The sequence below is a fragment of the Rhinatrema bivittatum genome, chromosome 2, assembly GCF_901001135.1.
Source record: "Rhinatrema bivittatum chromosome 2, aRhiBiv1.1, whole genome shotgun sequence".
NCBI classification, from domain to species: Eukaryota; Metazoa; Chordata; class Amphibia; order Gymnophiona; family Rhinatrematidae; genus Rhinatrema; species Rhinatrema bivittatum.
In genome coordinates, this window is record NC_042616.1 from 525559107 (window position 1) to 525620054 (window position 60948).

At 45.6% G+C, this 60948-nt stretch overlaps 1 protein-coding gene across 1 annotated transcript; it reads right to left on the reverse strand.

Moving 5' to 3' along the window:
• Positions 1-522: 522 nt before the first annotated feature.
• Positions 523-60349, reverse strand: C2H6orf62 (chromosome 2 C6orf62 homolog). The gene is made up of 5 exons (XM_029590778.1): positions 58313-60349; positions 57484-57660; positions 55770-55895; positions 33381-33515; positions 523-1873 (listed from the first exon to the last, which is right to left on the reverse strand). Exons 1-5 carry the CDS (start codon positions 58439-58441, stop codon positions 1748-1750), a joined length of 693 nt encoding a protein of 230 aa, XP_029446638.1. The 5' UTR covers positions 58442-60349; the 3' UTR covers positions 523-1747.
• Positions 60350-60948: the final 599 nt, after the last annotated feature.

Genomic DNA, 60948 nt, shown 5'->3' on the forward strand with positions numbered 1-60948 from the left:
TTTGGACCTGTAAACTACAGAGGGGTTGTACATGTTACATACCCATGTAGCACAGAGGTCCTACAAACGTACTAAAAATTGTGCGTGGTTCCACAGCAATATTGATGTTAATGGATATACCAGATTCTTTGTTTAGTTTGATGTGTGTACATTCGTATGAATCTGGAATAAGATTGTTTTGGGCACATTTGTTGTGATATTGCTAGATCATACATGATCAATTAAGTTCTTCCAATTAAAGTAATTTTTCATGTATTCTTTACATTCTAAGCTAACTTACAAGCTTATTATGTTTTAAGCTATGGGGCAAATTATGTTAACCACAATATATATATTTTATTACTTGGTAACTACATAACCCTCTGCTGATTATCCATCCCACGCTGAACAGCACAGTACACACAATCTGTCTGCACACCATAAACAGCTTTTTATGGCATTTTATGGCTTCTTAAATCCTTCAGCGTGAACACATTTTTCTAAGTCTACAGCTCTTACAATTTTCATAAAATGAAAATGAACTATAAGCTTTCACCTCATTTATTTAGATTTAAAGGTTTTCCAATTTCAAAACAAAAGCTAAATACAAATTTGAAACAGGTAAGCACTAGTTTTTCCCAAAGGGAGCAGGCTTATACAGATTTACTTCAATAAAGTACTCAACCCTTAAGAAAACTTTCTTTGTCAAAACTATACAGTAGTCTTCTTTATGTTCATTGCACAGTCTTAAAAACAAAATAAAAATATTTCCCCATGAGAACCAACTTTGACACGCCACACTATTTTTACAGTTCATAACTGCTTTAACATTGTCTACTCCAAAACCCTCCATGGGTTTTCCATTGGAAATTTTATTTTATTGTAGAAACCAGTGTTTTCTGCACAACTCACCAGCAAAATTAGGTTTCAACTGCTTTTACAAAACAAAATATCCTCTACCATATATGGTTTCTGCAGCAACTATATAACTTACCCCTAGCTTATAGCTGCTTTAGCTACGTCAGACTCCAGATCTGCCTCTTTACCTATATAAGTGTATTCACTAAGTGGAATATCCTTTCATACAGTTATACAGCAACTGGGGAAAGAGATCCAAAATTGAAAGTGCCAAACATGGACCAGTAAAACAAAAAACAAAACAAAAAAAACCCTATAATGATTAGGAAAGATGGTTATTCCTCTTACGATTTCTTTCCCATGTCTATTTTCACTTGCAATTGAAACAACCACTTCTGTTCTTAAATCAGATAGTGCTCTTTGATACTATTGTGGTTACAGTAAAGCTGTAAAGCTAATTATACCTGTTACATTCACTTCTCACCCAAATACTGCTATCTTGTTATAGATGTTAAATGGGCCATGACCAGCATAAATGGGAAGACCACTGCAAACGAATATTATTACCTTGTGCTTTCGGTTACATTTGATTCAGTGTATAACAGTCCGTTTCAAATCTTTAGTATGATGCTGATGCAATGCAATCTGCAAAAGCATTCTCTTTCACAAGGTCCATACAAAAATGAAACAAAAAAAAAAAAAAGAGAAACAGCCAAACCCCTCCCAAACAAAATTTTTTTAAAAGTTCCAATACAAATGATTAAAAAAAATATCCAGGATAAGCAAGTTTCACAACATACAAGTGTTCTGAGCAGGAGTCCATTTTCTTCCAAAATTCAGAGAATTAAACGGGAGAAAATGAGATTTTCTGCAGAATTTTGTGATCTTCCCCATTTGGCTGGCTGGAATACTATTCAGGCATATGAGGGCGGAGGTGTTCCTCAATGGTGCCAACCGCCCAGTGGGTAAGCTGTTCTTGTGGCAGGTATAGGCAGATGCTGCATAACTTGAAGATTGTAGCTTTGTTTTTTGGAGTCTGAAAGACAAAAATGTTTTAAAAATTACTTCATTAAATTTCAGTCTCAAACTCGGTACAGCTTGAAAGTATGAAGACATTAAATTCCACTATTATATAAGCAGAGTTGCTTACCTGTAACAGGTGTTCTCACAGGACAGCAGGATGTTAGTCCTCACATATGAGTGACATCAATATGCAGCCCAATCACTGAACACTTGTCAAAGTTTCTAGAACTTTGACTGGCACCACTGAGCATGCCCAGCGTGCCACCAACCCTGCATCCAGCAGGGGTCTCCCTTCAGTCTCTAGTATAATAAAATGTGAAAAATAAAAACAAATCGCAAGCGGACCCAACTCTGCGGGGTGGCGGGTGGGTTCCATGAGGACTAACATCCTGCTGACCTGTGAGAACACCTGTTACATTTAAGCAACTCTGCTTTTTCACAGGACAAGCAGGATGGTAGTCCTCACATATGGGTGAGTAGCGAGCTGAGGAAGCCCGAGCAATATATCAAAAGCACCCAAAGACATGCAACAGGCACAACAGGGGTGATTTTGGATAAGTGGGCAGCCTGAAATTCCCAGCGGGCCGTTGGAAAGAAGTTGGGTATTAAGCTGAGAATAAATTGCGCAGAACAGACTGGCCAAAGATATAATCTTGTCTGCCAGCCTTGTCCAGGCAATAATGAGCTGCGAAGGTTTGGAGAGAACTCCATGTAGCTGCTTTGCAGATGTCAGCAAGAGGTACAGAATGAAGGTGTGCCACTGACGTTGCCATTGCTCTAATGGAGTGCGCTTTAACGCGTCCCTGGAGCGGAAGGCCTGCTTGCTGGTAGCATAAGGAAATATAGTCCGCCAGCCAGGAGGACAGGGTATGCTTTCCCACCGGGTTTCTGAGTTTAATTTTGTCAAAGGAAACAAATAGCTGGGTGAATTTCCTATAGCCTGCCATGCGTTGCAAATAAAAGGCTAGCGCTCACTTGCAGTCCAAGGAATGCAGAGCCCGCTCACCCTGATGAGAGTGGGGTTTTGGAAAGAAAGTAGGCAAAACTATGGATTGATTTAAATGGAACTCAGAGACTTTCGGTAGAAATTTAGGATGAGTGCAAAAAACCATTGATCATGAAGAAATTTTGTGTAAGGGGGGTAAGTAACCAGCACCCACAGCTCACTGATCCTGCGAGCAGACGTCAAAGCAAGAAGGAAGAGCACCTTCTAAGTGAGATGACGTAACTCGCAGGAGTGCAGAGGTTGAAACTGAGATTGAGTCACGCTAGTACCACATTAAGGTCCCAAGAAGGGGCCGGAGGACGGAGAGGGGCTTGAGGTGCAGCAAGCCCTTCATAAAGCGCACTACTAAGGGTTGTGTCGAAATAAGGGACATCCCCTGTACCCTTATGGAAGGCAGCCACCGTACTGACATGCACTCTAATGGAGGAAGTTTGTAGACCCGACTCCGAGAGTTGCCAGAGGTAATCTAGCAACTTCGCTGTGGGACATATAAAGGGATCTAAGTCCTTTAAAGTGTACCATAAGGAAAAACAGTTCCATTTAGAATGATAAGACCTTCTAGTAGAAGGCTTTCGTGAAGCTACCAGGACCTGGGATACAGGGTCTGAAAGATTGAGAGGCCGTAAATTAGCCTTTCAACATCCAAGCTGTCAGCAACAAGACCTGAAGGTTGGGATGGCGCAGTTGTCCGTTCTGAGATATCAGAGACGGGTCTGTGCCTAGGCAAATTTGTTGGCGGATTGAGAGGTTGCGAAGGAAGGGAAACCACACCTGACGCAGCCAGTAGGAGGCTATGAGAATCATGATACCCCTGTCCCGATATATCTTCACGAGAGTGTCTTGCTGATTAGTGGAAATGGGGGGTAGGCATACAGGAGAACTGTTGCCCAAGAGAGGGCGAAGGCGTCCCTCGGTGGAGTTTTGCAACTGCGATGTAGGGAGCATAAGTTCTCCACCTTGCGGTTGTGAATCGATGCAAAGAGGTCGATGCTCGGATACCCCCACTTCTGAAATGTGCTCTGCCACCGCGGGGTTCAGGGACTACTCGTGGGGCTGAAATGAACGACAGCTTGTCCGCTAGAACATTGACCACGCCCCCCAGGTAGATCGCTCTCAGCAGCATGGAATGAGAGATCTAAAACCCAAATCTGCACCACTTCCTGACACAGGTGGGAGCTGGTTCCACCCTGCTTGTTGATGTACCACATCGCTGCTTGTCTGTCTGTTTGGATGAGGATTGTCTTTTCGGCTAAGCAATCCTTGAAGGCTAGAGGGGCATATCTAATTGCCCTGAGCTCCAGAAAGTTTATCTGACGGTGTGCTTCCGCTGCAGACCAGGTTCCCTGAGTTTGCAGGTGGCTGACATGTGCTCCCCAACCTAGAGTGGATGCATCTGTTGTCAGAATTATCTGAGGTTCTGGAGCTTGGAACGGTAGCCCTCTGAGCAGGTTGGACTCCTGGATCCACCAAGCCAGTGAGAGACTAAGCTGCCTGGTGACATGGACAATGTTGGACATTGGATGGTGGGCCTGAGACCACTGGGATTTTAATGTCCACTGTGTTACACACATGGCAAGTCGAGCCATCGGTATAACATGTACCAAGGACACCATGTGTCCCAACAAGATGAGAACATGACTAGCAGTTGTGGTTCGGCGAGATTGTACAGTGTGTGAAAGCAATGCCAGTGTATGAGCTCGGTCCCTGGGAAGAAAAGCCTCTGCTTGGTGTTCAGATCCACTCCGATAAAAGAGAGGGATTGGGACGGAGTCAGATTGGATTTCTGGTAATTGATTAGAAATCCCAAGGACAGTGGTAGTTGCAAGGTAAGATGGAGGGATTGAAGAACCGCCTCCGCCGACTAAGCCCTCAGTAACCAGTCATCCAAATAAGGGTAGATGTGAGTGCCTAGTCGCCTTAGGTATGCGGCTACTACTGCCAGGCATTTCGTGAAGACACAAGGGGCTGACGCCAGGCCGAACGGAAGCACTTTGTACTGGAAGTGCTGGTTTCCAATGAGGAACTGGAGGTATTTTCTGTGAGACGGGGTAATTGCTATGTGCATGTACGCGTCCTTTAGATCTAGAGAGCAAAGCCAATCTCCCTGTTGGAGAAGAGGGAGTAAAGGGCCTACGGTTACCATTCTGAACTCTTTCTGAAGGTGTTTAGGGCACGAAGGTCTAATATGGGATGAATGCCCCCCCCCCCCCCCGTCTTTTCTGATATTACAAAATGATGGGAGTAAAAACCCTGCCCCCTTTGCAAAGGAGGAACTTGCTCTATGGCGATCCTCCTGTAAGAGTTGAGCATGGTCGGTGGGACTCCACCCCAGCCGAGGTGGAAAGTCCGACAGTATGGAGAGGAAGTTTAGATGGTAACCTTGAGCTACGACCGACCGGACACACTGATCTGTGGTGATCTTGTGCCACATGGTGGTGAAGTGGCAAAGCCGGCCGCCGACCGGCAGGGATGGCAGAGGTGGAAGACAATCGCTCTCTAGCGGGGAGTCAAAACCCCAAGGTAGGGCCAGGTGGCACAGGAGGCTGTGTCTCCTGAGGCCTGGGTTGCCGAGGTGGAGGCTTTTGATAGGGCCTAGATGGATGAGGCCGAGCTGGTGGAGGATAGTTATCTCCTTGCCTTGTAACATAGAAACATAGAAACATAGAAATGACGGCAGAAGAAGACCGAATGGCCCATCCAGTCTGCCCAGCAAGCCTCACACATTTTTTCTCTCATTCTTATCTGTTACTCTTAGCTCCTTGTTCTATTCCCCTTCCACCCCCACCATTAATGTAGAGAGCAGTGATGGAGCTGCATGCAAGTGAAATATCTAGCTTGATTAGTTAGGGGTAGTAGGGGCAGTAACCGCTGCGATAAGCAAGCTACACCCATGCTTATTTGTTTTACCTAGACTATGTTGTACAGCTCTTGTTGGTTTTTTGTTTTTTTTTCTTCTCCCCTGCTGTAGAAGCAGAGAGCCATGCTCTCTGCTTCTACAGCAGTAGAAGCAGATCTCTTTGCTAAATGGCCATTCAGAAGAGAGGCAGAAGTCAGCGTGCACAGCTGAGAGCTGTCGAAGCGTCTCATTGCGATCTTTGAGCTGTGCGACAGTTTCTTGGATCTTCTCACAAAAGAGATTGTCACCTGTGCAGGGGAGGTCTGCTAAGCGGTCTTGAACCTCTGGGCGTAAAGCTGAGGATTTCAGCCATGCCCACCTTCTTGTACTTATTCCGGCTGCTGACACACTGGAAGCCATATCAAAGATGCTGTAAGCAGATCTTACCTCATGCTTACCTGCATCAAAACCCTTTTTTTTTTTTTTTTTTATAATGGAGTTCAGTTGGTCTTGGAACTGATCCAGGAGAGAATCAGAAAATTCCTGCAATTGCTTGAATAAATTTCTGTTGCATTGGGTCATATAAGTTGATATGCCGCAATACAAGAGATCAACATATAGCCATGAAAAACTCTACACCCAAAAGCAGAGGAATTTTTCCCAGGTGGTGCCGAAAAATGAAGCCGTGATCTCCTGGCCTTTTTCTGGCAGATTCTACCACCATTGAATGATGGGACAACTGGGGCTTTCGGAAGCCAGGTGTCAACTGGACCAAATAGGTAGCATCAGTCTTACGGTTGACCGGTGGGACTGTACCTGGGTGCTCCAGTTGCACTGCAGGAGATCAAGCAGGACATCATGAACCAGGATGGACATTACTTTCGGTGTATCGATGAACTGAAGGACTTCCAGCATTTTATGCCCGGAGTCTTTAGTTTGAAGGGCAAAAGGTATAGTCTCTGACATTTCCTTAATAAAATTTATGAAGGAGAGGTCCTCTGGTGGGGATCTGCATTTCTTCCGGTGGAGAAGGCTCAGAAGGTATATCACCAGTGTCCTACGAATCTTAAGAGTCATCTGACCATGGTTGATAAGGTTGATCCCCAGCGTCCAACGGTGGCCTAGATGGCAGGAAGGGACCTTCTTCAGCCAGAGGAGGTTGAGGCATTGAAGGCATCTGTGTTGGCACGGTGGCATCAGCAAAGGGAAACTGAAGGAGTCTGTGACCTCTGTGGACGCCTCAGTGGAAATGCTCCTGAAGGCCCTGGAACCAGGACTGGCATCAAAGGACTCTCCTCGTCTGAGGAGAGGTGGATGGGCGTCGATGGCAGAGCACATATGAGGATATCTAGCTTGTCAAGGATCGGAGCAAGCATTGGTGGCATCGGTTCTGGAGTTGGTATGGGAACCGGCATCAGCATCGATGGCTTTGGGAGTCCATGTAGAGCCTGTACCACTGCCTCTTGAACCATCCGGTTCAATTCCTCACGGGACGCTGGTGTGGTTAACACCAGGTCTGGAGTAGGAGGCAGGGATGGCGTCGCTGGAGGGTCCACTGGTCCCCAGTGGAGTCTCGGCTGCTGCGCCCTCGGAAGGCAGGGGAACACCTCGGTGGAGGTGTTCCCCTGCCTTCTGTGCCTTCCCCTGCCTTCCGTGCTGAGGAGCCCCCAACCTCAGAAGAGGTTGGGGGCTCCTCAGCACGGGCCTTTCTTCGGTGGCTCGATGGACTTTGAAGAGGATGCCACTGGTGCACCTGGTTCAGACTGCACAGATTTCCGATGCCTATGCTACTCTCGGTGCTCGGCTTTATCCGTGGCCGGTACTGAGGACGTAGACGCTGAAGTCTTCAACGTTGATCTAGAATCATCTGTGTCGGATCGATGACGCAACTTGGCTGGAGACAGCGTCGACAACTTGGAAGCCTGAGATGATGGACACTGCTTTGTATGGAACAAAGCCATTTTCTCCAACCAAGCCCGGTGTCCCTTAGAAGTAATTTGGGCACAGTTGGTACATGAGTCCACATCATGGGTAGGGCCCAGACAAAGAACACAAACCTGGTGAGGGTCTGTGATAGAACTGTCCTAGGACAATCAGGGCATCGACGAAAACCCATCGCCATCATTGCCGTCGAAATTTAGGCCGCACACGGTCATGTCGGTCAGGCCTATAACTGGTGACAGACGGGAACCGACCGAAAAAGAAGTAAAACTTACCCTACAGTCGCGGTTATACGCGGCGAAGAAGAGGGACCCCAGATTGGGTGAAAACTTTTGCAAAATTTGAAACAAATTCTTGAAGAAAAATTCCTATCAGGAATGTGCAAGAGAGCCCCTAACTCCGTGTGGCTAATAGCTGCGCAGAAATAAAAGAAAAAAAAAAAGAAAGAGACTGAAGGGGGACCCCTGTTGGTGGCATGCTGGGCAAGTTCTAGAAACTTTGACAAAAGTGTTCCGTGATTGGGCTCCATCCTGATGATGTCACCCCATATGTGAGTACTACCATCCTGCTTGTCCTGTGAGAATGCCTTTGAATATTTACAACCTAATTTTCAGAAACCAAGCTTTTACTTCCAATATTCTCATCTTTGAAAGTTTCAGGACAAATTGATTGTATTATCACCATAATAGAAATTAAAAGCCTGCAATCTGAGATGCTACACAGCAAAATGTTTCAAGGATTAATGCAAAGAGAATAAAAATAACATTTAAATATGGAGCTTGCATATAATATCAACAGCACAAAAATAAATAGTAAAAGTATGAGGTTTCACTGAAAAGCCAGGTAAGAAGTGCCATGCAAACAACTAGCAATATGAGGGTATCGTACAGAGTATAAGATCCAGGTACTGATCATATGCCTCTCAAAAGTCTTATAGATTTGACACAAATATAAAAGGAAAATTTTAGCAAGATGTGGGGGAGGAATAAGATGACAGATTTACTTGAGGACATTGGCTTGGGGCTACTGAGCTGTTTTCCCACACTGCCTGCAATTATTAGTTTCCAATGCCTCCCAAACACAAGAGGGAAGGGTCAGGGTCTTTTCCTCCAAGCCCACTTACCTTACTGGAAAACAGCTAATAATTGTTCATACCCTGGAGGTCTCGAATTGGGGGAAGAAGCATCTGGAGAGGTTTCCCTCAGCCTGTTGGATTGTCAACTCCCACCTACAGAGATATGCAATCTCCTGCACAAGCCATCCACAGCCCTTGGGAGAAATTTTATTGCTGCAATTTTTTTTAATAATATCTTGTTCACTAACAAAGGAGACCAAGACACCACTAATTTCAGGCTCCAAATTTTCCCAAAACGTAAGTCAAATTGAATAATTCAGTTGAAGACACTAAAGACTAATTCTGCTGAACATTCAAATACGTATTCTTAGGGAGGAAAAAGACGTTAATCTAAGGAATTAGATCAGACTCAAAATGTAGTATAGCCCAAAAATATTTCCTTAAATGTCATGAGCAGCATCTCACACATGACTATGGTGAAATTCAAGTGCCTAGAGTGAATTTTTAAATATTCCAAGTTTGAGTAATCTAAATGTTCCTTCACAGCTGCAGCACTGAACACTAATACACCCTTCCAAAGCAGAGATCTTTCTAGAATGTACTTGTATTTGGCTTTCATGCTGTTGAACCAAAGGTTCTAAATTAGTAGCTAAACAATTTTAGCCACACAATCATTTAGGGACTTCTCACAAATCCTGCTACCGGCTCCCATAAGGTGTTCAATGTTACAACCACCGGTTTAGTTAAGGCAGCAGGCTGTCCCACCTGAGCTGAAACTTCTATACACACCCCCAAAGCAATGTCTGTTCTCCTGTGCTCCTCCACCACCAGAGTTGCTGGATTCTGCAGAGAAACTGAAGCTCAAATAGCATCCCAAAGTTTCCAAACTGAAATACATTTCAAAAATGGATCCCAGCAGAGACAAGTTTGTCCTATTTAACTTTATGAATGTGTTGTACTATGACATTAATTTCACAAATCATACTGAGTTTTCACTTTTGTCTGTTCATCCATCTGCGATGCAGATGTCAAGTGGGACTAGCAAGTGGGCAGTAGACAATGAAAACAAGTGCAGGAGCCACCACAGAGGAGAAAAAAAGTGGGACTGGTGGGAGAGTTGAAGCCCTATCTGAAAAATGAGGCTAGCAGGATGCAGAGGCCCTGCCAGCCAAAGAAAAGGTGGGCCCTAGTGTGACTAAGCCATTTCTGGCCGTATCATCAATCTTGAATGACAGGCAGGTAGGCCAGGCCCCATCAACTGAAAAAATAAAGGAGTACTTACCAGTGGTTGAGGTGAGGTCTAAGGAGGAGAGCAGGGGTAGGAGGAAGACAGGAGGCATAAAGCTAAAGTTACTTACCTTTATTTAACAAGGTTCTCTATAGATAGGATACCAGGGACACATGAGAGTGATATCATCCAGAACTGCCAAGACAGTGGCTATCTTGGCACTCAGAAAACACTAGTAATGTATTCTAAGCACTTGTGGGAATTCCCCCACCTCACTTATATAGCTTAGCTTCAATTCTATAGAGAAAGAGTGTGTCCAATTTATCCTGCTGTCTACAGAGAAACCACCCACCATTACAGGTAAGCAACTTTTTTTTCTCTGCTCTGATGAAAATCAGCCACACTAGAATTGCAAGATGAGGGTTGCAAAGATCATGAGGAAAAGACAGTAATGGATGCGATAAGAAAGCTGCTCAGGTAATCCTTGGATTTAGTCTTCTAGCAAGCAATCCAGAAGTGACATGGTGAGACTTTCTAAAAACTGCTTGGTTAATGCCACTGTCATTTTCAGTTGTACTGTATAGACTGGGGTCCCCAAACTGAAGGGCCAGATAGGAGATAGGATGTTTCAACACATCAAGAAGACTGGGGGGGGGGTCCCCTTTTTCTGAAAGGATGGGGGCCCAAATTGTGTGCTTCGAAAGGCCAGGGAAGGGGGAAAGCAGGGGGTAGAGTCCCCATGTATGTCAGTAATATTTCTAGCTTTCTATAAAATACACACATAGGCTGGCAACTCTGCCACATCTGTGGGAACGCTGTATCCCTGCATCACCCCTGGGGTGTTGGGGCACACTCCCTCTCATCTCTCTATTCACACCATACCATATATTCCCTCTCCACTCCTCTCATTCATAAGCATTGTCAAGTTAAGTGTACAACATGGACAAGACAGGCGAAGAGAGAATATGAAATGAAGTTGGCCAGAGGCAAAAACTCATAATAAAAACATTTTAAAATATATACAAACAAAGAAACCTGTGAGGGAGTCAGTTGGACCGTTAGATGACCGAAGGGTTTAAAGGGGCTCTTAGGGAAGATAAGGCCATTGCAGAAAGACTGAATTAATTCTTTGCTTCCGTGTTTACTAATGAGGATGTTGGGGGAAATACCAGTTCCGGAAATGTTTTTCAAGGGTGATGAGTCAAATGAACTGAACCAAATCACTGTGAACCTGGAAGGTGTAGTAGGCCAGACTGACAAACTAAAGAGTAGCAAATCATCTTGGACAGGATGGTATGCATGCTAGGGTACTGAAGGAACTCAAAAATGAAAAACTATTAGTTAAAATTTGTAACCTGTCATTAAAATCATCCATTGTACCTGAAGACTGGAGGGTGGCCAATATTTAAAAAGGGCTCCAGGGACGATCCGGGTAACTATAGACCAGTGAGCCTGACTTCAGTGTCGGGATAAATAGTGGAAACTATTCTAAAGATCAAAATCATAGACATAGAAAGACATAGTTTAATGGAAAACAGTCAACATGGATTTACCCTAGGGAAGTCTTGCCTAACAAAATCTGCTTCATTTTTTTTTGAAGGGGTTAATAAACATGTGGATAAAGGTGAACCAGATGCAATGCATTTGGATTTTTAGAAAGCGTTTGACAAAGTCCCTCATGAGAGGCTTCCAAGAAAACTAAAAAAAGTCATGGGATAGGAGGTGATGTCCTTTCGTGGATTACAAACTGGTTAAAAGACAGGAAACAGTAGGATTAAATAGGAAAATTAGTTCTTACCTGTTAATTTTCATTCCTGTAGTACCACAGATCAGTCCAGACAGTGGGTTGAGCCTCCTTTCCAGCAGGTGGAGACAGACTAAAACTTGAAGGATGCCCTATATCAGGACAGAGCCTATCCTCTACCCCTTCAGTATAACGTATGTCAAAGCATAAAACAACAAACCCAAGAATAAGATCAAGCAAGTAACTGTAAAGCTCAACAGAGCAAATATAGAATAATGTAGAAAACATGGTATACCTATACGCTCTTGCATCAACTTGGTATAAGAAAACGACCAAGGCTTCGAGAGGACAGAAGACAGACAGGGAAGGGCATATGGACTGATCCGTGGTACTACAGGAACGAAAATTAACAGGTAAGAACTAATTTTCCTTTCCTGTACGTACCCGGTTCAGTCCAGACAGTGGGATGTACCAAAGCTTCCCTAAACTGGGTGGGACCGAGACAGTCCCGCTCGAAGCACTTGCCACCCAAAGGAGCCGAACACCGGAGCGTGTTCATCCAGACAGTAGTGCCGAACAAAAGTGTGCAGAGACGTCCAAGTGGCGGCCCTGCAAATCTCCTGCGGTGAGACAGATTGACTCTCCACCCACGAAGTAGCCTGAGAACGCAGAGAATGGGTCTTCAGACCCTCAGGAAGCGGACGACCTTGACAAAGATTCGCCGAGGAAATGGCTTCCTTCAACCACCGCGCAATCTTGGTCTTAGAAGCCTGTTTACCACGGTTGGGACCACTCCAAAGGACGAAGAGATGGTCCGATACCCAGAAGTCATTGGTGACCTGGAGATAGCGAAGCAAGACTCGTTTTACATCTAGCCGACGAAGGTCGCCACCCGCCCTACCCGCAATCTCCTCCGGAGAGAACGCTGGGAGTTCGACCGACTGGTTGACACGAAAAGCGGAGACAACCTTAGGCAAGAAGGAAGGAACCGTCCTGAGAGAAATCCCGGAATCCAAGAAACGCAAGAAGGGCTCCTGACAGGACAGCGCCTGAAGCTCGGAAATACGGCGAGCAGAGGAAATAGAGACCAGAAAGACAGTATTTAGAGTAAGATCCTTGAGCGTAGCGTGGCGAAGAGGCTCGAAGGGAGCCGCACAGAGAGCACGAAGGACTAGGTTGAGACTCCACGACGGACACGTGGACCGAGGGGGGGGGGGGGGGCGGAGGTGTCTAACGCCCCTCAGGAAACGAATCACATCAGGGTGAGCTGCTAAGGCATGACCGTCCACCCGACCCAGGAGAGATCCGAGCGCAGAGACTTGAACGCGTAGAGAACTGAAGGAGAGGCCCTTAGAGAGACCCTTCCGAAGAAAAGAAAGAATCAAAGGAATCGAGCTTTCGTCCGCATTTGATACGGTTAATCACTCCCTTCTCATCAACCAACTAACAGCCATAGGTATCTCAGGCACTGCCCTATCATGGTTCAGAACCTTCCTCAGCAACAGAGGATATAAGGTTAAGATTCATAATAAAGAATCCTCTCTTCACCCCGCGTCAGTAGGAGTCCCTCAGGGCTCATCCCTGTCTCCTACCTTGTTCAACATTTATCTGTTACCCTTATGTAAACTTCTCACCGACCTCAATCTCAAACACTTCCTCTATGCAGACGATATCCAGGTCTTGATCCCCATCGAAGAGTCACTCGCAAAAACTCTGTCTCACTGGGAAACCTGCCTCCAAAATATCAAACAGCTTCTCACAAGTCTCAACCTGATACTAAATTCATCAAAAACGGAACTTCTACTCATCACACCAGAAAACAGCTCCCTCACACTCACCCATCCTACCGTACCAAATACTACACAAGTAAGAGACCTAGGAGTTCTAATTGACAATCACCTAAACCTGAAAGCCAACATCAACAAAACCACCAGAGACTGCTTTTATAAGCTCCAAGTGCTGAAAAGAATACGACCTCTCTTCCACACACATGACTTTAGAACGATTCTACAATCAATCATTTTCGCAAAGCTGGACTATTGTAACACCATCATGCTAGGTCTCCCCTCATCACACACCAAACCATTGCAAATGGTCCAAAATGCCTCCGCCCGTATACTCACAAACACTAGGAGAAGAGAACACATAACCCCTATCCTGATGGACCTTCATTGGCTGCCCATACACTTCAGAATAATCTACAAGGCCATTCTCACCATTTTCAAAAACATCCATCAATTAGCTCCAATCGATCTCCATATCCCCCTCCGATTACACCACTCTACAAGACCGACAAGAGATGCTTACAAAGGTTCACTTCAAGTACCTCCAGCCAAAACTACCAGACACATCACGCTTAGAGATCGGGCATTCTCCACAGCCGGTCCAACTTTATGGAACTCCATTCCCCCAGATCTTAGAATGGAACCCAGCATCTCAACATTCAAGAAAAAACTCAAGACGTGGCTGTTCACGCAGGCATTTCCTAACTCCAACATTATTTAATCTCCCATCAATCAACACGTTTCGCTAGTAATAACTTTAATAAATGTTATTTATTCAATGCTATCTATACTTATATATAATTATCTGATCTTCATTTTCCTTCTCACTCCAAGTTACTGATTTCCTTGTTATATGTAACTGCTTTTTCTGCACTATTGTTCAAATTGTAAAGTTTTATTATTATTACACCCCTGTTTCTTGTGAACCAGCATGATGGGACTATCGTCCTGAATGTTGGTATATAAAAAAACTTAAATAAATAAATAAATAAATAAATAAATAAATGACCGTCCACCCGACCCAGGAGAGATCCGAGCGCAGAGACTTGAACGCGTAGAGAACTGAAGGAGAGGCCCTTAGAGAGACCCTTCCGAAGAAAAGAAAATCAAAGGAATCGAGGCGGAGCGCGCAGGGACACCCGCCTCCGTACACGCAGACTCAAACTTTCTAGATGCGCACATAGGCCAGAGAAGTCGACTGCTTCCGGGCTCGCAGCAGGGTGGAGATGACCTCCTCCCTATAACCTTTGTGCCTCAGGCGATGCCGTTCAAAAGCCAGGCGCAAGACAGAAGCGATCGGCCTGGTCGAAAAATACAGGCCCCTGCCGGAGGAGACTAGGGAGATCACCGAGGCGCAGGGGCCCGTCCACTGCTAGATTGATGAGATCTGCGAACCACGGCCTTCGTGGCCACTCGGGAGAGACTAGAATCACCGGTCCCCGGTGGAGCTAGATTCTCCTGAGAACTTTCCCCACCAGTGGCCACGGGGGAAACACGTACAGAAGGACGTCCGCTGGCCAAGCTAGAGCCAGAGCATCCACGCCCTCTGCGCCGTGCTCCCTCCAGCGGCTGAAGAACCAATTGGCCTTGGCATTGCGCAGAGTCACCATGAGGTCGAGGTGAGGAGGACCCCACCTATCCACTATCAGAGCCATGGCCGCATCCGAGAGCTCCCACTCTCCTGGATCGAGCGACTGCCGGCTGAGGAAGTCGGCTTGAACATTGTCTTTTCCGGCGATGTGAGAAGCTGCAAGGCACTGTAGGTGACGCTCCGCCCAAGCGAGAAGACGGCTGGCTTCTAAGGCTACCAGGGGACTGCGAGTGCCCCCTTGGCGATTGATGTAGGCCACTGTGGTGGAGTTGTCGGACAGGACTTGTACCGCCTTGCCGCGGATCAGGGGAAGAAACTCCTGAAGCGGCAGGCGGACCGCCAAAGTTTCCAGTCGATTGATGTGCCAGCGCGGCTGAGTCTGCGACCATGTTCCCTGGGTGGACTGAGAAAGGCAGACCGCACCCCAGCCCAACAGGCTGGCATCCGTGGTCACTATCGTCCACTGTGGAGCTTGAAGAGGCATCCCTTGCAGAAGATGAGGAAGAGACAGCCACCACTGTAACTCGTCAGCAGTAGAATCCAAGAACGGAAGGACCACGTGGAACTGCTCCGACACTGACTGCCAACGGGACAGCAAAGCTTTCTGTAACGGACGCATATGAGCAAAAGCCCATGGGACAAGGTCGATGGTAGAAGCCATGGATCACAGGACTTGGAGATAATCCCAGGCTGTCGGGGAGGGTAGGGCAATCAAAGTCTGGACCTGATCGATCAGCTTGAGGGCTCGCGCCCGAGGTAAGAAAACCTTGCCTACTCGGGTGTCGAAGTGGGCTCCCAGAAATTCCAACTCCTGGGAGGGCTGAAGCTTGCTCTTGGAAAAGTTCACTATCCACCCGAGAGAGGCAAGGAGCTCCAAGATGCGATCCACCGCCCGCCGGCAAGATGTCTCCGACTTGGCCCTGACGAGCCAATCATCCAGATAGGGACAGACGAGAATCCCCTCCCGGCGCAAGGCCACTGCTACTACTACCATGACCTTCGTGAAGGTGCGAGGAGCGGTCGTGAGGCTGAAGGGAAGAGCTCGAAACTGGAAGTCCTGGTTGAGAATGTGGAAACTGAGATACTTCTGACAGTCACGGTGAATGGGAATATGAAAATAAGCTTCTGCGAGATCGAGGGAAGCAAGGAACTCTCCGGGGCAGACCGCCGCAATGACCGCCCGCAGGGTTTCCATGCGGAAGTGGGGGATCTTGAGAGCCCAATTGACCCTCTTGAGGTCCAATATTGGGCAGAAGGACCCATCCTTTTTGGGCACGGTGAAGTAAATAGAATACTGGCCGGCGCCAATTTCCCTTTCCGGGACTGGGACCACCGCTCCCAGATCCAGAAGCTTGGAGAGAGTCTGGACCACCGCGTCCCTCTTGGCCCGGCCGCAAGGCGAGAAAAGAAAGATCTGGAAGTTCCCTGACGAGGTCGAAGGCGTACCAGTCTCTGATAATGTCGAGGACCCACTGATCTGACGTGATCTTGACCCATTCCTCGAAGAACAGGGAGAGGCGTCCGCCGAGGTAAGGAACCGAGGAATGGGTCGGCTGAACTTCATTGTGTAGCAGGTTTAGCGGCGGCACGCACGGGCTGGCCCTCGCGAAAGGGCAGTCTGCCACGAAAGGACTGCGACCAGGACTGCGCACGAGAAGACCCCCTCCCTCGCAGAACCGCCCTGCCCCCGAGAAGCGAAGAGACGCTGGCCCCTGAAGCGAGAGGCCGCAAAGGATCGGGAAGACTTAGGGCGGTCCTCTGGGAGCTTATGGACCTTGTTGTCAGCCAAGGAGTCCATAAGCTTCTCAAGATCCTCACCAAAGAGCATCTTACCTTTGAAGGGCAGCGTGCCCAGCTGAGTCTTCGAGGACTGATCAGCCGACCAGTGGCGTAGCCAAAGGAGCCTCCGGGCCGCCACTGCCAAAACCATCGCCTGGACACGGACCAGATCGTAGAGGGCGTCCGATACGTAAGCGGTGACTGCCTCCAGACGTTCGGCTCGTTCTGCCTCACCTGGCGGAAGCTCCCGGGCGCAGAGTAACTGTTGGACCTACTGGAGGCCCGCTCGCATCATGAGACTGCTACAGCAAGACGCCCGGACCCCAAGGGCCAGAACAAAGATGCGCTTCAGGTGAGCCTCCAGCTTACGATCTTGTGAATCCTTCAAGGCTGTGGAACCTTCCACCGGAATCGTGGTGTGCTTGGCCACTGCAGAAACATAAGAATCCACCGATGGATATCGCAACAGCTCCAAGCCCTCCTCCAGGAGGGGATAGAGCTTATCTATCGCACGCCCCACCCAAAGCGCACCCTCAGGAACCTCCCATTCCCACAGGATAAGGAGCTTAAGCATGGGGTGGAAGGGAGAGGCCGAGGCCAGAGCCCTCCCAGAACCGGGTTCATATCCTTAGGGAGTGAAGCCATGAGATTATCCACAGAGGGACTCTCCAGACCCAGCTCCTGCAAAACAAAAAGGGAAGAGGGGCTCTAATTCCTCCTTACAAAAAAGACGGAGGGCTCTAGGGTCATCCCCCGAATCCGAAGAAGCAGCCGGGTCCGAGGACACGGGAGACACCCCCGGGACCACCCGCACCCGAACTGGCCCCTGGGGCTCCGCGTCTGGTCCAGTGGTCAACGGCGCTGAGCGAGGGATTTTTGGCCGGGGGGGGGGGGGCTTTCGTCCAGCTCATGCAGGCTAGCTAGATAAGATTTGTGCATGAGGAGGACGAAATCCGCTGAAAAAGGGATCCTGGATTTGACCGGGGGGGGGGGAAGAGGAGAGGGAAGGTCAGGAGCCGAGCAAGAGCTGGGAGACTGACATCTCCCACACCAAAAACAGTAAAAGCACTAAAAGGCAAAATTTCCTTCATAGATTTTTTTTCCTTTGTTTCTAAAACAAGCGGGAATCAAAGAACTACTTGCTTGAGCCGAAAAAGAAAGAAGAGGCTGACTAGCCTACAGCAGAGAACCGAAGGGGAGATGCTGCACCTGCTGGAGACAGACGAATACTGAAGGGGTAGAAGATAGGCTCTGTCCTGATATAGGGCATCCTTCAAGTTTTAGTCTGTCGCCACCTGCTGAAAAGGAGGCTCAACCCACTGTCTGGACTGATCTGGGTACGTACAGGAAGGTCAATTTTCTCAGTGGAAAAGGGTAAACAGTGGCATGCCTGGTCCAAGTACATTTATACACATGTATGTATGTATATACATATATATACATATATATATATACATATATATATATATATATATATATATATACACACACACACACACATATATATATATATATATAAAAATAAATGATCTGGAAAGGAATACGATGAGTGAGGTCATCAAATTTGCGGATGATACAAAATTATTCAGAATAGTTAAATCACAAGCAGACTGTGATACATTACAGGAAGACCTTGCAAGACTGGAAGATTGGACATTCAAATGGCAGATGAAATTTAATGTGGACAAGTGCAAGGTGTTGCATATAGGAAAAAATAACCCTTGCTGTAGTTACACAATGTTAGGTTCCATATTAGGAGCTACCACCCAGGAAAAAAGATCTAGGCATCATAGTGGATAATACTTTAAAATCGTTGGCTCAGTGTGCTGCAGCAGTCAAAAAAGCAAATATTGTTAGGAATTATTAGGAAGGGAATGGTTAATAAAACAGAAAATGTCATAATGCCTCTATCGCTTCATGGTGAGACCGCACCTTGAATACTGTGTACAATTCTGGTCGCCGCATCTCAAAAGAGATATAGTTGCAATGGAGAAGGTACAGAGAAGGGCAACCAAAATGATAAAGGGGATGGAACAGCTCCCCTATGAGGAAAGACTGAAGAGGTTAGGGCTGTTCAGCTTGGAGAAGAAACGGCTGAGGGGGGATATGATAGAGGTCGTTAAGATCATGAGATATCTTGAATGAGTAGATGTGAATCGGTTATTTACACTTTTGGATAATAGGACTAGGGGGGCATTCCAGGAAGTTAGCAAGTAGCACATTTAAGACCAATTGGAGAAAATTCTTTCACTCCATGCACAATTAAGCTCTGGAATTTATTGCCAGAGGATGTAGCAAGTGCAGTTAGTGTAGCTGGGCTCAAAAAAGTTTTGGATAAATTATTGGAGAAGTCCATTAACGGCTATTAATCAAGTTTACTTAGGGAATAGCCACTGCTATTAATTGATTCAGTAGCATGGGATCTTCTTGGTGTTTGGGTACTTGCCAGGTTCTTGTGGCTTGATTTGGTCTCTGTTGGAAACAGGTTGCTGGGCTTGATGGACCCTTGGTCTGACCCCAGCATGGCAATTTCGTATGTTCCAAAAAAAAACAACACACTCTTGGGTATGTTCAATTCCCAATCCATAGAAAGCAAAGTTGCTTACCTGTAACAGGTGTTCTCCAAGGACAGCAGGATGTTAGTCTTCACACTTTGTTGACATCACTGGATGCAGCCCAGTCATACTTTGATCTCAAAGATTCTAGAACAGTCAAACATGTCCTACTGAGCATGTGCAGCTGTAATCACCCTGCCCCCTAGGCAGAGCCTCTCAGTCCATGATATAGCTCATACAAGAAGAAACCAACTCCCAGGGGAGGTGGGTGGGTTTCGTGAGGACTAACATCCTGCTGTCCTCAGAGCACCTCTGCGTTTTCCAAGGACAAGGATAGTAGTCCTCACAAATGGATGATTCCCAAGCAATAGGCTGTAGAGCAGGACAAAACAGGAAACTGCATATAGTGATGAAAGCACCACCTTTCTCCCTTTTGCCTGTGAGGTAGCTGACCCACAAACGGGTCCAGGCAGGAAGAGAGTCAGGTTCTACAAAAAGAAAACCATAGAACAGACAAAAACCCTGCTGCATAGTGGAGGCGCCTAAGGCAGGGGAGTGATGAGAGTGCCAGCATACTCCACATCAAAGGAAACATTACAAGCAGGGTTTCAGATCAGTAAACCCTGACAACAGTAGGTCTAGAATTCCTTGATACAGGAAAAAGTCTAGAGATGTAAACAAGAGGACTCTTGGACGAAGACCGCATAATTTCCTTCAGTATTACAAGACAACCGAAAACCAACTGGGACCAGAGAGCTCCCCAGAAAGAAACTGCAATCACTGGCATCTGAAGGAAAGAATGCATATGCAGAAATATGCCTATGTTTGGGTGATAGGCATGTGCAGAAAACCCCCAAGCAAAGCTTGGAAGAACAATCAGGAACCATGGCAGAGTCTGTGACAGACCCTACGTGCCAAAGTACCAGACATAGCTAACCATGCAGGACAGCATCAAGAGTTTCAGGGGATGAAACAATCCCTGAATGGGATTGCTAGCCCAAACCTCCAAGCAGGGAGATATGTTAGGCCTGAAGTTCACCCACACTGCACCCGTCAAGGGCAAATCTAGCCATCCTATCTACAGGTCAGCTCAGGTGAGCAGGAAGGCACTTAGGACAACCTAGTGAAGCTAAAGGCCGTACACTGGTCAGAACTTGATGAAAATATAGGGAAAAAGGTGGTGTAACTTTTTCCCTGTAGGCATACACTAAGATATACCACGAATGCCCTAGCTTTTCTTCCCCACCTTTCAACATTCCAACTGGAAGTTGGAAGAGCGAAAACACAAGGAGGCAGACCACTGGACTGCAGGGGTAAGAACAAGTATCTAGATTGTTTATCTCAACCCCAAGCAAATAACTCACTGCTGATTCCAGAAGGGAGTTACCCACAGAGATAAAGCCCTCAGACTGCTTGGTACAGCTAAAACAGAGTGAATCACCCAGGGAAGAAATCCAGAAACTCCACCAAGAGACAGGAAGCTGGGGTGCCACAAGTGAAAACCCCTGTCGAACAAGATTTCTTCACCAGCCTGGAACCCATAAGGGTACCAGGGCAGGATCAGTGTGATCTCGGAACAGACTATCCACAAAGCTGGCTTAGGTATTAATACCTCCACCATAATTATACTTCTCCCAAGGAAGCATGTGGTCCAGTAAATGGAACTGTTGCATGAATCCTTGTCTGCAGGCAAGATTATCCCTAAAATGGGGATGTATAGCTTGTAAGCCACTGCAACCAAAGAGTAGCACATCTGTTGCGGTGTCCCTCAGCCATGGATATGGCGACATGTTGAAAGGCATACTTGCCAACTAGATGGACTAGAACTCTCCTCACTGAGGTAGGGGACCCATAGGAGAGAATGACTTGCAATAGTGGTCCTCCATGAAGAACACCCATTGAGCTCAGCAGAAATCAAAAGTGACTCCTGGAAGGGAGAAACCCCTAGTCTTCACCAGAGAGCTACCCCCAAAGAGGAGACTCATAATACAACAGAGAGACTGAATCTAGAATGGCTACCTCATGAACTAGACCCTGCTGTGCCTTAGGACGACTTAAGGAGAGCACTTCCGCCCAACCGTCTCTCGGATCCCGTGAGGAACCTAATGCAACTGCCAGTCAGAAGCAGTGACATCCCTTCTCCGGAAATCTGAGAACAAGGGACACCCCTTGTAGGGGTGGACAATCAGGCATCCAGAGGGAGCCCATAAGGGTCACCCTGGAATCCCAGTCATAACTCCCTTCCTGAAGGGACAGAAAAGCAATGGGAACCAGAGCCTCACGATCCCAAAAAACATTTTAACTCTCCAGGTGAGAGTTGAACTACAGTCACTGACCAATGAGGTTCAGAAGTGACCAATCTGCCACTTGCAGCCACCCTCAGATGGGGTAGGTCACCACGGTAATCAACGGACAGACCCCAGCAAAAATGGTCCAATGACTGCCACTATCATCGCCCGGTCCTGGCCTAAAAGGAAATGTACTTATTCAAAAGAAATAGAGGCGCCAGTTCAGCGACAAACCTGCAAGGGACTGAGCCCCAAGGGCTTCCTCAAAAAAGGGATTTCTAACACGGGAGGGGTCAAAAGGTATATTCCTCTGAAGACGATCCCTAACACTTCCCTCCTGGTATCCACTCCCACAGGAGTTAGACCTGGAACGCAGACTTAGGCCGGTCTTGTGGCTGTGGTGCACAACCTGCTGTACTCACCACAACAGAAACGCACACCCCCCCAATACAGGAGAGGGCAACTAGAAGAATAGTGCCCTCTGCTGTAAAAGCATGCTGACTAGTACTCATACAGTGGTATCCCATCCTACGGAGGGCGGCACACCTATGAACCCATTCGCTGTGGTTGTGGATAAAAATCACAGCACAGCTAAGGACAGAGCACCACCTGATAAGAGTCTGTGGCAGCATGCTGCCAAAAAGTAATCAGTGTGCTATGATGACTTCCTCACCAGTTACAGAAGAGATGGCTGATACCTTGACGTGACGATGGCAGTTCGGCAGTTCTTTCACTTACAACACCTACAGATCCCCACGCTTCCTACAAAAGATTCTACCCTAACTTTAGGAGACGTACATACCCAAGAACGTCATTCAGACCTTTCCATCCTTATCGTCCTCAACACTATACTCAACCACGATTCCAGCCTCAACCTTACCAACCTCGTGGATGCTCTAGACAACAACGTCCGCAGAAACAAGCCACTACACTCCTCAGAAGCAACCACGGCTTTTTGAGCTGCCCCGAGCCACCCCCACCGCTATTCATAGGAGGTTGCCTACATTTCTATACAAACTGGATAGAAATAACTACCGATCGCTGGGTGTTAGATATCAGAGAAGGTTATAGTCTAAATTTCATAACTCCTCCAGAAATTCCCCATGTTCCCCCCTCTCAGGGGCACATCATCCCATTCCTCTTTTCTCCGCCTACACCGGTCGCATTGACGCTCCCAGAAAGCATGGCTAATTCATCCTGCTATCTACGGAAACACCGTTTACTTTAAACAAACTTGCTTTTTTCCATACTCAAACGGCTTCTCTACATGGCCTCAGTGTGAACCATGACAAACTTGTGCCATAGTACATGAACAAACATTAGGGCGTTTCATATTGCTCTTAGTTCTAACAGATTGATCTGGTAGGAACTATCCGCTGGGGACCACAAACCCTGCATCTTGTATTGGAGCATGTGAGTGCCCCATCCCTGCACTGAAGCATTTGTTGTGGGGGAATTGGTTGAGGGAAGGCACCCCTAGTTAAGATGCCCAGTGTTAGCCACCAAACAAAATCTGTTTTCATGGATTTCGTGAGATATCCTGGTGGACAGGGATTATAGAAATTGTGACCACTGATTATTTAGCCACCACTAAACGACACACGTGGAGTCGCATTTGAGGAACTACATAAATGGCCGCTGCCATATAGCCAAGTAAATAGTCTGTGTACTGTAGAAGATAGTTGTAGTTTAAGACCTAGCTGTTGTAGTCTTTACACTCTGTTTGGGGAAGAAAAGCTTTTGATTGAACTGAATATAAATTATAGAACCTGAGTTGGTCCGAGTACTCACTTCTCATAATTTTAGGAAACCTATATTTTCTAGACACTGAATGTTCTCTCAGGTCTGACTGCAGGGCTTCTGGTTTTGGAGAAACCATAAGTCAATTATCCAAATAGGGAAAAATCCATCCCCCCCCCCCCCCCCCCCCCGAGGTGAACCACAGCCACAGCCACCGCTAGGCACATTGGGGGCAGAAAGAGTACCTTGTATTGGCAGTGCTTGGATCCGATCTGGAAACAGAGGTAGTGCCAACAAGTCTGGTGAATTGGAATGTGTATATATGTATCCTTGAGATCTAGAGTGCATCCAATCATTGGGTTACATTAAGGATAAAATTGATTTAAGGGATGTCATCTTGAACTTTTCCCTTCATAGGTGCTTGAGGGATGTGAAGTCCAAGATGGGACAAAGACTTCTTTTTTGGGGAAATGAGCAAGTACTGAAACTAGAAGCCTGTGTTGAAATCAATTCTCCAGTAGAATTTGAATAGCATCTTGAACTAAAAGCCTTTGTGCCTCCTGGTTTAAGAGAACTAGCTGAAATGGGTTTTGTGGAGGAGCTACTGGATGGGGAACAGGATGGTTGATGAAATCCACAGATTGTATCTGTGTTGTAACTTATTTAACACCAACTGGTTCATTACTTGGGACCATGCTGAAAAATAGTGACTGGTCCTACCCCCGACGAACAGGCGACTGGCTGGTTGTGACAAATTCTGTTGAGATGTTTAAGCACATTGTTGCTGCTTCTGAGGTCTATGGTCTCTCTGGCATACTCTAGGCTGCTTAAGCCTGCATCCTGAGCTACTGGTATGTTGAGGTGTGGTATGGTGGAAACTGTATGGTTTTTGTTGATAGAAACAGTGTATATATTGTGAATACCATCTCTATGTTCTTTGGTATTCCAAAGTCATAAGAACATAAGATATGACATACTGGGTCAGACCAAGGGTCCATCAAGCCCAGTATCCTGTCTCCAACAGTGGACAATCCAAGTCACAAGTACCTGGCAAGTACCCAAACATTAAATAGATCCCATGCTACTAATGCCGGCAACAAGCCTTATGACATCTGGATGTGAAGCCAAGGTAATCCAGTGCATCATGCCTCTAACACAAGAAAGAGTAGCTATCTGTACCCTTGAGGGAGTTGATGGCTATAACCGCTTCTGCACCCCTACTTACAAGGAGAGAGGTGAAGACACCAAAGCCTGAAAAGGGCAGTGTCTCCTGAACACTTTCCAGACAGACATAAGCCAGAGGTTGAAATCTTCCTGGCTTGCAATGTCAAATTCACCGCTGTGTATCCTTTGCCTCTCGACCTTCTCCTCTCAAAGACAAGTCAAAGACAAAAGTGATCCACTTGTATCAAACAAATCAGACTCAGATGAAGCAACCCTGGGACATGACAGTCTCAGCACCTCCTCCATGCCAAGTCTCAATCTGCAAATTCAGGGCTACAAAAATTGCTTGTCTTACCACAGGCCAAGGTGGGAATATATACAGAAGACCATAACAAGGCTACAAGTTCAGACAGGGAGTCCAGGCTCTCTGCTCCTGGGTTCTCTTCTTCAGCTGAAAAACCAAGACTCTTGGTATTTGCCCTTGTTGCCATCAAGTCCATCCAAGACTCCCTCCTGTTTGGAGGCGATTACAGAGAACATTTCACTGCCAGCTCCCATACACCAAGGTTACAGCTTGTGCCAGCTCAGGGAGTTTACCTGCACATTTTCCACCACAGTGATGTGAAAGGCCAAAACTGTCAAACGCTGCTCTGCACACTGGAACAAAACACTCATGTCAAAAGGATACCATTCAATTTCTGAATCCTCCCTATTTTTGTATGCCGCTGTTACACTGTCTAACAGAACTCTCACTGCTCTTCCTCTGACCAGCAGAAGGTCCACAAAGCTCCAATCAACCTCTGTAGAAACGTGATGGACCAAGAGGCCTCCAAGCCCTTCCAATGACCCTGACAAAGAGCCCCCCCACCAAAGTCACAAACTGGAGTCTCCAGAACTACTCCTCTGGACAAATTGTGTTTGGACAGCCACCAATTCAGACTGAGGGGGAGATTTTTCAAGCCTTGATATTTTATTGCAGGAGGGGTGAAATATTGTGAGGTGGTAGGGGATGTACAGGCCTAGAGCCAGCCAGCCCCCATTAGCTCAAGCAGGCCCCTAAGGGAACCACCTACCAGGCCCAGCTTGACTAGGACACCAAAAGGTCCTGGAAGCCAGAGCAAAAAGGTCCCACTCATCTAGGGGAGCAAATCCAGAAACTGTCCTAGGGCCGAAGCTCCTGCCTTACCATGAGAAAAAGCCCAAAAGCTGCTAGTCCTGGGTGCTAAACCCTGCCAGGCACTGGACCCAAAACTTAAGCCCTGGGAGCTGAAGATTTCTTCTGCACCAGTTCAGCAAGTGCTAACATCTGGAGATATAGAATACCGGCAAATTCTCAAGTTACATCTCCTCGTTATAGTCAGAGAATCACAACCTTTTCAGTGACATCACCACCATATGCTGGCAGGATAGAAATAAACCCATATATCTGGACTGGTCGAGCAGAAAAGCAAGTTTGCTTACCGTAAACGAAGTTTCCGTAGATAGCAGGATGAATTAGCCATGCTGTCATGGGATCTGTCAATAAGGTCCGGGAGGCGGAGCTTGTCAAAGCAGAGAACAGAGCTTTGCTCTCTGCGGTTGCGCGTGTGTTCCCACGCAGGAAAGTAACAGAATCTCCTCAGTCTGTGATTAAGCCTTAGTGTAGTCGAAGACTTGGTGACTGCCAGGGAGGAGGGTGGGTCAGCATGGCTAATTCATCCTGCAATCTATGGAAACATCGTTTACGGTAAGCAAACTTGCTTTTTCCCCGTCGATAGCAGGGCTGAATTAGCCATGCTGTCATGGGAGTCCCAAGCTCCCGATCACGTTGTGTATGATATATATGCTGCACGTGATCTTTGAGAGTGTGGCAGTCATCGTGGACAGGAGGATAGAGATTGCAGTATTGCTTGCCCTATCTTCGCATCAGTGGCTGCTTGTTGATCAAGGCAGTAGTGAGATGTGAAGGTATGAAGCGATGACCATGTAGCTGCCTTGCAAATGTCTATGGGTTGTACATTCTTAAGGTGTGCCAAGGAGACTGCTACTGCTCTGACTTGGTGAGCTTTAGGAGTAAAATGTAATTGTAAATTCTGTTTATCATAGCAGAATTTGATGCACTGTACTATCCAGCTGGAGATGGTGCGTTTAGCCACTGGTAATCCAGGTGGCCTTCGGGTCAAAGGAGACAAAGAGTTGAGAAACACGGAGTCTCGAGTTTGTTCTTTGTAGTGTGCTAAAGCTCTTTTACAATCTAGTGTGTGCAGTAGTTTTTCCCTATCATTTGCATGAGGTTTAGGGAAAAAGGTGGGTAATTCCATGGTTTGATTGAGACAGAATTGGGAAACCGCTTTTGGTAGGAAGGATGGGTGAGTTCGAAGAACTACCTTTTGGTGATGAAATTGCAAATATGGAGGATAATGGACCAAGGCCTGCAACTCACTAACTCTTCGTGCTGATGTTACTGCAACCAGGAATACCACTTTCCATGTGAGGTATTTTATGTGCGCCGAGTCCATGGGTTCAAATGGGGACAGCATGAGCTGTTCCAAAACTATATTGAGATTCCATGGAACTGGAGGTTTAGATACCGGAGGACGAATGTGAGTTAACCCCTTCATGAAACGAGACAGTAATGGGCGATTGGATATAGGAATATCGTTAATTGGTCTATGATAGGCGCCTATGGCACTGAGGTGAACTCTGATGGATGATGTTGCTAGACCAGCTACATATAGTGTATGAAGATAATCAATGAGCAACTCCGGTGAGCAGTCCAATGGTGGTACACCTTTGGAAGTGCACCAGGTAGAGTAACGTTTCCATTTGTAGCTATAATATTTCCTGGTTGAGAGTTTCCTGGATTCTAACAAAATGAGTTGTGCTGAAGTGGAAACTCCCTGTTCTGTCAGAAGGAGCCTCTCAATCTTCACGCTGTCAAGTGTAGAGATGAGTGTGGTGGGTGTAGAAGTGTCCCTTGATCTTGGCGATCCGGTAATCGAATTGGATCCATGATGGATAGCCGGAGAAGGAAACTGTACCATGGTTGCCTCGGCAAGGCCGGGGCTATGAGTATCAGTTGAACTTTGTCCGCTATGCACTTTTGAATTGTTCTTGTTATGAGTGGTATGGAAGGAAAGGCGTACAGGAGGCCTGTCGTCCACGGAATGAGGAAGGCATCTTGAGCGATCCTGAATTGGCTTGGTCTTATCGAGCAGAATTTGGGAACTTGAGCATTGATCTCCATTGCAAAGAGATCCATCGAAGGTGTCCCCCACTGCATGAATATGTCCTGGGCTATTTCTGTATTGAGTGCCCATTTGTGAGGATGAAAGAAGCGGCTTAGTCTGTCCGCTCTTGTGTTTGCAATTCCTGGTAGGTAAGTTGCTTGGAGATGTAAGGAATTCCGGTGAGCGTGTTCGAAAATTGTTAGGGTCTCCTTGCTAAGGGACCATGAACCGGACCCTCCTTGTTTGTTGATGTAAAACATTGCCACTTGATTGTCCGTGTAGATTACCCTGCAGCCTTTCAGGTGGTCCTGGAACACTCGTAATGCATTCCGAATCGCTCTGAGTTCCAATAAATTTGCAAGTTTTGTTCCGAGATTGTCCATAACCCTTGTGTTTCGTAAATCTCAAGGTGTGCACCCCAACCTTTGCGAGACGCATCTGTGGTTAAGACTGCGTTGTGAGGAGGGGGAACTGAACAATGCTCCTTTGGACAGGGTGGAGTCTAGGAGCCACCATGCTATATCCTTTTTCATTTCGGTGGTCAGCGAAACCTTCTGTGTCAATGGTTGTGCATGTTTCCATTGGCGTTTTAGTCCCCATTGCAGGTGTCTCATGTGTAGCCTGGTGTTGGGAACCGTGAAAATCGCTGCTGTCATTTGGCCCAGGACTACCAACACCTGTCTCGCTGACAGTCTCTGAGTATGGTTCAATGTATGTAGAAGGTGACTGAAGTGCGATATTCCGTCGCCTGATAGGTATGCCCTGTTGCAAGTAGTGTCCAGGCATGCTCCTATGAACTGTAACTGCTGTGTTGGTTGTAGGTGTGATTTCTGAAAATTGATCACTAATCCTAATTCCTGTAAGCATTGTATCACCCGATGGAGGTGATCTAGTAAGATGTTGGGAGTTGGGCCGATTATGAGCCAATCGTCCAGATGTGGAAAGATGGTTATACCTTGTTGTCTGAGATGAGCCACCACCACTATCATGCATTTGGTGAACACCCTGGGTGCAGCAGATAGTCCAAAGGGGAGAACTTTGTACTGGTAGTGTTGATGCCTGTAGCGAAAGCATAGGTAACGCCACGAGGATGGATGGATTGGAATGTGTGTAAGCATCCTTCAGGTCGATGGAACACATCCAATTGTTGGTTTGAATCAGAGGAAGGATTGATTTCAACGATACCATTTTGAATTTCTCCTTGGTGAGAAATTTGTTCAATTCCCTTAGGTCTAGTATGGGGCGAAGGCCCCCCGACTTCTTGGGTATGAGGAAGTATGGGGAATAAAATGCTACTGATTTGGAGCCTGGGTGAATTTTATTGAATTGCTGCTTGTTTGCGAAGCAAAGCAATTTCCTCTGCCAGTTGTGGTTGGGGGTTGTGAATCTTGAGTGCGAAAAGATGAGACAATATGGGTTTTGTGACAAATTGGAGTTGGTAACCGTGACTTACTCTCCCCAAAACCCATTGATCGGATGTTATTCTCTCCCAGGTTTCCAGGCAAGAACGAATCCTGCCGGGTGGAGCTTGATGTTGTGGTGGTGGCTGCGTAACTAAAAAGATGAAGTCACTTTTGCTGCAGTAGCCAGCTGTTGTGCCTGTCTCTGGTTACGTGGTTTACCTCTACATTGGTTTGAGGTATTCTGTTGAGCAGGACGCTGGTAGGAAGGGTATGCTTGTGTACGAAAAGACTGATAAGATCTGTAGGGTCTCCTTGCATAAGATTTCCTACGAGTAGATACAATATAACGACGTGTGGTCGAATAATTAGGATGTGATGTTAATGATTGTACTGCTAGAGCTTCTTCCTTCAATTTACCTACTGTGTCCTGGAATCTTTCTCCGAACAGGAGGTTTGTTAGTTTCTCGTGCAAATCTTCACGTATCGAACTTGAACGTAACCATGCTAGTCTGCGGGCTGCAATGGCTGTTGCCGATGCCCTGGAGGATGTTTCATATGCTTCATACATCGACCTCAAAAGGTGTCGAGAACACTCTTCCATGTCATGAAGAGGCAGAGGTATCTGATCCGCTGTCGAGGAAAGCATACCCTTCATAGCTTGCATGCACTCATATAGGTATTGTACCATGTAGAACTGATGGTGCATAATTCGGGCATTCAACGTTGAGTTATAGTATATTTTCCTGCCAAACTCATCTAAATATTTGTCTTTCCCTGGTGGGTATGAGGAATGTGACTGTTTTCTTACATCTTTGCATCGCCGATTCCATCACAATTGAAGCATGAGGTAATTGTGGTAGAGAGTATGGTGATGTTTTCCTCATACGAAATTTTGTGTCTGTTTTCCTGGAAACGGCTGCGATTGCTTAAGGCGCTTCCCAGGATTTCTGTAAGACTGAATGCAGGAGTTCTTGTGGTGGAAGAGATATTGGATCCCCTGGAGTATCAAAAATCTTTAGGAGACCAAGGGTTTCTGCCCTAGGGTCTGCTTCTTTTTGGACCTCTAGATGCAGTATTGTACCCAATTTTTCTAAGAATTTTGGGTATTTAAGGTCTTCCGGAGGGGAGTACGGTTCCTGAGGTTGTTCCTGCGGATCCGACGGGAATCCCATAGATGATGATGATGGGGGATGTTTGCAGTGAAGGAGAATCAAAAGATGTATCCTGTGTATAATTTGGCGAGGCTGGTCGGTTTGTTATGGGAGATGTTGGCGGCTCCACCGACAGTTCTCTATTAATCTGCATCTTGTGTTCCAGAGAACTGTCATCAGCAATATTAGTCATTTTGAACGATGACTGAAGAGTTTCATAAAAACCTGCTAAGGATTAAGACAATTGATAAAATGCCTCTTTTGTAAGAGGGGGTATTGTTGTACAACCATCTGGTTCTCGTGAAACACCTGCTTTAGGGCATTGGAGTATTCTGAGGTGAAGTATTAGATAGCTTACGGCCATTTCGTATTTTATCGCCCGTTATGTTTCTCGAATCATCTGAATCTGTAGAAATGTTAGAGGAAACAACCTGTATTACCTCTCTATGTGAGAAGGTATTGGAAGGTGGTATATGAGATGATTTAGAAGTCGAAGGACTTATTTCCCATGTAGCACTCCTCTTTGCCAACTTTCTATGGTGGGAGTGTCGTGAGTGCTTATGATAATAGTGAGACGACTGTATGACTTCTACGTGAAGTAAATTCTTTGGAATCAGCTCTCGAAGAAAGGGAAGTACCTGAACTAGGTGAAGTTATTGGTGGAGAAGCTGAAGACCCTTGTGAAGGGTAACGTCGTTTCAACGCATTCTGTAGTACATGAGATGAGTGATCATGTCTTATGCGCGGATGTAGACTTACGCGCATTATCCTGTTTCTGTGCGCGCAAGGGTTATTGGCGCCGTGCGCATAGACACAATTGGCGTCAAGCGCGCAGGTGATGACGGCGCCGTGCGCGCATGTGCCCTGCTTGCAGCATTCTTCTGCGCCGTGCGCGCAGGGTTCTTCGGTGTCGTACGCAGAAGTGTCGTTGGCGCCATGTGCATAGAAGTGTTGTGCGCCGATCCCTCTCCAGGCGCCAAATTATGCGCTGATACTTTATGCACATACGGCGCCTTAGGCGCAGAAGGTGTAGGCGCAGAGGTTTTTGGCGCCAATATGTCCTGTTGCGGCTCTTCTGGCTCTGTGGATTTTTGACAATCAATTGGCCTTTGTCGTTTTGACATCTCCTTACCTCCAAGAGTGGAGGATTGAGGATCTGACGAAGATGCTCTTTTTCGAGGGAGCCGATGAAATCGGCGGGCCAGGTGACAAATGAGCCTCCGATGGTTCCGTTGAGGCAAAAAGTTCCTGAAGCCTGTAGGCCCTTTGCTTCAGTGCTCTGGGTGACATCCTTGAGCAAAATTCAATCTTCCCGATTATGACCTGGTCCTAGGCATCGGTAACATCGGTCATGGCCGTCCGTGACCGACATTACCTTGCCGCAATGACAGGGTTTAAACCCCAATTTTGATATGTTTATTATGTTAACGCTGAGGAGAAGAACAGCTCCGCGTGCAATCCCGCTAGCGGAAAAAACAGACTGAGGAGATTGTTACTTTCCTGCACGGGAACACATGCGCAGCCGCAGAGAGCAAAGCTCTGTTCTCTGCTTTGACAAGCTCCGCCTCCTGGACCTGATTGACAGATCCCATGACAGCATGGCTAATTCAGCCCTGCTATCGAAGGGAAATAAGGAAGTGGGAAATGTACAAGACCAAGCTCGGAAAAAGGAAGTGAGGGGACCTGAGAGAACCAATATTACATCTGGTCAGCAGAGTGGACAAAAAGGAGCAGGAGGTAGCTTGCACAGTAACTCCCTCAAATGATTATAAAACTTTTCTAAATTCTGAGAACACTACTCCTAAGTGTTCTCAGATGTCATCAAGCACTTGTGTGGCTAATTTCATCCTATTTGTTGATGGAGCAAGGATGCCATGCATGCACCACAGCCATACCCACTACCACCACAGTCAATCCCAACACTGCAAGATACTTTCTTACCCCTCTCTATTCAGCCACATACATCCCCACCACACACATAATACAACTCCTATATCCCATTACTCTGCCCTCACAGAGCAAATGCAAGACATACATGCCTAGAGCAACTGCAATGCAGACACAAATCATGTAATCATAACACGTGCATAACTTGCTATGCAATTCTAGACTTGTTCAAATGTATCTCAATTTGGAAATTTTGGGGAAGCTATTTGTGTAACAATCTGAAGATTTTACTTGCTCTGTTGATTTCTGTAAGGCTCTTTTTTTATATTTAACAAGTTTATTAAAGACCTTTTTTTTTTTTGGGGGGGGGGGGGGGGGGGGGGGGGGGGGGGGAAGGGGGGGGGAAGACAGGATGGAGAGGAGAAAATAGGTATATGATAAGCACCTAAATATTGTGCTGTAAGTATATCCCTTTATACATACATAGGGATGTGCATAGCACTATTTATGATTTTTCAAGTTGATTTTTTTGTGTTGTGTTAGTATACAATAAAACAGTTTTCTATATAAAATAGAAAAGATGGTTCAAAATCTGACATTAGTTCTTTTACACACTGTTTTACTGAATGGAAAGCACACTACCAAAAACAGTTACAGGTAACAATAAGTAGTGCCCAACATACCAATCATCAAAAATTGCTGGAACTCAGTTGACTGCCCTGTTTAACAGTACCATTTCTTTATTCTTAGTTACCCAGGGAAATAGATTTTATCCATCAAATAGCAATGTGATAAAAAAAAGCCAAGATTAGAAGTTAAAGCTCATTTTAACAAATTATGGGAGTCACACTGCAGTGATATTTAGCAGTCCAACACAGACATCAATTGCAATGGTTAATGGCAGACAAACTAGAGATAGATTCAACATTTATTTGATGACACCTGCATTCTACAGAAAACATGTTGAATCTATCCTGCATTCAATATGCAAGTTCCAGCCTGTTAAGCATCTAGCACCAACCATGTAATATACACATGAAAAACTATGCTAACATGCTCCAGATCTTCCCTATCAAAAGTACCTTTCTCCAGAACTCAAAGTTTCCTCAGTAAACACACAAACTCCTTTTCCTGTTTACCTGCAAGTGCTGTCTATCAATGAAGAGGAACACCGACTGGCAAGGATTGTTGATAACAATTCCAGTCTTGTCCTTCCGGCTCAGTACATGCAGAAACTGTTTTTCATAATCACCATGATGAAATTCAAACTTGGCCTGTGAAGTAAGAAAGTCACTTTTTGTTACTTTCCTATCTTGACCAAAGTCTGCTTCTGGAATCCCATAAAGTAAAGATCTATTTTACGTTTATGGGAAAACAAAATTCGTAACTTCAAATTTTACATAAATCAACTACATTCAAAGGCAGAAGACGTGGAAAATATATATTTAAGCAAGTCTTGAACATAGTCATCTTGAAACAAACAGTGGCTACAAATTTTCTAAAAAATATCACATTTAATCAGTAGATGTGCAGGTTGTAGTATTTTTATTGGTTTACCAGAAGAGTTAAAACTGTGGTTCAGATAAGTATTTGATTAATTTTTGTTCTGAGGCAAGCTATGTCGAAATAGCAACCACTGTTGGAACAAAAAAAAGTTAAGGAACTGCTGTGAACTGAACTTGCTAAATGAATAAATGAGAATGAAAGCTTTGGAAGGAATTTAAGATATGCTATTACATAGATTTATTTTTTTTTAATTTTATTTAAAGAAAAAAATAAGGAAGGAGAACAAAAAAGTAATAAGGCATAAAAATTGGAGAAATTACTTACCTGATAATTTCGTTTTCCTTAGTGTAGACAGATGGACTCAGGACCAATGGGTATAATGTACTCCTGATAGCAGTTGGAGACGGATCAGATTTCGATCAGATTTCAATCTGACGTCAGCCCCTAGTACATATATCCCTGCAGAAAGTGCAGCTCTTCAGTATTCTCCTCGAAAAACATTGTGGATATATGTGTGACTGACTAATTTGATTAACTTGAATAACTTCATAACTTGGTTAAACTTTATAACTTGATTAACTTGATCTGGTTGAATTGGTTATAGCTGGGGACCGCCAGTGCCCTCAACCGGCAAGCGTCGACACCTGGAAGGATGGGTGTCCAAAGTGAAGGAAAGCATGGCTTACCCTTGTATCATTCTAAATTCCATAAGTAACGGCAGCCAAGGGTGGGATGCTGAGTCCATCTGTCTACACTAAGGAAAACGAAATTACAAGGTAAGTAATTTCTCCATTTCCTAGCATGTAGCAGATGGACTCAGGACCAATGGAATGTATAAAAGCTATTCCCGAACCGGGTGGGAGGCTGCCCGTGACCCACTTAGTACTGCCTTTGCAAATGCCGTGTCCTCCCGAGCCTGAACATCCAGGCGGTAGAATCTGGAGAAGGTTTGGATGGAGGACCATGTCGCCGCCCTGCAAATCTCGGCGGGTGACAGCATTCTGGTTTCTGCCCAGGACACCGCCTGGGTTCTAGTGGAGTGGGCCTTGATCTGTAGAGGCAGTGGCTTGCCTGCTTCTACGTAGGCCGCCTTGATGACTTCCTTGATCCAGCGGGCTACGGTTGCCCGCAAGGCCGCTTTCCCTTGTCTCTTCCCGCTGTGGAGGATGAATAGGTGGTCCGTTTTTCGTACGGGTTCTGACATTTCCAGGTATCTGGATAGGAGTCTGCCGATGTTGAGGTGGCGAAGACTACGAGCTTCTTCAGAATTCGACTCATCAGGCGATGGTAGCGAGATGGTTTAAGATGAAAGTGTGACACCACTTTGGGAAGGAACGAAGGGACCGTGCGTAGCTGGATGGTTCCCGGGGTGAGCCTAAGGAACGGCTCACAGCAGGATAGTGCCTGTAGTTCTGAAATGCGGCGGGCTGAACAAACTGCCAGCAGGAATGCTGTCTTTAACGTTAACCGGACGGACAGACCTCGGAGGGGTCTGAACGAGGTTCCTGCTAGAAAATCCAGGACCAGGTTGAGCTTCCAAAGAGGTACCGGCCACTTTAGTGGTGGGCGGATGTGTTTGACTCCTTTCAGGAAGCATGAAACATCCGGGTGAGAGGCTATGCCGTTGCCCTCGCTCTTGGGACCGTAGCATGACAATGCGGCCACCTGTACCTTGATGGAGCTGAGGGACAGACCCTTCTGTAGCCCGTTCTTCAGGAATTCCAGGATCATGGGAACTTGAATTGAGCGTGGTATGATGTCGTGGTCTTCGCACCAGGCTTCGAATACTCGCCAAAACCTTATGTATGTTAAAGATGTGGAGAACTTGCATGCTCGGAGTAGGGTGTCGATTACCACCCCCGAGTATCCGCTTCTCTCTCAGGCTAGCCCTCTCAATGGCTGGGCCGTAAGAGAGAATTGAGCTGGATCCTCCTGGAGGATCGGTCCTTGCTGAAGCAGGTCTCTGTGTGGAGGACAGTGGCAGGGGGGTCCCTGCCAGTAGTCTTATGTCTGCGTACTACGGTCTTCTTGGCCAGTCCGGGGCCACCAAAAGTACTAGTTCCCTGTGCAGTTTTATTTATTTATTTTTGGTTTTTATATACCGGAAGTTCCTGTATACAATACATATCACTCCGGTTCACAATTAACAGAGATAACTATCGCCGGGAAGGCGGTTTACATGGAACATACATGGAACATATCGAATAAAGTGAACGGATAATCTATAATAAAGTACAATCTAATTTGAAACAACTGAAATCAACTTAGAAAATAACTTGGAACATATAACTGAAGCAAAATGAACATTACATTATTGCTGCAAGACAAGGCTGGATGTTTGTTCATCTTGCTTTTAGCTCTCTGGGAAAGCTTGATGGAAGAGCCAAGTCTTGAGTTTCGCCTTGAAAGTAATGTGGCATGGTTCAAGGCGGAGGTCCGGTGGTAGTGAGTTCCAGAGAGATGGGCCCGCTGTGGATAGAGCACGTTTCCTCAGGGTAGATTTTGCAGGTTGTGTGATCATTCTGTTCTGGTATGCCCTTCTGGTTAAGAACATAAGAACATAAAATGCCATGCTGGGTCAGACCAAGGGTCCATCAAGCCCAGCATCCTGTTTCCAACAGTGGCCAATCCAGGCCATAAGAACCTGGCAAGTACCCAAAAACTAAGTCTATTCCATGTAACCATTGCTAATGGCAGTGGCTATTCTCTAAGTGAACTTAATAGCAGGTAATGGACTTCTCCTCCAAGAACTTATCCAATCCTTTTTTAAACACAGCTATACTAAATGCACTAACCATATTCTCTGGCAACAAATTCCAGAGTTTAATTGTGCGTTGAGTAAAAAAGAACTTTCTCCGATTAGTTTTAAATGTGCCCCATGCTAACTTCATGGAGTGTCCCCTAGTCCTTCTACTATCCGAAAGATAGTTAGAAGAGTGTAGTTGAAGCTGGAAAGTTAAGTTGAGTGGGGAGATGTTATGAAGTGCCTTGTGAATCATCATGCAGGTCTTGAACTGAATCCTATATTTGATGGGAAGCCAGTGGAGATGTTGGAGGATCGGGGTGATATGGTCCCTTTTTTTGGCATTGGTAAGGATTCTTGCAGTGGCATTCAGTACCATCTGGAGTGGTTTGGTAGTGTATGCTGGAAGGCCCTGCAGGAGTGAATTACAGTAATCTAATTTAGTGAGAATGATGGCCTGGAGTACTGTGCGGAAATCCCTATAGAGTAGAAGGGGCTTTAGTTTCTTCAGCACTTGTAATTTAAAGAAGCATTCTTTTGTAGTGTTATTTATGAATTTGTTGAGGCTGAGTCTGTTGTCTAGTAGTACTCCCAGATCTCTGACTTGAGGTGCGGTGGAGTATCCTGAGGCGTCTGGAGGGTTGCTGGATGTTGGCGGGGCAGATTTATCCGGTGCTATTATGAGGATTTCCGTTTTTGTATCTTGTGAATGATTGCTCCCAATAGGGGCCACGGCGGGAAGGCGTATAAAAGAGCCCCCTGTGGCCATTTCTGTACCAGGGCATCGATCCCCTGGGATTGAGGTTCCCGCCTGCGGCTGAAGTACCTGGGTACTTGGGCATTGGACTGGTTTGCCAGAAGGTCCATGTCTGGTGTCCCCCACCGGTTCGGTATCATTTGGAATGGTGCAGACGACAGCTTCCATTCTCCTGAGTCTAGACTTTCTCTGCTGAGGTAGTCCGCCGTGATGTCTTTCCCGACGATGTGGACTGCCAAGAACTCCTGGAGATTTACTTCCGCCCACGACACTAAGGGGTCTATTTCCAGAGATACCTGTTGGCTTCTGGTTCCCCCCTGGCGGTTGATGTAGGCCACTGTTGTGGCGTTGTCCAACATTACTCTGACCGCTTTGTCTCGGAGTCTGAACGAACCGTAGGCAGGCTAGTCTGACTGCCCACGCTTCTAGACGGTTGATGTTCCATCCCAACTCTTCTGTGTCCCACTGCCCCTGGGCGGTTAGCTGCTTGCAGTGTGCTCCCCATCCTCGTAGGCTGGTGTCTGTGGTGAGCAGGGTCCAGGTTGGTGAAGATAGTCTTGTTCCCTGGCTCAGGTGGCTGGCCTGCAGCCACCATCGTAGCTGGGTCCAGAATCTGACCGGGAGTGGTAGACGTACGGCGTAGTTCTGAGACCATGGATTCCATCACTGTAGGGGTCTCATGTGAGCTCGCGCCCATGGCACTACTTCCAGTGTGGATGCCATCCGACTGAAGGACTTGTAGGTAATCCCATGCTGTGGGTCGGGGATCAGCAGGATTGGTAACCGGGTCCTCAGTTTTGATCTCCCCGTGGGAGTCAGGCCAACCTTGTCATCTTTGGTGTCGAATTGGACTCCGAGGTATTCTAGAGACCGTGAGGGCTGCAGACTTTTGTTTGTGTTGATCACCCATCCTAGGCTCTCCAGTAGAGTTTTGACTCTGTTGGTTGCTTGGTGGCTTTCCTCTGGGGATGTCGCCCTGATCAGCCAATCGTCTAGGTAAGGGTGTACGAGGATTCCTTCCTTCCTCAGTGTTGCCGCCACCACCACTATGATCTTCGTGAACGTCCGGGGTGCTGTGGCTAACGCGAAGGGTAGTGCCCGGAACTGGTAGTGACGATCCAGGATTTTGAAGCGTAGGAAGCGCTGGTGTTCCTGATGAATTGAGATGTGTAGGTAGGCCTCCGAAAGATCCAGGGAAGTGAGAAACTCTCCCGGTTATAATCGCCTTTATTACTGAGCTTAGGGTTTCCATGCGGAAGCGGGGAATCCTCAGGTGGCGGTTGACAGACTTGAGGTCCAGGATGGACCTGAACGTCCCCTCTTTCTTGGGGATGATAAAATAAATGGAATGAGGCCCAGTATTTATTTCTTGTGGGGGCACTGGGATTATGGCTGGTCAGTGTAGCTTCCACTGCCACCCTCTTGGAGAGGTAATGGCAGGGAGATTCCACGAACTTGTCCGGAGGGGTTCGTAGGAGTTCCAGGTAGTACCCCTCTCAATAATGGCTAGGACCCACTTGTCCAAAGTTATCTCGACCCATTTGTGGTAGAATAGGGCTAGTCTGCCCCCTATGGCTTCTCCCCTTGGACGGGTCGGCTCAATCTCATTGTGGAGTGTGGCTGAGGCCTGGACCTGAGCTGGTTCCCCTCTTGTTGTGCTTGTTCCGAAAGGACTGGTTCCTGCCCGTAGGGTGGGGCGCTTGATAGTTGCTTCTGTATGGGTTGAAGCCCTGTGAACCTCTGTCCCTGGAGGACCGGGGGAAGGGTCGCTGCTTTCTCTTATTCCTGTCCTCCGGTAGGCGCGGCAATGGGGACTCGCCCCATTTGTTGGCCAGTTTCTCTAGTTTGCTGCCGAACAGGAGGGATCCTTTGGAAGGCATCCTTGTGAGATGCGTCGGCTGACCAGCTTCTGAGCCAGAGTTGTACCCTGGCAGCCACAGCTGATGACACTCCTCTGGCCGCTGTGCGCACCAGATTGGAAGCAGCATCCGCAAGGAATGATACTGCTGGTTCCATGGCTTCCCCAGGGGTGTTGCTCCTGGTCTGAGAGGCAGGCACGTGTCATGAGCATCTTTGAGCGCTGCTCCTCCCTCTACTGGGATAGTAGTGCACTTCAAGACCACGCAGACCATGGCATCCACTTTTGGGCATTTCAGAAGGTCTTTGGCCGCAGGTTCCAGGGGGCACATGGCTGCCATAGCTTGTCCCCCTTTGAATGTGGACTCTGGATCACTCCATTCCAGGTCGATCAGCTGCTGGACGGCTTGTAACAGAAGGAAATGGCGGGAGTTCTGGCGGAGGCCCTCTAGAAGGGGATTCGCTTAGGCTCCCCCGAAGCACTTGCGCCCGGGATAGTGAGCTCCTACAGGCTTCTGGGCGGTGGAAACATTTGTCTAGGCCTAGAGGGGCCTGAAGCATACAGGTCCTCTAGTGGAAGCTGTGGCTGTTTCGCCGGAGGTTCCGTCTGCATGTGGACGAAGGTGTGTAGCCCTTTGAAGAATTCCACCCATGAGTGATGCTGGGGAGCCAGAACTTGGCCCTGGGTGGGATTGGCCCTGGACTGGATCTCCCAGGGCCTCCTCGCACTGAGCGCACAGGGTATTGGCATCTTCACTTTGTGCTGCTTTGATATGGCATGCTGGGCAGAGGCCTTGAGCCTTGATCTCTGTTTCCGGTGTTGCTATGGCTATAGGCGCGCAAGCCCTTATGCGTTCCGGCGCGTCTAAGATGTGCGTGCGGGTTGTGCGCGTAGTTGTGCGCCCAAGTCTCAGGTATGCGCTCAGCCCGGTAGGCGTGCGATACGCATATATCTTATGTGCACATGGCCCTTTTGCGCCTAGCTGGCCTTGTGTGTCTGGATCGAGACGGTGGACAGAGCGGCGAATAGGGCCAATATGGCGACGGCGACCACGTCGGAGGGTCTCCATGTGGGAGGACCCTTGGAACTAACCGGGGCCTGGCCCTACTAGGGCGGATCAACCCAGCGGCCCTGGTCCCGGCCGGCGACCTGTGCAACTCCTCGAACCTCGGAGACAAGAGTCTATGCTGAAGATTTCTACCTTACCTTATCTTTGGTGCTTCCCGGTTTCATTCGGGTGGTCTCCGGCTGTGGGGGGGGGGGGGGGGGGGAAGAGGGCAAATACCTTCACCGCCGCACTCGAGGGTGCACCTGCTGCCTCTCAGACGCGCCCGAGATCGGGGGCTAGGTCCTCGCAGCGATTCGACCGCCGGACCGAGGCTCACCTCCGAGGGACCATGGAAATCACCTCGGGAATTCTCAACTGGGGAAGGGACCCGAGGGTATCACCGCAGGAGAGCGGGGCTCGTCTTCAGAGGTAGGTTTTCTTCCAAATTTGGGTTTTCTTCGTTGAATTTATTCTAATGCTGTGAGAGTGTGCAGATAGTCCCTAACTGCTATGGAGATGGAAAATACTGAAGAGCTGCACTTCCTGCAGGGGTATATGTACTAGAGGCTGACGTCAGATTGAAATATGATCCGTCTCCAACTGCTATCAGGAGTACCCTATACCCACTGGTCCTGAGTCCTTCTGCTACACGCTAGGAAATTGCAGTTATAGAAAGGTATTTGTATTACAATTTTGGTAAAAATGGAGGTTAATGATTGCCATCTATATTGCTGCTCTTTATAAAGCATGATTACAGTATGCCATATGGTCTCAGATACTCCTTTTGAATATTGAAGAAATCTGTTATATAGCTCAATTTACAGAATCAGAATTCATAAGGAATTTTTGAAAATACTTTGATAAGTTTCATGTCTTGTAAGGATTTTGTGGCTTTAATATTAAAATCACAAACAAGGAGAATGCAGAGAAAAGTAAAAGGTCCACACATGTCTTATTCTTGACTATAAATTTTACTTGGTACGGCAACTCCACTGTCTTGTAATATACATAAATTTTCAGAGAGGGTCCCCTGATACGGACCCAGTGTTTCGCCGCAACACTGCGTCGGGAGGGACAATCATAAGAGTATCACATCTGAAAAGTAAACACAAATTAACAAAATTGTGGGACCATATATCGATGGGTTAAAGCCAGCACATTAAAGTAAAAATAACATACCTGGATCAGTTTCAACATGAGGTTACAGGGAGGGCAGGGATTAAAGGGACAGAGAGAACCTTTAAACCCTGTAAAATGGCATGAAAGATGTTAGCCAGAGAGAGTCAAGCAGAGGACAAGATAGCCAATCAGGTCATGGTAAGGAAACTGTAAAGGGAACGGAGTTAGGTAAAGTAGCTCCACTCAATCTCATTATTTAGACCATGCGGGGAAAGGCTGACAAGAGTATAGATCCATTTCTGCTCTTTTCGAATAAGAAATTCTGAGAAATTCTCCCCATGAAGTGGAGGAGATAAGATGTCAATGACAAAGAATTTCAACTCAAACAGAATGGGAATGAGCCAACCAATGTGTGACCAAGGGGGCATTTTCACGTTCGACCGATGCTCAATAAGTTGTGTCTTACTCATGCGTGTCGTTTTGCCAACATACAATTTCTGACGGACAAATGACAACGTAAACTACACCTGAAGACAAGCAATTGGAAACAGTGTAAATGAAACACTTTTTTAGAACTACGAAGTAAATTGAATACCTCCCGTTCCTGCTCCCTCGGCGGTACTGGCACAATTGCATCTAGCCTTTGTAAACATTGCAAAGTAACCCAAACTGCTTCTCACTTGCTTCAGGAAAGCCTCTTGAATTGGACGAGAAAATTCTAATGCGTAGTCTCTTACCTCCCGGACCCACTGGTCCACGTGATCTTTGCCCATTCCTTGTAAAAGCGAATCAATCGTCACTCTACTGCTTCCACAATGAGTGAACCAGCCTGGTATCATTGTGAAGACTTTCCATCTCCGGGACCCTGACCAGAAGAGTCCCTGGGGGGACTATGGTAGCCCCAAAAGGACTGCTGCTTCCCAGAGCCTCGTTTCTAACCCAAAGCTGAAAAGCTTTTGCAGGTCCGAAACCAGGAAGGGAAGGGAAAGGTTTTATGGAGCTCTTATCCTCCACCAACCTATTTCCTGTAGACTCCCCCCAAATGCTTTATCAGCTGTTCCAGATCTTCTCCCAACAGCTTCCCCTTAAAAGAAGGTTGCACAACTGTGACTTGGACCACACATATGCAGACCATTTATGAAATTACAGGAGCCTTTGCACTGCCACTGCGAACATTATGCTCCTGGCAGACCTTTGAACCAAATCATACAGAGCATCTGCCACATAAGCCACCCGGACATCCATCGTGCCGCCTGCTGGGCATCACCTGCTAGATGAGCCTCCTTCTCCTTAGTCTTTTGTACCCAACGCAAGCAGGCCCTCTGCATCAAGCTACTGCAGCTCGAATACTCAAGGCCGACACCTTAAACAACCATTTCAACTGATCTCCAAATTTCTGTCTTGCGCGTCCTTCAGCATGGCCGATCCTGCCACTGGAATGATTTTCTTCTTGGTCACCGCAGAGACCGAAGCATCCACCTTAAGAAGCATTAAAAACTCCGTCAGGGGATAAAACATTGCCATTGTACTACCCACTTTAAGACCTGCTTCGGGAGTATCCCACTCCCAGATCACCGTCTTCACCTTCTTGGATAATGGAAAGGCTTTTGGCAGTCCCAAAGTCTATCCAGAACCAGGTTGATCCCTTCGTTATTGGACTCCTCTTGGGTGACCATAATACCTAACTCTTCCAGGACCTGCTGAATAAGAGGCCACAACTCCTCTTTCCAAAATCGCCAGACAACCCTCGGGTCATCCTGTTCAGTGGCCTGGATCTCCTCCAGGACTGGAAAGTCCTTGCCACATCTGGATTGCCACCTGTTGGATCCACTGGATCATTTCCAGTATCATCCCAGCATCCAGATCCCCCTCATCCTCTGAATCCCTGAGGTCCCCTTCACCTTCTGCTGAAAAAGGTGCAAGACCCAAGTGACAGAGAAGCTTCTGGCTCCACCTGATGAAGCCCCCATAACCCTCTTAAGAGGCTGCAATTTGTGGGCAAGGGGTCGCTTCCCATCTGCTCCCTTTTTTGGCCAAAGATGTCTTGTGAAGGAGCAGGACAAACTGTGGAGAAACCATCTATCCATGGCTTCTTCCATTACGTTCTCAGGCTCCCCATTACTACCATGCTCCTCCAACCTGATCATGGGTGAGAACAGAGGTGGGTGGGGAGTCCCTGGGCCACCCTAGCACTGTTTGCTTCTTGCTATGCCCAGCAGATATGGATGCTGCCCCCTCAACTCCACCAGGAGCCTGTGCAATGGGCCCAGCCGATCCAGTGACTCTTCATGCGGAAGCAGCCTCAAAGGATCCCTCCCCTGGCACAGGCAGAACACAGTGCAGCCGCACCTCACCCCGCAGACCTGACAGATTCTCAAGTGCTCCGCGGCCGGCCTCATGGTTCTGTATGGTTCCAGGCCTGGAGGGATTTCTCCTTCTTCCAGAGATCCACCATCATCATCTGAGGTATCCGGGTCCCCGTCCAGGAAATTTTTGGTTAGGCGAGGCATGTCTGAAAGCATCTGAATAGGGCTGGGAGGGTCATGTGCTTCTGGCAGGGGTTGAACCCGGGTCGCAGCTGGAGCTGATTGTGCCTGAACAAAGGCTTACAGTCTCTGGAAAAATTCTAGCCAGGAGAAAGTCCCTGGGTCCATGTTAACCCCAGGGGGGAGTCTGAGTAGGGGCTCCTGAGGTGCCCTCTTGTGGAGATGCCATTTCGGAGTTGCATAGATCCGGGGTGCTATCATATGTAGTAGTTTCGGACCCATCCTCCAATAGTGAGGGACCAGGCTTTGGTCCCCCCTGGGCTTCTTCACAATGAAGACACAGGAAGGACTCCAGTTTAGGCTGTGCGGCTCTGATGTGGCAGGCTGTGCAAAGAGAGTCTTCTGGGCTTCTTGGACGCCGGTGCCATTGTCTCTGTATATAGTTGCACAGGTAATGTGCTATAATATGCACGCGTGTAATTTTGTGCGTGGCAATGAGTGTAGATATGCATGCAGTTGTGGGTGCGTCTATGTTAGAGACGTACAAGTTGGGTGCATGGACAGACTGGCCTGCCCCACGCGTACCGACGGCCGAGAAGGGAAGATGGCGCTGACACCCCTCACGCGCAAAATGGCGCCCCCGAGGGTCTCCACATGGCTGGATCTCCTGCACCGGACTGGGGCCTAGCCCAATTAAGGCTGCTCAACCCGATCAATGCTCCCTTCTACCTCGCCGGGTGAGGAAACTGAGTTGGTATGGCACTCCGAGCCCCGGAGACCTTAAGTTAAAGTTTCCTGCTTATCTGGTCTCGGCGCCTACCGTCGCGTGCAGGAACGGTCTCCAGCTGCAGGGGGAGAGGGCTCTACCTTCACCACCGCACTCGGATGCGCACCCGCTGCCTTTCAGCCACTCTAGGGGCTAAGTCCATGCTGGGAGGTGGCTACCGGACCAAGGCACACCTCTGAAGGATATTGGAGATCACCTCAGGAATTCTCAACTGGGGGAGGGAACCTTAGGTATCATCGCAGGAGAGCGGGGCTCAATCCTCTAAGGTAAAAGTTTTCTTCTTCTTTGCTGTAATTTCCTAGCACTGTGCTAGTGTGTGGGGTAGTGTCCGCATCTGCTAGGAGACGGAGAAATACTGAAGAGCTAAGGTCACTGCAGGGGTATATCTAGGGTGACGTCAACTTTGAAATCTGACTCAGTCTCCCATCTGCTAGCAGAAGAGCACATAACCCATTGGTCCTGAGTCCATCTGGCTACATGCTAGGAAAGTGATCTGGATCAGTACAAACCTGGGGATAACTGGTCTTTCCCCGGTTTGGCTAGTACCGTTATATGGGCATTATTAAAATGTGAAGGGAAAGTATCATCCCTAAAGGGTCTGTCGAATATAGTTCTCCATGGGGACTAAAGCTTGTGGGCCTAGCAATTTGTATAAGTCATATGAAAACCTATTACGAGCTGGGGCTTTGCAGGATTTACTGCCCTTAATTACTTGGGAAATTTCAAATGCTTGAATAGGCCTATTCAAGAACTCAAGCTGTCTGATAATTAGGGCAAAGCCACATTGTGAAAAAAACGTTCTTCCTGTTTGTGCGTGATTGGGGGCATGTTCACAGAGGAATATAGTTCATAAAAATGTCGGAAGACTGCACAGATGTCTGACCCCTTTGTCACCAATAGCTAGAGTATTTTTTACTCTCTCTAAATGACTTCCCTTTCCATACACGAACTATGTTGGCTAAGTATTTTCCTGCCTTATTACCCAAAACAAGAGATTATTTTCAATGTTATTTCATAGATCAGAGTATTTAGACTTTCCAATATGTTCCTATATTCAGTTTTAGCCAACTTACAGTCATGTCTTACCCATCTATCTTTTGCCCTTGCCAATTGGTGTTCTAACTGAATTTAACATTTAACATGTTTTGTATACGGTCATTCGGTTTTGCCATCAACGGTTTACAGGAAAAATGAGGACAAAGTAACATTAGGGTTTTAACAGAGTATCATACTTGAAAAAGTTAGGTAACATTGGTGGAAGTAATATTAGCGTTTATTATATATATAGGAAAAAGTTCTTGAACGACTATTGCAGGTTTCGTGGTTGGGTTGAGATTTCATGGGTGGAATCTCTGTTTTCTTGGTGTTGTCTGATGATTCTGTCTGCTGGTGTTGATGAAGTGCGTCTGAGAAGGCTCTGGTAAATAGCCAGGTTTTTAACACTTTTTTGAAGGTTTTGGTGTCAAATTGAATTCTTAGATTGGGGGGGGGGGGGGGGGTAAGGAGTTCTATAGAGAGGGGCTGGTGATGGATATAGCTCTCTCTCAGGTTGATGATAGATGCGTGGTTTTTGCATGAGGAATTTTGAGGAGGCCTTTATTCATCAAGCAAAGGTTTCTTTTTGGAGCATGTAATTCAATGTATTTGGTTAGCTAGTAGTTTTGTTGACCTGCGATTATTTTGTGGAGAATTGATAAAACTGTAGTCTATTCTGTATTTTATTGGGAGCCAGTGTAAGGAGATGAGAGTTGGTGTAATATGTTCTTGTTTCTTAGTTCAGGTAAGAATTCTGGCGGCTGCGTTCTGCAGTATTTGGAGTGGACGGATGGTAGTAAAAGGGAGGCCAAGGAGTAGAGCATTGCAGTAGTCTAGGTTTGCAAATAATAGAAGTTGCAGGACTGTTCTAAAATTGTGTGTGAGGAAAGGTTTAAGACGTCTGAGTGTCAGTAATTTGTGATAACCTTCTTTGATTTGTGGGTTTTGAAGGATAATTCTTTGTCAATTGTAATTCCAAGGTTTCTAGCATGGTCAACAGAAGAGATTATTGTTTCAGGGTTTTCTGTTTTGAGTGGTTGTATGGGTGAGTCATTGATTTTTTTGTCAAGGATGATTAATTCAGTTTTCTCGATGTTTATTATGAGTTTTAGGTTGGAAAGACATTGAGAGATAGAAGGTTACTTTCTCGTAGGTTTCTTCAAGCGTATTCTGAATTAGAACCGGTATTTGAATGCCATCAACATAAAGGAAATGGGTCAGTCCCAGGCGATCTAGTGTGTGAGGAAATAGATGTTAAAAAGTGTAGCTGACAGGGCAGATCCTTGTGGGACTCCTGTATTTAGGTTCACTTTATTTGATAGGTTGTTGTTGAATATTACTTGGAAACTTCTTTGAGATAAATAGGAAGTGAACCATTTTAGTATAGTGCCTGTTATCCCTATTTCAGATAGTCTGTCAAGTAATGGAATGGTTGACTGTGTCGAAGGCAGCTGAAAAATCTAGGAGCAATAAAATGTAACTTAGTCCTTTGTCGAATCCTCGAAGAACTGTGTCATTAAGTGATAGGAGCAATGCTTCCTTGCTTACATTTTTTCTGAAACCAAATTGTGCGGGGTGAAGTATGTTGTTCGTTTCTAAGTATTCTGAGAGTTGGGAGTGGACGATTTTTTCTATGATTTCTGCAATGAAAGGTAGGTTTGATATGGGTCTATAATTTTGGATGTTTTCCGGGTCTAGGTTGTTCTTTATTAATGGTTTGATTGCTGATTTTAAGCATTCAGGATATATCCCTTCGGTGAGGGAGAGGTTGACTATGTCCGTTATTGTTTTTATTATTGAGTTGTCAAGCAGTTTAATTGTTTGTATGGGGATGCTGTCAATGAGGTGATTTGCTGGATTCATTTTTCTGATTTTTTTTTTTGGATTTCAAGTGATGAGGCAAAGTCGAATTCATGTCACGTTATTTCCAGAGATGGTATTGGAGTTTGGGTGTGTGTGGTGGTGTTGATGTTAGAGTTGTTTATTAATTTTCTGATTTTTTCAGTTAAGTATTCTGCAAAGTCGTTTCTTTTGCTTGTGTTGGGAGGTGTTCTTGTTTCATTAGGTGATTTGATGAGGTTTTTTACGATGGTGAAAAGCATTCTGGGGTTCTGTTGGTATTTGATTATTTTGGTCAAGTAGAAGTCTCTCTTTGTATTATGGATAAGTTTTTTGTAATTTGTTAATGGGATCGGTATGCACTGAGTGATGGGTAGGTTTGGTTCTTGCGCCAGAATCTCTTTTTTCCCCTTGAGTTCTCATTTAGCTGAACTTATGGTGTCATACCATTGATTGTTATGTTTAGGATTCTTTATTTTTATCCGCTATGGCTTTGGTAATGTTTATCCATGATGTTGTTGCTGTTTCTGTGCTTGTGAAGTCAATGTTCTTGAGCTCCTCTTGGAGATTTTGTTGCAGTGTTTCGCTATCAAAGGGAGGGCGATATGAAATGATTTTTATGTAATTTTCTGTTGTGGTGGGTATACTGTTATGAGTAAGGGTGGCATGGATGAGGTAGTGGTCTGACCATGGGATTTCAGTGATTTTTATGTGGTGTGAGTTCCAGATGTTGGTGTTGATAAAAACTAGGTCAAGGGTGTGTCCTGCTTTGTGTGTTGATCCGTTGACTATTTGTTCTACTCCCATTGTTGCAAGAGCATCTGTGATTGTTTTGCATGTGGATGATAGGGGACGTGTGTCCATGTGTAAGTTAAAATCGCCAAGGATAATGATTGGTTTGAGGGTTAGATTGGCAATCATTTATTTATTTGTGGTTTTTATATACCGGACTTCGTAGGATAACATCAGTTTGGTTTACATTATAACTTCAAAATCAGCAAAACAGAGGCTTTACATAGAACTTATAGGAAAGCAGTGAATAAAATAAAATTAAATAAACTATATAATGAACGAGGCTTAAATAGAGAGACTTACATAGAGGTTGTTGGATAACTGAGATGGTATTGAAAGAAATGGTTGGGGGATGGAGTTGGACGGAATGTATAGAGGGGATAGGGGTTGTATATTGCATATAGAGAGGGGAATGAAGAGTTGAAAGGGTTGCATGGGGAGGGAAAGGAGGAGTTGCAAAGATTGCAAGGAACTATTTACAATAGATGCATTGGGGAGGAAGTAGCATGTATGATTATAAAACTATATACAGAGTGTACATTATTGAAGATATGTAAGTCAAGGCATGAAGTTGAAAATCCAAGATGGTAGCAACTAAGAGAGGGAGTTATCTTATGAGGGATCATAAAGTCAAGAATTCTATAAATGAGGGATCGTAAAGTCATGAATTCTATAAATGGGGAGCAATTTCGTTCTAAGGTTGCAGGAGGACAGTATACTAGACATTTGTATTTTAAGAGTCAAAGAGGGTAATTTCGAATAGGGAGCATATCTTAGCTGTGGTAAGTTTCATTTGTAAGCTTTTCTTTATGATTAGCATTAGACCACCGCCTTTTTTTCTTGGTCTGGAGGATTGTGAATGATTTGTATGAAGGTCTTCTATTTGGTTAATTAAAACATTATCGGAGTCTTTTATCCAGGTTTCAGTGATTGCTATGAAATCTGGTTATCGAAAAGTAAGTCTGAGAGGTGGGCATTTTTTTTAAACTATGGATTGTGCATTAATAAGGATGAAAGATAGGAGCATGCATTTGGAGTATGTCTAAATTCCTGTATGTTGAGTTTGAGGGATTGTACTTATTTTCTTGTGATTCCTGGTTTTTTCATTCAAAGTATTTTTTGGAGGAAGCTTGGTGGTTTCCATTTTGGTTCGCCAGATGATTGAGATGAGGTGTATTGATATAGGATTTTCTAGTTTGTGTAAATACTAAGGTTTGCACTAAGGAGTGCACAAAGGGGAGTGCCCCTTTGTCGCACTCCTTTGTCGCGCACTTCTTTTTGAAGCGTAGGATTCACTTTGGGTCGGAGCGCCTCCCGATTGGGTTTCTCGTTGGGGCTCCTGCCCTTCTTTTCCTTTCCCTTTTTTCTTTAGTAGGCGCCTGCCGCTGTGGTCCCTTGCGGTGCGGTCGCCATTGGTCGTGCCTCACTTGTGGGTCAGCGCCTGGGCTGATGATGTCAGGGGGGGGACACACAGATCGGGTCTCTCGTTGGGGCTCCTGCCCTTCTCTTAATGATGCACGAACTTCAAATCTTTTCCATTGGAAAGGAAACAGTAGAACTAGAGGTCACAAAATGAAACTTCAGGGGAGATGACTCAGAACCAGTGTCAGGAAATTTCTTCACGGAGAGGGTGGTGGATGTCTGGAATGCCCTTCCAGATACACAAAGAACTGTTGATACAGTATTTATATATATGCACAAGCGCTCGCCGGGGTCCCCTACTGCGTAACTTTACTTCTGCTATGAATGGCATGTAAGTCCATTTCAGTAGCCACCCTTTGGGCCAACTCCAACCAATTTAAGTCCTTTTGAAATTGTGGCTCCAGAATTGTACACATTATTCCAAGTGATAACACATCAGGGACCTTTAGTCCTGGAAAAGAATGAATGTGGATTCATCCCTAGGCGGAGGAGAGGAATCTTACAATCTGTCAATTCCTTGACAGATTGTAAGATTGTAACAGTCTGGATGCTGTTTTTCAAGTTTATCGGTTTTATGTCATGCAACGTTAACAGCTTCCATCAAAACTAGGGTAATGCTTTAAACTGAAAATATTCAAAACCTCTGCTTATTTCCTAGGGGTACTTTGCATGCCCGCCTCCACCGTTCAGCCTCTTGATCCTAGCAATAAGCTCATTTCCCCCGCATCACTACCTTGCTAGTCTCCCAAAAGAGCACTGGTGTGTCTTTATGCTGGGTATTATTGCTTTTGAATTTTCCGTTTTTGAAAGAAATTCCTGAAATGCAACATCATTTCGCAACCAGTTAAGAAACTTCCATATTTTTCTTTAAATTCTACATCTTCCCCTTTTCCAATCTATCGAAAGAAGCAAATGATCTGAAATGATTGGATTTCCTATATCTGCTCTAACAATATTAGAACCCCTATAGAAAATTAAAATATAATCCATTCTGGATAAGGAGTCATGGGCACATGAGGTGTGTGAATTCCTTATCACTGGGATGAAGAACCCGCCAAACATCCAATAATTGTAATTCCTGGCAAAGGAACTCTATACCCTTGCCTTTCAGATTCCGAGGCTCGAAGGGTACTGGGGATTTATCTAGAAAGGGACTGTGTACACAGTTAAGATCCCTCATAAAAAAAAAAAAAGGGGGGTCCCTTAGTACAAAGTACTAGGGAATTAAAACAAAGAATTTATGGCTATATTAATTTGGGGGATAACATTATATAACATGACCCATTTCCCATTTAATATGACATACCGCCCCCTCTTGATCTTGGATTACTGTTTCTTCCGCAACATGGATATTTTTATGCACGAGTATCACCACCCCAGCTTTCTTTCCATCAGTGGCCAGAGAAAAATAACACCCTCCCACTCAATCCTAACACAATTTAATGCTCTCCAATATAGATAAGTGAGTTTTTTGTAAGCATGCCACTAAACTTTAGACCAATTCAACATCTGTAACACCTCCTTTCTTGTAACTGGAGAGCCCAATCCATTAACATTCTAAGAGATAAATCTCACTTTGTCATTGATAAACAGGAAAGTTATAAAATTGGGGCCAAAGAATATCAAGTACCACGATGGACCCACTCACAAAATGAGGTGCAAAGTTAAAAACACAAACAAAAAAACCTGACGCCAATGTTGGATACAGGATCTCCATAATTTGTAAGGACCCACATCCCGAACTGTCTCCCAGAATGGCACCAAGGTGTTATCCCATAACAAGGTACCCATAATATTAAGAATGCCTTCCTCCCTCCTCCTCCCCCCCCCCCCCCCTTTTCCTTCTACAGCTTGGCTTGCACCTGACTAGCATGAAGCACACTGAGGATGCGGATATATACCATCCTCCAAATGAAACAAACCATGTGATGGCACCCCATAACCAAGTAACACCAGAACATTCAAAAAGTAATTAGCACTATTTCTAAGTGCCTCGAAGCAAACCCCCGAGGAAGTAAAGAACAATAAGAACCAAGTCAGTAATACCAAAACCAAATTCTGGCACAGTCCCGAATGAATGGTATCAATTATAACCAGGCAGGGCCAGGGAGAAGACCTGGAGTCCAAAGCTCTGTAGCTGGTGAAAAGGTGTTCAGACGCTGTGTTGCAGAGCCAATGACTCTGTTCTTCCCCAGATGCTGACCCCAGAAGTGAACAGACGCGAATCCCAATGATGTCATCATGCTGTCCCATGCTTCATCTCCCTCACGGCCTGCATCAATTCCAACAGAGGCAATACAGCCAAAGAGAAAAGAAGCAGTCTCCATAAGAGCAATGCACTGACCGATAAAAGCGATGTCACGATAACATAGTCAGCAAACTCCAGCAGGCATTTTGCAGGTGAGCATTACAAGCGAGCCAAAAAGTCCTTCGTGTCTTGTAGCTGCTCGAACAAGTAGGATTTATTCTGATGCCAGACAATTTCACTGGGTATTGCAGGGAAAAATGTACCTGCTTTTTCACCAGTGCTGAGCAGATGGGGGTAAATGCCTTGTGCTGGAGCGCTAATTTAGCCGAATAGTCCTGGAAAATTATGACACGCACCCCTCCCCCCCCCTTTTGTATGCCAGCTCCCAGAACTTGCGGTAAGATTGCAGGAGCAGTTGCTTTTGAGACCAATTAAGTATTTTGGCAATAACGATACGGGGTCATGGCTCCCCTTCTCTTGTTGCCCAATTGATGAGCTCTATCTGCAGTGTTCCAGTGAGCTCAGGGAGAGAACGGTTCGGGAGGCCATTTCTCCAGGAAACTTGCCAACTTGCCATCCTATATACTTTCTAGTAGACCTGTCAAGCTTTTGTTATTGCGGCGTGATCTATTTTCTATATCTTCTCTTCCTGTGTTTTCCACCAGTTTCTTTAGCAAGATAATTTTACTGGTGAGGGCCCCAGAGTTATCCCCCTCTAGGAATGAGATTCAGCCTTCAATCACATACAGTCTCGACCCTATTTCTGTGCGTGTTGACTGCAGTCCCGCTATCTGTTCAGAGGGGTGAAATGATTATGCAAAACCGCAATTACGGCTGTTGATATCAGAAGCAGAGGCATTATGTTCAGATTCTCCACCATGCCATCTTGTATGCAACACCTGTTGGCTTTTCTTTCTCCTTTCTTTTAAGATCAATAGACAACAGGAAATCTTTATTGAGCAAAGAACAGAATAAAAGCCCAACTCAGGCCAAGTTTCACTCGACTGACTGTATTTTGTTTACTTCGGCGTGATAGTTGGCGATTCATTCGTGTGTGATTGAGCCATCAGCCGATGTGAGACGCTGATCTATTCGTGGTGCACACTGACAAAGCTCATCAGATACATGGAGACTTTTTATCTACAATAGAATACATAGCCCCTGAAGCAGCTCTACGAGCGAAACTCAGCCTGAGTCGGGCTTTTATTCTGTTCTGTGCTCAATAAAGATTTCCTGATGTCTATTGATCCTATTTCTTCTTTGGTTGCTACTGCAATATTGGATCAATTTCCGATCTGTTTCTTTGGACCTTCCCTTCTTTTAAGGGCATAATCCATGGAGATTTCTGCATATTTTTTCTCAATCGACATACTCTGGTTGCACAGTGCAGAAATAGGTGATTAAGAAGCAAGGATGCCAAAGATATCTTACAAATAGCGAAAGATGGTATGCAGAACCAGCTCAGACATGTCCGTTCCGGCTCAATGCATCACTTGACCGCAATTTTTTTTTTTTAGTCTCTCAGACTGCAGGTTTGCACCTCTACTATCTGCTGGAGACAAAAACTGAGGGACTGCAGGTGGCAATCTTGGTTATGAGGCAGTGCCTCGGTTTTTTTTTCTCTGCCTCCACCTGGTGGTAAGGATGCAAAACCCACTTATCTGGATTGATCTGGGGTATGAACTGGACCAGCCTTTTTAAGTCTGCGTGTCACAGCCTCCTTGTCTAGTTGGGTGCTAATAGAACTGCTTGTACTCCTTTCCCTATCTTATTGTTTGACCTATTAGAAGCCATGGTAGAAAAACATTTTTGCCTTGGGCCAACTCTGGACTAGGACATCTATCGCTTTGCTTCCAAACTCCTTGCGTAGGCTGTAAAGCCATTTTGTTCTTCACAGAGGCCATCAAATTCACCTGATGCTCCCCCAATGCTTTACTATCAGCTAATAAGTCCAATGACTGAGCTCCCACTATCCAGGATCTATTACATTCCTGCTTAAGACATCCACCTGTACATGGCCTTGACCTGGTATATGTAATGCCAATAATTGAATTGATTATTTTCTGTCCAAGAGAATAAAGTTGTCTCTTTGGCTACACCCTTACAGTCCTTTGTTCACATATGCTACTGCTGTAGCATTGTTGCTCAAATGTTTTCACACTTTCCCTTTGATTAGTGGGAGAAAATTGTATAACAATCTGATCGCCCTTGATTCGAAACAATTTTTAGATCATAAAGTCTCTTCTTTTGTCCAAAGACCCTGCACGTACCAGCCTTGGCAATGGGCAACCCAACCTTTCAGACTGGCATCCACTATTACTAATAGCCACTCTGGATATTCCAGAGATACTCTTTCATAAATTTTGGGCATTTGATCACTGTTTTAGGCTAATCCTAAACATGGGAGATTAATATTGTATATCCTTATGTTTGAGGTTTCCATCTTGAGGTTCCAACAGTGCTAATTGCAATGTGCACCCTTGCCCAGGGAACCAAATCCAGTGTGGACAGCACAGAATTTAGCAGTTGGAGATAATCCCAAACCCTTGGGGCTTTCTGCTGCAAAAAGCTCTATGATTGAATATTCTGAATTCTTTTTGGAGTCATGGACATCCAACCTGCCCTGGTAACGAACTGCACCACTAAGTGTTCTATTACTTGTGAAGGTTGTAACTGGATTTTTAGTAAAACTGATGATCAATCCTAGACTCTGCAACACAAACTACCCGAGATGTCACCTGAATACGGTCTGCTTCGTATCAACCACGACTCCCTCTCTTCCTAAAAACTATGCCACCACTGCCATCACCTTTGAAAAAGTTCTTGGAGCTGTTGCCAATCCGAAAGGCAAGGCTCTGAACTGATTGATAATGCTTCCCTATCACACAAAAATGGAGATATTTTTGGCTGCAATCCCTTAGAGGGATATGAAAATAAGCCTCTTTCAGGTCTAAAGACATTAGAGACATTAGAAACACTCCCTTTCTTATTGACAATACAGCCGAACGGAGCATTTCCATTTGAAAAAGGGGCACATGTAGACTCCTGTTTACTCCTTTTAAAGCTAATATAGGTCTGTAGGAACCATCCTTCTTTGAGATGACAATGTAAATCGAATAGACTTCCTGCTGTCCTCCTCGACAGGAACTGGATGGACAGCTCTAACATTACCAAATTTTTTAAAGTCAAATGAACAGCAGCCACCTTTTCTGGTGACTGAACTGAGATTGTAATGTATTCTTTTACTGGTCTGGCGCATAGTCGTTCTTTATAATATCCAGTGCCCACCAGTCTGAAGTTAATTTGGATCCACTCATGGAAAATCTGCCCCTTATAGGGATAAGGAGTGGATCCACAGGGACTCATTACAGCGTTCACCAGCCTTACGGAATCAGATCTGGCCTTGTGGCTCCATGAAAGGGCTGTATGCTTCCTCTTCCTCGTGCACTCTTGAGAATCAAAACTGTTTCCCTGGACAATACTTTTTAGCCTCTCTATATGGACTCCTTCCTCTTAAATGCTCAATAACCCTTCCTGAATCTATCTTCTGCCAATCTTTGTGGCCTAGACTCACCTAAAGTCTTTACAAACCTCTCAAGTTCCTCCCCTAGTCATTAAAAGCACCCCAATTTCTTCTCATAAGAATTGTCTAGGGATGGGCCTATGCTCCACCATGCATCCAGAAGCTGAAGACAGACTATGCCAGTTCCATGTGCAGTGTATATGCTAGTGATGTCATTAAAATAACTGTCTCCAGTGGCTGGGTAATGGAACTAAATCCATATGTTCCTCACTGGTACAGCAGAAGGCAAAACAATGGGAATTTATAAACGATTACATCAAAAGATGACTCATTTTTAAAAAGACAGAAAAATTACAAGTACGTACCTGAACAGGCCTAAAGGGCTCATCTTCTGACCCCTTCCATCTAGAGAACAGGAGACAGACAATCTTCTCAATATCATTCCGAGGCCAAAGAATGAAATCCATCTCCTGAGTACATCCAATTACATCCTGGTGTGGAGAAAAGTTAGTTTACTCATTCCATTATCACATTAATTATCAGTATTTAAAAAAACACATACATTGATATTACTTTTGCAATGTATAAATTGCCAACTTCAAAGTACTTAAGAAGAATTTGGATAGAAAATATAGTTTGATAGCTCAAACTTACATTCTGGTAATTCACACCATCGCCATACAAACATAGTAGATGACAACCACAAAAAGACCAAGTCATCCATCCAATTATTCCTATCCACATTGCAAGAATATATCCCAGCTGCCAACCACTAAATATGGCAGTATGGCAGTTAGTAAGAGCTCTCCTTACCCAGGAGTTTTTGTCTTCTTATTTGTAATTCTATCATCTTTGGCAGCTAAGCACTCAATATCCACCCCATTTAGTTCAAACCTAGTACACCTCCCTCGACAATACTTTGTGCATGTCTAACCACAAAGCTTCGTAACCCAGTTTCTTGAAAAACCTGCATTTCCACTAGGTGTCAGGAAATGCTGCCTGCATTTCCATTAGAATTTGCGATATTCTGGCAGCCCCAATACCTGAATTGTTTTGAATACGATATTTTGAATACATGCCAGTTAAGTCATGCTTCTGCTTATCACATGCCTTCAATTCCAGAGCCTCTTTCAACAGAAAGGGGGCTCTAAAATGAGGGGTCCTGGGATAAGAGTGAAAGACGACTAAGTAGGAGTAATCTTAGGAAATATTTCTTTACAGAGAGAGTAGTGATGCATGGAATAGCTTCCCAGTGGAGGAGAGGACAAAACAGTATCTGAATTTTAAAAAGCATGAGATAAATAAAAGATCTCTACGGGAATGATGGGAATCGTAAAACTAAATTAGATGGATGGATGGCCTCTGTTGTCACATTTCAATGTTTCTATTTTTGCCTCCATCACCCACTCAGAGGGAGCATTCTATACATTCACCATCCTTTCCATAAAAATAATTAAATAAGATCTGTATTTTTTAAAAATTTTTAATAGTTTACCTCCTCCAATGTGTGGATAATGACTCCACACCCCCCCCCCCGCCTTGCTCTAGAACTTCCCTTGCACTGAAAAGTATTACATCCTAAATGCATTAGTATCATCCAGGTTTTTAAATATCTGCCCAGTCTATCTTCTAGGGTATTTAGAGCCTTAAGTCTCATTTTATACAGCTTTTTCTGGAGACTGCATGTTTTGTTAGCCTCTTTCTGGATTGTCACCACTGTGTCTTTCTGGCCTTTAGTATTGGAAACAATACTCAAGGTGAGGTCTTACCAAAGACCTGTACAATGATAATTACTTCATTTTTTTCTTTTAGTTATGCTTCTCCCTGTGCACCTAACATCTCTTGAGCTCTGGCCACCACCTTAAGAACATAAGAATACTGGGTCAGCCTAAAGGTCCATCAAGCTGAGTATTCTGTTTCCAACTGTGGCCAATCCAGGTTATTATCTTAATTACCTTACAAATTAAACCATTAACTGGAATTTAGCAGCTACTCAATGGTGTACTTGTGTACACAAAAGAAAGAGCAAAATTAAAAAAACAAAAACATTTTACATGGTAAATTGTGGATTTTTTTTACCCTGCGCATGGACTGGTAGCGAGGTGCATGAAGCTGTACTACGTCCCTCTGCAGAAGCTCTAAGGAACTTTCCAAGGAGTAGCTGGAATCCCGCACACCTTTAAGAATATTTTCTTCATAATTATTGGTCATGACTGGTATCACTTCAGACACTTCAAAGAGTGCTGACTTCTTCTTCTGAAAGAATATCTGATAATTAAACACTGTCCCATTCATTTAATTACCTTATCTAAACTCTGTAAGCTTTAAGGACTAGATTGCTTTTATTCTTTCAGAACTAGGATAGTTAGAAATGTAAAAGACAAATACTCTAACTCAGATTGTGTACATCAGTTCAGATTTTTAAATACCCTATCAAATATTTTAAGAAACAAAGAGAAAAGATACAATAGTTTCAGAGAACATTTTCATAATATGTTGACAGCCAGACTCAAGGCTGTCTTTTGTCTAGTAACAAAAAGGTAAGAATTCCTATTGCTGACTGGCTTTAAAGACATTTCAAGTTTCAATTAAAATCACCTTTAGCACCATCAGAAATCCTAAGGTTTTTCTGCTCTCTCTTTAAAATATATCACCTTGTCAATTAAGATTAAATCACAACATTGCTCAGAACGTTTTCTAAAGCATTACTAGACATATGACATACTGTACAGATGCACATAGGAGACTGTCCTTACTCCATAGAACTTACAAACTAGTGAACCGCATCCAATACCACTCTAAAAATTGGCCACCAAGGGAAGCCACTAGACTGGTGCCAGCTTTTATGTATAGTATACTATTATGTAAACTAGAGAAACGCATCTAGACAACACTAACAACCTATTACCTTGTCTTTGAATACAAAGGCGATATACATCTTGAAGTCAAACTGATCTGCAAGAGATTCTTTTTTCTTCCTAAGCTGAGCACGAAGTCTGTTCAGTGCTTGCTTCTTCCGGGAGTTAGGGTCCCCCATTATTAAAAGAGATGGTAATAACGCCTTTAGAAACCGTCACTAACTATGGGCACATCCACGTAAGACTTTGTTCAACAGAAGCAAGTCATTTTTATCCCTGTTAGTATGGCTGAATAGATGAACTGAAAGTAACCCAGACCTTCCTCACACTACACTTAAGACTATTTTATCATAAGGGCCAAGAAATAACACAAACAACTGTCCAAGCATGGTGGACCAGAAGGAAATTTGACAGTACCTTCCAAAATTCCCAAATTTTTTAAAGAAAACAATACTTTGATGTAAGTAATTTAACAGGAAGGAAAGGGCAATTAAACAAACCTTTAACAAAATTTATGTGTACAAGACAAGACAACCAGCTAAGTTAGCCCAATCTTTTAAATCCATTTTTTTACCTCTTCTCACAAAGGAAAAAAAACAGATCTTAAACAAGATTGTATTCAACAAGCCAGATTCATGACTATTTCAATCTTACTCCTGATTTATTCCCCTGCCCTTTTTTTATATATATGCCTGTCTTCTACTCTTCAATAGGTGTAATCTTTTTACACTACTTCGCGGACGGAGCTCAGAATGGGTAGTGCGAGCCCTCCTGAGAGAGACCAGGAAGTTTTCCTGCTCATGGCAGCAGAGCTAGTTTGCAGAGGAGCGAAGAGGAAAAAGAGCGGAGTCATTTCTAGCTTCAGTAGGGGCCGACGGAAAACCATGGCGAAGGCGGGGAAAGAGAGAAACTGAGATGCACGGCGCTGTCAAACCCAAGGCCTCTTTCTACATATTACTTTCGGTTTTGTTTTCTATTTAACCACCGATTTTCCTGCTCTAATCGCCTCGCGTTGAATAACCCGCCCGATTTCGTCTACAGGCGCGGGGACGAAGTCACTATGTCGCGATATCAGGCAACGACAGAAGCGTCTAAGCGACAAAAAGGGTAATGGCGGGTACAGTTAACTTAAAAAAAATATCCCGCAACTGAGAAAACTAAGTACGAATCGTTCAACGATCCGATCCCATCATCCAGACTCCGAATACTGCGATCACTTGGGAGGGGAACGTATTCCCTTCGGCTCGCCCCTGGCTATCTCATGCCGGACAGAAGTCTGGGTTCGCTCGGTTTAAAGCTTGTTCGAAAGGCGGGGGTCGGTAGGTAAACGCGTTTGGCTCAGTTACCGCGCGGTTTTCGGGCGTCTTCTTCCCCCCTCCCCTTGCCCGGCACTGTCTAGCTCCTGTTAACCGCACCCGGCGGTGGTGCTGGCGGCGGGAGGGCTGGCGGTAGTAGTGGCGACGCTGCTACAGAGGTCACAGGAAGCCATGTCAAGATAAAACGAGAACCCCGCTGGGGCCTTGCTCCACGCGGGCGGCTACTGCTACTGCTGTTCTGGACACCGGGCCGCGCTCTCTGCTCCTCCCCGGCCCACCCATAGTCCGGCCCGCAGCGCGCTCACGAAGGGAAAGCGGCCGCCGGGGCCCCGAGGCGCTGCGTCACACAGCGAGGGCCGCACAACCGCCGAAGTTCTCCGCGCTACCGCCTCAACCTTGCTCGCTTTTATTTTTGTTAATAATCCGTCGGTTAGAGCGTCTGTTCCTTCAACGGTCACCCCAAGTCACGCGCGTACACACACGTCAAACTCCGCTTCTCTACGCGCGAGACAAGGAAGAGAAAATGATGACGAAGATGAAAGGTCACGCGCGTGCGCAGCTCCCCGCACCTCCCACTATCGTTATCTGACCTACGTTCTTCTCTGCCCTTCTGGGGATAGAGGGGGGGAGGTTGCACGCCTGTTTCTCACTGTCCACTTCAACTTCACTCTGCGCGCGAGGCGGCGTCAAAACGCCGTTTCTGGATTCCAAAAGAAGATGAAACAATAAAAAAGGATTTTTTTTTTTCATCCAAAAACGGAAATGCAAAGAACCGCTCTGAGAAAAAATAAATAAATCAAATCGGAGGATACCACTAGCTGCCCCAAAATGGCCGAGGCCTCACGTCACTCGCTCTTGGTTACCGCCTATTTTCGGAGCAAAGTGAGATTGATAGGGAGAGACCATATCCTAGAGAAAGCCCAAGAAGGAAGGGTGTGGAACCGTTAAACATCCGAGAACAGAGAACGTTTTCTAATCAGTGCAGTTAAGTAACTGCAGAAACAAAATAAATGGAATATTACGATACCCTCACTTCTGACACTGAGAGAACTGTAAAGTTCATGCACACGTACATACATTTTGACTGGCGCACCTCACTCCTTTTACAGCAATGGTGCGTTCCTCTTATCGGTCTGCCAATTTTTGACGTTGACGCGGAAGACACTGCGAGTCCTTTTCTAAGTGAGATTCGGCTTGACGTCACAGTACTTCTTTGCAGCCCTCAGCTTAGGTTCGCTGTCAGCGAAAAATTTGCAGTTCCCTAGGACCAAAGGCGGGAATATAAAAGATACTGATGAGGACCCTAAAACATTATTGTAATTTTCAATACTTTTCATGCGCCACAGAATTTCATCCGTTGGGGTGTCAAA

Bases quoted from the DNA above. Each gene is read 5' to 3' on its own strand.
- C2H6orf62 (XM_029590778.1), bottom strand. From the start codon at position 58,441: ATGGGGGACCCTAACTCCCGGAAGAAGCAAGCACTGAACAGACTTCGT. The intron at 55,896-57,483 runs GTAAAAAAAATC...TCTCCACACCAG, and splicing joins GCTACCAGTCCATGCGCAGG to GATGTAATTGGATGTACTCA. The intron at 33,516-55,769 runs GTACGTACTTGT...CTTACTTCACAG, and splicing joins AGCCCTTTAGGCCTGTTCAG to GCCAAGTTTGAATTTCATCA.